Below are 60,948 nucleotides of genomic sequence, written 5' to 3'. Positions count from 1 at the left end.
AGAAGGATGGAGGGAGAGAAGAGAAGAATAGAAGGAAGGGAGAGAAGAGAAAAATGGAGGGAAAGAAGAGAAGAATGGAAGGAAGGGAGAGAAGAGAAGAATGGAGGAAGAGAAGAGAAGAATGGAAGGAAGGGGAAGGTGACGAATGGAGGGATGGGGAGAGAAGAGAAGAATGAAGGGGGAGAAGAGAAGACTGGAGGGGGAGGAAAAGAATGGAAGGAAGGGGAGAGGAGAAGAATGGAGGAAGAGGGAGAAGAATGGAAGGGAGAGGAGAAGAATGGAAGGAAGGGGGGAGGAGAAGAATGGAGAGGGAGAGTAGAGAAGAATGGAGGGAGAGAGGGATGGAGTGAGAGAAGAGAAGAATGGAGGGTGGGTGAGAGTAAAGAATGGAGGGAAAGGGATGGGAAGAATGGGGAAGGGGAGAGAAGAGAATGAAGGGGAAAAAGAAGAATTGAAGGAAGGGAAGAGGAAAAGAATGGAGGGAGAGAAGAGAAGAATGGAGGGTGAGGAAAGAAGAATGGAGGGAAGGGGAGAGGAGAAGAATGGAGGGAGAGGGAAAGAAGAGAAGAATAGAGGGCGAGGGAGAGAAGAATGGAGGAACAGAATGGAGGGAAGGGGAGAGGAAAGAATGGAGGGATAAGGAGAGAGGAGATTGGAGGGAGGGGAGAGAAGAAAATTGAAGAATGGAGGGAGGGAAGAGAAGAATATGGAAATGGGAGAAGAATTGAGGAACGGGCAGAGGAGGAAAATAAAAGGAGAGAAGGGAAGAATGGAGGGAAGGGGATAAAAGAAGAATGGAGGGAGAGAAGAGAAGAAACGTGGGTGGGAAGAGAAGAATGGAGGGAAAGGAGAGGATAAGAATGGAGGGAAAGGAGAGAAGAATGGGGGAAGGGGAGAGGGAGAGAAGAATTGAGGGAAGGGGAGAGAAGAGAAGAATGAAGGGAATAACTCAACAGAGCAGGCAGCTCTGAACTACATAGACGGTGGCATTGGTTTTCTCTTTTTGCACTATTCTTGTTTTCACATGTGTGTATATAAATGTATGTATATGTATAATATACACACACCAAACTTTTTTTCTTGTTTATTGTTCAGTGTCCTATGTTGTGATGTTGCAAGTAAGAATTTCATTGTTCTATCTGGGACATGACAATAAAACACTCTTGACTCTTGATTTCTGGAGAGAAGGAATGGGTGACATTTCAGGTCGAGACCCTTCTTCAGACTAATTCAGGGCAGAGGGAGATGAGAGATATATGGATAAGAATAAGGTGTGAAAACAGCAGATCAAAGCAAACGACGATCAAGGAAATGTAGAATGGTTCATTGTTAGCTGAGGGGAATGTGACAAGGAGGCATATAATCAGTAAAATGAATCAGGAGGACAGTGAAAGTTGGAGAACTAGGGACGGAGAGAGAGGGAAAACAAGGGTTACTTGAAGTTAGAGAAATCAAAATTTGCCGCTGGCGTGGAAACTGCCCAAGCGAATTATGAGGTGCTGATCCTCCAATTTGCGTTGCGCCTCACTGGCAGTGGAAGAGGCTCAGGACAGAAAGGTCAGTATGGGAATGGGAGGGAGAGTTAAAGAACTATGTCTCTTCCTCCGCGGCCGCCACACGCAAAAATTAATGTGACTAGACCCAGCTCTCGATATTTGCAAAATTCCACCAGAGTGCAGCGTCCACTGAAAATGAGAGAGAGATAAAATTTGATAACCGCAACCTCATTCTGCAAGATCAGTTGGAAGAGTGTGTCGTTTTAACATGGATTCCTATCGCCCTCACACTAGTGCCATTAATTTGGCTTCTCTTCATCTTTCTTTAAGATGGATTTGCGCTCCCCATCTCTTAAAGGGGAGAAGAAGATAGTTCGTGTTATTTTCTGAGAGGTTACCTGCACCCAGCACCTTTGGGAGATTTTTCAGATTGAATTTTGCAATTCAATTACAAATCACCTGCAAGGAGATTTAAAGCTAGGAACAAAGAACTGCAGATGTTGGTTTATACCCAAGATAGACACAAAGTGCTGGAGTAATTAAGCAGGTCTGGCAGCACCTCTGGAGAAAAAGGATGCGTGGCGTTCGAAATTTCCCAACCCGGAATGTCACCCATCCTTTGTCTCCAGAGATGCTGCCTGAATCGCTGAGTTACTCTAGCACTCTGTGTCTATCTTTAGAGATTTAAACCATCCAATTAAAGAACACACTAGTCTTCAGTTATGTCTTTGGGCTCCCGGATTGCAAAATGGAAACACATTCAGTGTGCAGCATTGATGGAAGTTGGAGAGCTTCATTGTCCCATTTATTCAAGTTGAATGGCTATCCACAATGCAATACCCACAATGAGGAATCTTTCAAGCAGAACAAATTGTGTGCTTGTTTATGCAATTCTGTGCCTGTTTTTGGCTGTCATTTTGCTTGTTATTTCAGAAATGAGGCGCAGTTCACCAATGGAAATGGTCAGTTTTAATTCACACCAGTTACCTCATAGCTTTGACGAAGAGCTAAACAAGGCCAGACCTTGCCATTTATTCCTTACATTGAACCCTAACTCTCTATAGTGTTTGAAATTGTTTGTATTGAAGACTTAAAAGGGTTGATTTTAACAATTATTCAGCCAGTATGGACAGTTAGCCGGATGTAATCCAGTTAGTTACATGATCATACCTTGTTGAATAACCGGACGAATCATCAAGTCACCTGTGTCATAGAAACATAGAAAATAGGTGCAGGAGTAGGCCATTCGGCCCTTCGAGCCTGCACCGCCATTCAATATGATCATGGCTGATCATCCAACTCAGTATCCCGTTCCTGCCTTCTCTCCATACCCCCTGATCCCTTTAGCCACAAGGGCCACATCTAACTCCCTCTTAAATATAGCCAATGAACTGGCCTCAACTACCTTCTGTGGCAGAGAATTCCACAGATTCACCACTGTCTGTGTGAAAAAAAACTTTCTCATCTCGGTCCTAAAAGACTTCCCCCTTATCCTTAAACTGTGACCCCTTGTTCTGGACTTCCCCAACATCGGGAACAATCTTCCTGCATCTAGCCTGTCCAACCCCTTAAGAATTTTGTAAGTTTCTATAAGATCCCCCCTCAATCTTCTAAATTCCAGCGAGTACAAGCCGAGTCTATCCAGTCTTTCTTCATATGAAAGTCATATGAAGTGTCACTGAATCACCTGTGATAAACAAGGTGAGAAAAGAAAACCCTCAGCATAGAAAGCTTTTGCTACCAAAAGATCCCGCTCATTTGTGTTGGGTCAGATAACATTTTGTCCAAAGGTGTGGAACTATCAAATAGATGACAAAACATTACAACTTGACATTTATCGCCCCTCATACTTTTACTACTTTTAGATCCTGGTTCAGGTCACAGTCTAGCCAAAACAATCATTTATTTATCAAGTCATTTATTGTTATATGCACAAGTACAGTGAGGTACAGGTACATGAAAACCTTGCAACAGCATCGGAGGCACATAGACTCAGGCAAACACACAAAAGTGTAACATATATAAATTGCACATACGTTTTTACAATACGGTGAAAAAAAGACTGCGGAAAAAAAACCAAGGTGCAAAACACAATTAGAAAACAAGTCCATAGTAGTGCAAGTAGTGGTCCATGGTGTCCTGTTGCCAAGGGGGGGATTAGGGTTGTGTAGGTCAGTTCAAGAACCTGCTGGGTGCTGTAAAGCTGTTCCTGAACATGGTGGTGTGGGATTTAAGGCTTCAACTGCTCCTGCCTGATGGTAACAGCAAGAAAAGAGCATGGGCTGGATGTTGGGGTTTCTAGATGTTAGATTCCGTCTATTGAGGCAGTGCCTCACGTAGATGCTTTTGATGGTGTGGAGGGCTGTGTCGTGATGGGTTCGGCTGAATATGCAATGTATTTTTATTCCAGTACCCAAGGTACTACACCTGAATGTGATCAAATGCATTTCTAACCACATCACAAAGATCAAAAGGGATTTTAAAAAAAATAAAGGGGGAAAGAGGCAGAATAGTTTATGAACTATAATATGGAATGCAGCAGAAAGCATGGCCAACAACAATAAATTAAATTTAGGGAGGATCAAGAAACTAGAATTGGAAATGCTCAATTATCCTTGGTTCATTGGAACAGAGAAGATTTGGGAAATAAGGAAAGCATTGGCCATAGAGGGATTTGAAAACAAAAATAAGAATTTTAAAATGTTATTTAACTGACATGCAGGTTGGTAGGTAAAGAGTTGGGAGATGAATGATCTTTTTATGAGTTAGAACATGAACAACAGAGTTTTTGATGACCTTGAGATTACCAATCAGAAGGCAAGGGAGGCCAGCCAAGATTATGTTGGAATAGTTAACGTCACAAGGGATGAATGAAGTTTTCAACAACAAATGAGATGAGCCGGGATAATCAAGCAACTTAATGGTGGTGGAAATGAGCAGCATTACTGACATCACGGATGTATCATCCAAAAATGATTACACCAAAGTTAAAAATAACCTGATACAGTTACATAGGAGAATTATAGAATTGATGCCAGGATTTGTAATGGATCCAAAAGACTTTGTGTTTTTCTTTCTTCTGAACATTTACTTTCAAGAAATCTCTGATGCTCTATTGATGGATATCAAGAAAGTAATCCCACAACATCAAAGCAGCAGGTAAGGTTCTTGTTAGCCCATAGATCTGGTAACTGGCTCTGTTTTTCTTGATACTGCAGAGGGAGGCAAAATAAAGGACTCAAATTGCTGGAGTGACTCAGCGGGTCAGGCAGCATCTCGGCTGAATGCGGATGGGCGACATTTTGGCTAGGTAACTTTCCAGACCTGAAACATTGCCTATCCATGTTCTCCAGAGATGCACTTGGTGAATTTTCCATTCTATTTCAGCATAGTGCTGAAACAAACAACATGCTTTGTTATTATATCTAAATAACAGATATACAGTCCACAAATTCCTATACACGTTATAAACTGGTTTAAGGATTGAAGTAATTGAATTATACATTGGTGTGGATGCTGTCATTGAATATATTCAAGCATGAAATAGATATTTAGACCTTCTGGAAATCAAGGTTTAAAGGGATCGGAATGAAAACTGGGGTTAAGGGTTAGAAGAGATCAGCCATTGAATGGTAGAGCAGGTGCAAGGTGTGGTATGGTCTGCCCCTGCTCCCTTTTCTTATGTACAGCCATCTGCATTTTACCCATAATTGAGTTGTGAGGAATTATAGTGCTACTAATTTAACTTGAGCCTAATTATTAGCAAATTTCTTACCAATGAATTCTATAGTCTCATTGAAGCTCCCCAAATCATGCCCCTCCTATTCAAGTTTTGAGAAATGTCTTATGAGAACAGTGTGTAGATAATAAATAGGAGGAACTTAACTTATAAGGTCATAAGTGATAGGAGCAGAATTAGGCCATTTGGCCCATCAAGTCTACTCCCCCATTCAATCATGGCTGAACTATCTCTCCGTCCTAACCCCATTTTCCCGCCTTCTCCCCATAACCTTTGACACCCGTATTAATCGATAATCTATCTATCTCTGCCCAGCAAATGTGCTCGGCAAGCACCAGAAGATATATGTGCAAGCGCTCAAAGATAAATCATTGCATGCGATTGATTATATGGTACCACTGGAGAGTTGAAAGGCAACCAGGCAAGTGTAAGCTGAACCAACAAGCTAACTGTGTAAATTGTTGCAGAACAGTGTGATGAATCGCATCAATAAAACAATTCCTTTTATGTGAAAATGGGAAGTTAGCATTGTTGGCTCTAAACGTTAGCAAACCTGTTAAGTAGAACAGACTTTGTAGTGCATTGGTGACATATGGGTTCTATTCTTACATTTTATGTCATAATGCAAGAGATTATGAAACAAAATTAAAGGATAGAGAATTATATGCTTTAGATTTTCTTGAGAAAAGGCAGAAAAATGGCATAAAAGGAATAGTTTTTTGTTTAGTAGGATATTCTCCAGGTGACTCTGTACTGAGGTCTCAACTTTTGTCCATTTATACAGATTTGTATATCCAATTTTGCAGGTCACAGTAAATTCAGAGGAGGTGCAGTTACTTTTGAAGATAGAAGCAAATTGCAAAGAAATGTAGGTCAGGAGGCCAAAGAAAATTACAGCACAGTAAGCTCAATGCGGGGAATTATAATGGCATCCATTCTAATCGAAAGTCAAACCTGAAAACTTTATTTTTCCATTAGTAAGAGTCTTGGAATTATGGAGGTGTAATGGGTTAAGTTGCAGAGGTCAATAAAAGTGAAAAAACGTAATAAAAAATGTTAATGTGGAGTTTCGTTTCAAGGGAGGGTGATCACAAAAAGTGATGAGGTGACATTTAAGTTACATGGGAACTAGAGCACTGAGTTCAGTTTTGGACATCAAACTCTAGAAGATATCTTTTGGCCTTATATATTGTACATTCAGAATCATAATGAGTTCCAGATAGACACAAAATGCTGGAGTAACTCAGCGGAACAGGCAGCATCTCTGGATAGAAGGAATGGGTGACGTTTCGTTATTCCAGCATTTTGTGTCTATCTGTTTAAACCAGCATCTGTAGTTCCTTCCGACTCATAATGAGTTCTGTTGGCTTATTACAAGAGTGAGATAAATAGAGCATGAGTTCAGCATTTAGCCCATCAAATCTGTTTCAGCATGGACATCATTAGTCATATTTGATTCTCTCCGTCTACCTACACTTGTCCAAGCTTCTTTAATGTTTTGGTGAACAAAAATACACTAATCTCAGATTTAAGATTATGAACTGGTTTGGTATCATATGTTTGCTTTGAATGCTATTTCAAACCTCTGCTACTATTTGTAACCCATCTCCTAACTTTGGGCAGTGAACATTGAGAAAACATAGAAAAGAAAAACTGAAAAAATAGGTGTAGGAGTAGGCCATTCAGCCTTTCGAGCCAGCTCATGGCTGATCACCTAAAATCAGTACCCCGCTTCTACTTTTTCCCCATGTCCCTTGATTCCTTTAGCCCTAAGTGCTAAATCTAACTCTCTCTTGAAAATTGTCCTCCACTGCCTTCTGTGGCAGAGAATTCCACAAATTCACAAAAAAGGTTTTTCCTCATCTCAGTCCTAAATGGCCTACCCTTATTCTTAAATTGTGACCCCTGGTTCTGGACTCCCCCAACATCAGGAACATTTTTTCCTGCATCTGGCCTGTCCAATCCTTTAATTTTTTTATATGTTTCTATAAGATCCCCTCTCATCCTTCTAAATTCCAGTGAATACAAGCCCAGTCAACCCATTCTTTCATCATATGTCAGTCCTGCCATCCCGGGAATTAACCTGGTGAACCTACGCTGCACTCCCTCAATACCAATAATGTCCTTCCTCAAATTAGGAGACCAAAATTGCACACAATACTCCAGGTGCGGTCTCACTAGGGCCCTGTACAACTGCAGTAGGACCTCCTCGCTCCTAAACTCAAATCCTCTCGCAACGAAGGCCAACATGCCATTAGCTTTCTTCACTGCCTGCTGTACCTGCATGCTTCAGTGACTGATGTACAAGCACACCCAGGTCTCGTTGCATCTCCCCTTTTCCTAATCTGACACCATTCAGATAATTTGCCCGCTCCCTCCACTGACATCAGTCTGAAGAAGGGTCTCGACATGAAACGTCACCCATTCGTTCTATCCCGAGATGCTGCCTGACTCGCTGAGTTACTCCAGCATTTTGTGTCTACCTTCGATTTTAACTAGCATCTGCAGTTTTTTTCCCTACCATTCACATAGTAATGTGCCTTCCTGTTCTTGCCACCGAAGTGGATAACCTCATATTTATCCACATTATACTGCATCTGCCATGCAACTGCCCAGTTGCCCAACCTATCCTAGACACCCTGCAGCCTCATAGCATCCTCCCCACAGTTCACACTGCCACCCAGCTTTGTGTCATCTGCAAACTTGGAGATGTTACATATAATTCCCTCGTCTAAATCGTTAATACATATTGTAAATAACTGGAGTTCCAGCGCCGAGCCTTGCGGCACCCCACTTGTCACTGCCTGCCACTCTGTAAAGGACCCGTTAATTCCTACTCTATGCTTCCTGTCTGCCAACCAGTTCTCTATCCATGTTAATATCCGACCCCCAATACCATGTGCTCTAATTTTGCACTCTAATCTCATGTGTGGGACCTTGTCAAAGGCTTTGTGATAATTAAGATACACCACATCCACTGGCTCTCCCTTATCCATTCCACTTGTTACATCCTCAAAAAAATCCAGAAGATTAGTCAAGCATTTTTCATAAATTAATAAAGGAATTCAAAATAGTTGGGTAAAAATGTCTTCTGTTGAAGAATCCAGGACAAGAGGCCATAATATTATCATGAGAGTAGCTATTTGGATCCAATTCATTCAGCACTTTTTTTCACACAAGGTGGGTGAAATCCTTAAGTTCACCCTTAAAAGTCTGTAGATGCTGGGTCAATTGACAATGTTTGGAAGATTTATGGCATCGAAGAACATCACATGCGAAGGATCGCTTCTAAGATATCCTGGCCAACCTGAGTGGTATGGTTTACCAATTTGTGAACTGCATAAACTTGTTTTAAACAAGTCACTTTTCTAAAATACCATCTTGTATTTTTTCTGTAGATACACCGTTGGTGGCCATCCTAGTAATAAAATATCTGTTCGCATTTAAAAATGGGATGAGACCAAGAACATGAATCATTTCTCTAACTTCAGGTGACCCCTGCACTCCCTCTCACTCCATCACTCCCCCACCCAAGTCGCACCAGGTTCCCGTTCTCACCTAGTAAACAGCTGACAATGGCCTATTTCCTTTATCATCCTTACTTTTTTTGCATATCTTTCATTCATTTGTTCCATATCTCTCTACATCACTGTCTATATCTCTCGTTGTCCTTTCCCCTGTCTAGTCTGAAGAAGGGTCTCGACCCGAAACGTCACCTATCCCGCCGAGTTACTCCAGCATTTTGTGTTTAAACCAGCATCTGCAGTTCCGTCCTACACATCATCAATTTCAAGTTGCTTCTGGAAAAAAAAGTAACTTAGAACAATCCTGAGTAGCATGCTGAATGTCGTCATGTGGGTAGAATATATCACTTCTTGGTGTCTTCTTATGTAAGATTACTGCAATAGCATTCGTGTCCATCTGTAAAACATGAATGCTTCCTGGATTATTGTCCATCCATGAGAATGCATTATTTATTCCAGCAACTAGGAAATAAAAACTAACGTAGAAATTTGGCAGCGTTTAAAGTGTCCATTAATACCCAGAAGATCATTGCAAATTCATTTGTAGAGGCTCAAATTGACACTAGCGGCTACCCACCCAGCCGTAGAAAGACGTACGATGATATGATTTACTTAATTTTAGCCTAGTGTGTGTATGTTCTACCCTGGGTGTGATCTTGGCAATGACAGTAAGGACAGGGAAGGGAAATACGTTAAGATGATTATCGTCTTTTTTTTCCATCAACTGTTAATCCACGCCCTAATGGACTTTGGTTATCATCAATATGGATAATTAGGATTAAATCGTTGTTTGATGCTTATCACGAAATGATGAATTCCAAAATCGCCAATTGGTGTCAATGGCAGAATCAGGAAAATCTGGATAATTTACGACAAAATTTGCGGTCGATCATAAGGGAAATCCAATTCCGCGCTCAAACTGAACAAGATTCTCGAAGAGCATACCCATGTTTTAATAGTGATAGAAGCTTCTGTTCCAACCACTCTTTGACCTAGACTATCATCCCCTGCGCGTTATTTCCCCTCCTCTTCCCACTAATTTGAATTATTAGGTCCTCCCTCCAGGATTTGACCGCGAGCTATAAATGTTCATAATGTTATTTATTTCACATAGTCTCTTCGTAGCTGTATGCAGCACAGTTCAGCACAATCTTTTTGTTTCAGTTTTTCGTTCCAAAGAATGCAGCACTGGCCTATCCAATAATCTGCAGATGCTGAAAATGTGAAATGAAATCAGAAAATGCTCGAACATTCAGAAAGGCAGATAGCATTCTTGGAAAGATAAATAGTTAACGTTTAAGCTCAAATAAACTATAATCAGATCTAAGACACTAACTATTTTACACCTGACTCTTAGTCTAAAGAAGGGTCTCAACCCGAAACGTCACCTATTCCTTTTCCCCAGAGATGCTGTAGATTACATCACATAGATTACATAGAAAATAGGTGCAGGAGAGGCCATTTGCCCCTTCGAGCCAACACCGCCATTCATTGTGATCATGACTGATCATCTACAAACAGTAACCTGTGCCTGCCTTCTCCCCATATCCCTTGATTCCACTAGCCCTCTATCTGACTCGCTGGGTTACTCCAGCATTTTGCATCTATCTTCGGTTTAAACCAGCATCTGCAGTTCCTTCCTACATAACTCTGTTTTCCCCTTCTACAAACGTTGACAGGCCTAAGTATTTCCGGTATTGTAGCCTATCCGATCTTTCCCCATCGCAGTAATTTCCTGGCTTCTCAAATATATCTTCCTAAATCTCTTCGGTATCTCCCCATTGAAATGGCTTCTTGTCCGGAAAGTGGTCCGAAATGGATACATGACACAAGCTGTGGCCGAACTAATGTTGCATACACCACCAACATATCCTCTCAGCTCTTATATTCTGTGTGTGAGAAGGAACTGCAGATGCTGGTTTAAACCGAAGATAGACACATAAAGCTGGAGTAACTTAGGACAGGCATCATCTCTGGAGAGGAATGGATGACGTTTGGAGCTGTACTCCAGCTTTTTGTGCCTTTCTTACATCTTTGTGTCCTGGCAAATAAAGGAAAACACACCATATATACATTTTTAATCATCTTATGAATCTGTCCTGCTACCTTTCAGCACCCGTGATCGTTCACTCCAAAGTCCCTTCACACCATTCAAAATTCTTCCATTTGTTGACTTGTACCTTCCCAAATGCATTGCAAACCTAATTGTATATTTAGTATTGCGTTTAATTCATCGCGCGGAAAATGGCCATTCGGTCAACTGGCCTATAATATTGAAGGCCGTTTATTAAGGAAATTTAACAAAATTATCTCTTGCATCCGACCTTATAAAACTATCAACATGAAAACATTTGTTTTTAAAAGCGACCTGCCTTAATAACAAAGAGGTCTGTTAAATTCACACATTTGAGTGATGGAACAGATGCGTTCACTAGAATATTGTTACAAATGCCCAATTTATAAGTTAAATGGGAAGATAAACAGCAGCAACATTTTGAATGCTCACCAACAGGTCTGTAGATCACTGCAGAATGCAAGGATTAAGATGTGACAACGCAATTGCTAACGTTCCCCCTTTACTAATTCTGATTACCTAGATTACATAAAATAAAGAACTAACAATGTCACCTCAATCTCTCAAACCATCACATATTTCTTTGGGGCGGGGCGGCGAAGCGCCAAGGCAGATAGAGCGAGAGAGAGGGGGGAGAGAGAGGGGGGAGAGAGAGAGAGAGAGAGAGACCAATTGAAACGTTGTGATAAATCCCAGTTTCATTCAGGGGCTGGAAAATGTAAAACACTGATACATTACGGGAAGGAATATCAATAGAATTTTTAAATGGACATGGTAATAGAAGAGGTGCTGTGGTTTGGAATGCAATCACACTCGGCTGGCCGCCCCTTGCCATGCCAGGATTCCTGACTGCTCTTCGCTAATTCCTGCCAAAAGTATCAGTGGATTTCTTGTTTTTAATCTCCCATGATGCCTTATTCGATTATTGTCAATGCTCGCCATCCCATACCGGCTGTTAAACTCTTTAGTTTTAAACGGAGGCATTCACTTGAGCCCAGACAGCAGCGGAGAAATAAAACAACAACAAAAAAAGGAGGCTGGAGAACCGTCTCCCTTCAAACGCCAAAGGGCTCAGCGTTGAGGAGGTACCAAAAGCGTCTTTTTTTTTTTGCAACCGTTTCCTTTCATTCCTCCTGAAATGACACAATGACGGCAAAAGTGAGGAGGCTTAAAATATGGGACACGCAAATGGTAACGGCTGACATGGGAAGTGTGTTTGCAATGTCTACCAGCCGTGTGGGTTTGCTGATCTTCGTCTTTTGCACGGCGCTGTGTTGGTGAGTCTATCTCGTTTACATTTCTCTGCTAAGTTAGATCCTCACGCGTTTTATTTGGATTTGGATTTGTTTTATATGTACGCACGTCATGTTCGAGTGGAATCTTTGCAAGTACAGGTAAACACACACACACACTCTCTCTCTCTCTCTCACACACACACACACACACACACACACACACACACACATTGATTGCTAAAGTCGTCCTGGACCCCAATATTAATTTTGCATTTACAGTATAGGAGAGGTGCTTGGTAAAAAGTCTGCCAATCGTGAGAATGAAGTTAGGATCCGTTCGGAAAACATCACACGTATTCTCGACAGACTTCTTGATGGATATGACAACAGGCTACGACCCGGGTTTGGAGGTAAAAGCCTTGCGTTTTCTCACATAACCATTCGTATCGTAAGAAAACTCAAACCTTTTTGCAGCCTCGCATGACGTACGTTTCAGTCTATATGATATAATGATAAATGGTAAATGGTAAATATTTCAATTCATTAGTCATGTCCTGGCATTAAAACATTTGTGATTTTTGTAGAAGGTAATTTTAGAACACGTTACCCTTAATTAACTTTGTTACCCTAACTTTGAGGGGGGCTTTTTTCGTTCTTCCCACGTGACACCCGAATGACTCATGTACCCCAATGAACACACAGCAATCTTTTTAAACATGGTTTGATCTTTTTTTTTGTAGGTCCTGTCACTGAAGTGAAAACCGACATATATGTGACAAGTTTCGGTCCCGTATCTGACGTCGAAATGGTATGACAACTCGCAATGGTAGATTGAATAGAGTTATCAATATATTTACTCTTCCAAAGAACGGCACAAACTAGAAACGCTCAGTGATATACACGCGTCAGTGTAGGCACGTTGGTATAGGCATCTCGGGAGAATATTATAAGAGAAGATTATTCTCCTTAATCTGTTTGACAATCCCCGCCGCCTAAAGCGTCAGTGATCTTTCATCTTTTATCAACGATTAACGTTCTACTAAATTACCCCGATCGGTTGGAAAACAAAACCTTTTATTTTAAGAAAGTTAAGTAGTACATCATTAAACAGGTCAAATGACTGGAAAGATGTATTTTGCCAATGCGGACATTGACACTGAGTAATCCATTGAGCTGTTGTAGCTTTGTGTCGGGTAGGTATTAGAGGTTTTGGATTATGTGTACCAAACACAGTGACCATTTCACGTCCCTGCAGTTAAAGTAATGCAGTGAACTATTTTAAAACCTGTTATTGCACTTTTATAGGAATATACGATGGATGTCTTCTTTCGACAAACTTGGGTTGATAAGAGGCTGGAATTTGAGGGGCCAATTGAAATCCTTAGGTTGAACAATTTAATGGTCAGCAAAATTTGGACTCCGGATACTTTTTTCAGAAATGGAAAAAAATCAATCGCTCACAACATGACGACTCCCAACAGGCTTTTCCGGATCATGCAAAACGGGACAGTACTTTACACTATGAGGTTAGGCATTATTGTCTATTGTCTATTGTCTATTGCCCCATTTCACGTGTAATAATAACTCACGTTAAATAGACATTTTTTCATCTAATTTCAGACTTACCATAAATGCTGCGTGTCCCATGAGACTCGTGAACTTCCCAATGGACGGGCACGCATGTCCCTTGAAATTCGGCAGCTGTAAGTTGACATTCTGTGCGGTATAGGGCGTTTTTTTTTAACCAGCTAGAGAACATCAACGTTTGGTCAAACGAGCCTGGATACATTTACAGGGTTAAGATTTGGGAATCTCGCCGTTGTACTTATTTTAGGAAGTGTAAAAGCCTACTCACGATGTACAGTGTCCTCCAGAATGTTTGGGTCAAAGACTCATCGTTTATTTATATGTCTCTGTACTCCACAATTTGAGATTTGGAATAGAAAAAAATCACATGTGGTTAAAGTGCACATGGTCAGATTTAATTAAAGGCCATTTTTATACATTTTGGTTTCACCATGTAGAAATTACAGCTGTGTTTGCACATAGTCCCCCCCATTTCAGGGCACCAAAATGTTTGGGACACATGGCTTCACAGGTGTTTGTAATTGCTCTGGTGTGTTTAATTGCCTCCTCAATGCAGGTATAAGAGAGCTCTCGGCACACAGTCTTTCCTCTTGTCTTTCCATCACGTTTGGAAACTTTTATTGCTGTTTATCAACATGAGGTCCAAAGTTGTGCCAATGAAAGTCAAAGAAGCCATTATGAGACCAAAGTTGTGCCAATGAAAGTCAAAGAAGCCATTATGAGACGAGAAACAAGAATAAAACGTTAGAGACACCAGCCAAACCTTAGGCTTACCAAATTCAACTGTTTGGAACATCATTAAGAAGAAAGAGGGCACTGGTGAGCTTACTAATCGCAAATGGACTGGCTGGCCAAGGAAGACCTCCACAGCTGATGAATGAAAAATTCTCTCTATAATAAAGAAAAATCCCCAAACGCCTGTCCGACAGATCAGAAACACTCTTCAGGAGTCAGGTATAGATTTTTCAAAGACCACTAAACGCAGAAGACTTGATGAACAGAAATACAGAGGCTACCCTGCAAGATGCAAACCACTGGTTAGCTGCAAAAATAGGATGGCCGGGTTACAGTTTGCCAAGAAGTACTTAAAAGAGCAACCACAGTTCTGGAAAAAAGGTCTTGTGGACAGATGAGATGAAGATTAACTTATATCAGAGTGATGGCAGGAGCAAAGTATGGAGGGGAGAAGGAACTGCCCAAGATCCAAAGCATTCCACCTCATCTGTGAAACACGGTGGTGGGGGTGTTATGGCCTGGGCATGTATGGCTGCTGAAAGTACCAGCTCACTTATCTTCATTGATGATGCAATTGCTGATGGTAGTAGCAGAATGAATTCTGAAGTGTATAGACACATCCTATCTGCTCAAGTTCAAACATGGTGGCGCAGCGGTAGAGTTGCTGCCTTACAGCGAATGCAGCACCGGAGACCTGGGTGCGATCCTGACTACGGTGCTGGCTGTCCAGAGTTTGTATGTTCTCCCCGTGATCTGCGTGGGTTTTCTCCGAGATCTTCAGTTTCCCCCCACACTCCAAAGACGTTTGTAGGTTAATTGGCTTGGTAAATGTAAAAAATTGTCCCTAGTGAGTGTAGGATAGTGTTAATGTGCGGGGATCCCTGGTCGGCGCGGACCCGGTGGGTCGAAGGGCCTGTTTCTGCGCTGTATCTCTAAACAAATGCCTCAAAACTCATTGCCCGGCGATTCATTCTCCAGCAAGACAATGATCCCAAACATACTGCTAAAGCAACAAAGGAGCTTTTCAAAGCGAAAGAAAAAGTCAATTCTTGAGTGGCCAAGTTAATCATCGGATCTGAACCCAATTGAGCATGCCTTTTATATGCCAAAGAGATAACTGAAGGGGACAAGCCCCTAAAACAAGCATAAGCTAAAGATGGCTGCAATACAGGCCTGGCAGAGCATCACCAGAGAAGACACTCAGCAACTGGTGATGTCCATGAATCGCAGACTTCAAGCAGTCTTTGCATGCATAAAATATGCAACAAAGTACTAAACATGACTACTTTCATTTACATGATATTGCTGTGTCCCAAACATTATGGTGCCCTGAAATGGGGGGATTATGTATAAACACTGCTGTAATTTCTACATGGCAAAACCAAAATGTATAAAAATGGCCTTTATTAAAATCTGACAATGTGCACTTTAACCACATGTGATTTTTTCTATTACAAATCTCAAATTGTGGAGTACAGAGGCAAATAAATAAATGATGGGTCTTTGTCGCAAACATTATGGAGGGCACTGACAAATTGCAGATTACAAATTCTGAATCAGTATGAAAAGAGGCTAGGGTTGGTCGAGAACGTTTCAGCCATTCATTTTATGAGTCAGGAGGTATGGGTTAAAATTTGAATTAAGAGATTTGAGTGTGAGATTATTAAACTCAGTTGATGCTTGGTGTTGTACTATGCGTAAATTTAGGTTGCCCTCTCAAATGAATGTATAATATCTGCTAGTACTATTCAGAATTGAGCATGATGTTGTCCCATAGCCCCGGTCAATATTTATTCATCAACGTTAACAGACGATTTGATAATGATCAATTACATTGGTGTTTATCGGAGTTTGCCATGTATACATTTCTGCCAAATTTTCTACATAACAGTAATAAGTACTTGATCATCTATGAAGTTTGTTGCCATTACTAGTGCAGCTCTGAATGTAAATTACTTTTTTTCATTAAAACACAAGGAACAGCAGGTGTGGAATCTTGTTTAGAACACAGAGTGCTGGAGTAACTAAGCGGGTCTGGCAGCATCTCTTTTATCTTCATTTGTTTGTTGCAACCTAATTTGCCCTTACTGAGTTATATATCTTTTCAATATATAACATATACACTTTCACAGCTTTTGATAAGCTCATCACTTTAAGTATGAAGTTTCAGCAGAAGATGATTTATCATACAACAGTAGGGCGCAATAGCAGGTCCTTTGGCTTACAATGTATGTGCCAAACATGATGCTAAGTCCAAATCTTATCTGCCTTCACATAACCCATACCCCTCCATTCTCTGCAGATCCATATGCTTATCCAGGAGTCTCTTAAATACCACTATCATTCTGCCTCAACCACCGCTCCCGACAGAACGTTTCCAGCCATTCACCACCCTCTGTGTAAAAAAACTTGCCCCGCAGATCGCCTTTACACTTTGCCCCTGTCACCTTAAGGCTATGCCCTGTAGGATTTGATTTTCCCATCCGAGGAAAAAGATATGATTTAGCTAAAGATAGACACAAAATGTGGGAGTAACTCAGTGGGACAGGCAGCATCTCTGGAGAGGAATGGGTGACCTTTCGGGTCAAGAGAAAGTCGGGCATGTTTAATTGTCACATGTACCAACAGCAGAATAATGAAATTCTCACCTGTAGCAGTTTAACAGGCCTATGATTGCAATGCACACAATAATTTTTTAAAAATCAATAAATTAAGAGCTATAATCCTCGTGCAAAAACCAAAGTCCTTCCTGCAACCAAAGACAGTCCATAGAAGTTCATTATTATTGAGGTTAGTGTTGTGTAGTGTTCAACAGTCCAATGATTGTTGAAGCTATTCTTGAACATTGTGGTCATGATTTTATTTAAAACAACGAGAGCTGTACAGAAGTATACAATTATCAATGTAAATCTGAAGTCAAGACCAGACTTGACCCAGGAATGATTGGGTTAACATATGATGCATGTTTAACGGCACTGGGCCTGTACTCGCTGGTGTTTAGAAGGATGAAGGGGGTCCTCTTTCAAACTTACCAAATAGTGAAAAGCCTGGATAGAGTGGATGTGGAGAGGATAAGAGTCTAAGAATAGCCTCAGAATAAGAGGATGTACCTTTAGAAAGGAGATGATGAGGAATTTCTTTAGTCAGAGGGCGGTGAATCTGTGGAATTCATTGCCACAGAAAGCTGTGGAGGCCAAGTCAATGGATATTTTTAAGTCAAGTCAAGTCAAGTCAATTTTATTTGTATAGCACATTTTAAAACAACCCACGTTGACCAAAGTGCTGTACATCAGTTCAGGTACTAAGAAACAATAATAATATAATAATAATATGCCTTTATAGTCATTGTACGAACAGTATAACAATATTAGAAGTGCTACATCTGAAACAGTGCAACAGTGCAAATCTTTCAAAAACAATCGCGCAAACATAGGAACCAACACAACAAGTACCAATATCAATAAAATCCCAATAAAAACGAATAAATAATAAGGCAAGCATTGACAGATTCTTGATTAGTACGGGTGTCAGGGCTTATGGGGAGAAGACATAATGATTTCATGCTGTTCCTATAACTTATGAACTTGAAAAAAGTGGCTAATATCTCACTCCTTTAATTTGCATCACACGTTACTGTAAATTGAATGTGGGACAAAATCTTTTCAACCTGCCATATTTTGTAAAGCCATTGAACTTTATTTTGATTGTTTGAACAGGAAAGATTCTCTCCTCGGTTCAAAGCAATCATTCTGCTCACGCTCACATTTAGAATCAACACAGCTTTCTTCTGAGACCAAAGTCGGCCAAATCAAACATTTTTTTTACACTCTGGTTGGAAATTAAACCACAACTGTCAGTCTCAGATTCAATGTCTGATACAAATGTGGTTGCATTATTTTTCCCAAACAAAATAGAATAGGTTGTAGAAAATGTATGCCAATGAGTGTCAAACAGCATGGGTGAATCTCACCTTGGGTGGTAGTGTAAAAATAGTGGCAACAACACTGCATCCTTTGCGCCCAGTTTGATTTATTTTCCCCGAAGTTTGATGGATAAGGAAATTAGTGAAAACTAGACCAAGTGGACCCATTGGGCCCAAACCTCTCCTGCATTGGTGCAGCACCCTCTCCTCCCCCCTTCCCCTGCCCCCTCTCCGCCCCCCTCCACCCCTCCCTCCCTCCCCCCTTCTCCTTCCCCCCACTCCATCCCCCTCAACCCCCCTTATCCTCCCTCCCCCTCCCTCCCTCCCTCCCGAGGAGATAGATTTAAACCTTAAAATGTACCGTTTTGGCTGTAGTTCAGGAACAAACAAACAAACGAGAGTTTTAGTATATAGATAGGGTGGAGGCTCATTTTTGCCAGGAATGACGAATTTCATGCCAATTTGCTATCTTACGGTGTTTTTTAAAATTTTTAATCGTCTTCCCTATCCTGAAAATTATAATTGATGCTGCGATGTGGATTACAGGAGATGATTCTCTTTGTGTACCTTGTTACACAGCCATTTATCTTCCTTGAGCATTGATAGGATCAGTCCTGAGGTGAATTCAAAGTAGGGCACCATTCTGCCTTCCCAAAAATTGATTTGTTCACCCAAGTTTCACCACAAACTGATTGAAATGTACTAAACTGCAAAAATTAGCAGGAACAACCAGCAATCAACATAAGTAATAAGTTCCTCCTTTATAGTACAGAAATTAAAGTTTCAAGCCTTCTTAATATTATCTATGTTTATTGAATGTAGAATATTTAAAAGCAAGTCAATCTAATGGAAGATTTTCTGTTTTCGATGCAAACATTGAACATAGAACAAAGGAGAGTACAACACAGAAACAGGCCCTTCAGCCTACAATATCCATGCTGAACATGACACCAAGTTAAACTAATCCTCTCTGCCTGCATGTTATCCTTATCCTCCCATTCACTGCACATCCATGTGCCTATCTAAAAACATTGTAAATGTCACAGTCATATCTGTATCCATAACTTATACTGAAGCCATAAAAATGCATTCGGAGAAAGGAAAGTACATTCTGTAATCTTTTATGCTCAGTATTTGTATTTATGTGCGATCTGAACATACTGTCATTTTAACCTTTGATATCTAAACGTCCACATTTTCTACCACTGGTTAGCAGATTGAGGAATTCTTTAGAATTTATATATGCCTCATTCCAAAGGTGCCAAGTCACAGTGTGAATACGTGCTGCACACATTTTAGCAGTGCTTCAGTGGTAAAGATCACACAGTCAGAGGACCATTACTCCTACACTAACTAAGATCAAACAACCCAGGAAAGGCTAGATGAGGTAAATAAATGCAATAATTATGAAGGAATCACTCATTATTTATTGCAGAATTTAACACAGCAATGTGGAAATCCTCAGTACTGTTTATTGCCAGTGGTTTATAGATGATAATAATAATAAATTTCATTTGTCATATGTAGGTTGGCACAGGGTCAACGGTACAATGAAATGTATTTGACAAGACAACGGGTCACCTCAGCAGTAATATTCTAAGGATAAATAAGATTATTATTTTATTTTTTTAATGACATTAGTAAGGTAAAAAGACAATATTAAAAATAGGTAAAAAGACAATATTAAAAATAGGTTAAAAGACAATATTAAAAATAATCAACATATATGATTTGAAATGTGTTTATGAGTTCAAAAGCCTGATGGCCTGATGGTAGAAACTGTTCTTAAGTCTGGTGGTATCTGAGTTCCATTGCAATATTTACACTTATTATCACCTTTCATTTCTCTGTCTTTTCTTATAACATTCAGACTTAAGCATATGCACCAGCTACATTTTGCATTTAACCCATTATTGCTGTGTTATTGAATTTCCATTCTCATTTAGAGTCATGGAGTCATAGAGTGATACAGTGTGGAAACAACCCCTTTGGCCCAACTCACCCACACTGGCAAACATGTCCCAGCTACATTAGTCCCACCTGCCCGCGTTTGGTCCATATCCCTCCAAACTTGTCCTATCCATGTACCTGTCTAACTGTTTCTTAAATATTGGGATAGCACCAGCCTCAACTCCCTCCTCTGGCAGCTCGTTCCATACACCCACCACCCTTTGTGTGAAAAAGTTACCCCACAGATTCCTATTAAATCTTTTCCCCTTCACCTTAAACCTATGTCCTCAAACCCATGTCCTCTGGTCCTTCTATATCTTGTTATTTTCCATTCCTCTCTAAATCTTCCTCCTTTTTTATATCAGATTGATGCCTCCCTTTGATTTTTTCTTTTTCTTGTGGCATTCACAGACTTTGGCTGGCTTCTTATCTTTCTGTTTTTGCAACTCAGCTTGATGTTCCCTTTCAAGCTGTTCTTCCAGATTTTCTCTCTAAGGGGAGTTTATGGTGCTAGGTTTTTTCTCGCTGGTAATATGATTGGTCGGTCAAGCAAATGCACAACAAGAATCCAATTTTCCCATTCTATTTTGAAATTTGAAAGAACGATTTTGCCCCAAACTCGTAGTAAATTCAGAAATAAAAAGTGGAAACAAAGCTATACTTGGAAAATTGCATTTATCGCCAATTTGTATTTTAAACAAAATGTATGTTGATTCGTAGTCAATAGTCTATTCATTATATGGCAGCAGTAAAATTATATAATTTATTTATTGTAATTCAATAATTTTAGTGCATTTTCAATTGATCTGTTGTGCTTTTGACATACATAATGGATAAATCAGTTAACATCAATTGATTGCATTAAAATGTAACAGATGTGGTGTAAGCTTATTTAGAAGTGTAACACGGAAAAGATTATCACAGTTAATTTGGGTCTCTTACATAGTGAGTGAACTGAAATTACATTGGGGAATAAGGAAGGAGACACAGCAAACCTTTTGGAAATAGTAGAGAACATCAGATTTGAAGAACGAGATAAATGAAATTAGGATAGGCATGTGAGTAAAATTGGAAAAAATAATGTGAGAGAAAGGCAAAATAATCTCCAGGGCTTGATGATGCACATGGAACAGGTTTGAAAGAGATGGCTGTGAAGATAGTGGATGCAGTCCGAAGAAGGGTCTTGACCCGAAACGTCACCCATTCCTTCTGTCCAGAGATGCTGCCAGGCCCGCAGAGTTACTCCAGCATTTTGTATCTCGCTTCGATATAAACCAGCATCTGCAGTTCCTTCTTACACTCGATGCATTGTCATCTTGGTGGTCATCTTCCAGAGTTCCATCATTCCTACAATAGTTTCCAAAGAAGGGGGGAGAGGCGGGATATCTTGACTGTCAACCAGCGTCTGCAGTTCCTTCTTACATGCCTCCAAAATAATTTTGCGCACAATTATTTTAAACAAAATGAGATCCACATTTGTCTACAGCTAGTCGTTTATGGTATGCATTGAGGACCCATTCACAAAGAACTGGAGTAAATAATTTTTTTCAGCTTGAGAGTTGGTGATTTGTAGGATGTCACAAGGCCCCAGCAGCTCACAACATGTAATCAACATGGATAAGAGTACTGAGTGTAAAATATACAGCAGGTCAGGCAGCATCTGTGGAGAGACAAACAGAGATACCATTTCCAGTCAATGATCTTTCTGTAGTTTGCTGTATTCCATGCAAATGTGCTGGTAATACAAAACTAAGTGGCAGGTTGTGTTGGAAAGAGGATTCACAAGTTAATAGGCTTGGTGAAATTTTATGTAAAAATCTGAGGTCAAAAAACAATTTAAGAAGTGGAATATTTTTTTAAACATCGAGAAATTGAAAGGTGTTGGCGTTCAGGGGGATGTGGGTGTTCCTGTGAACAAATCACTAAAAATCAATGAGCCTATACAGCTAGTAAATAAGAAGGAAAAGGTAGGTTGGATTTTATTGTAAGAGGATTTCAGTTCTAGCGTATAAACATCTGGAATATTATCTAGAAATCCAATCTCCCATCTCAAGATAGGATATACTCACAGTACAGGAAAGGGAATGCCTTATTGATTCCTGGAATGTCATCTTTTTCACATGAATAATGAAGCAAATCGACCCCAGTTTTAAAGAATGGGAGGTGATCTCATTGAAACATACAAAGTTCTTACAAAGCTCAACAGGGTAAATATACTGTAGAGGCATTGTTTATCAGAGGGATGTTAATCTTTTGAATCCTTTTACAGAAAAGAGGGCTTAAGAAGCTCGGTCACTGAGTATTTTCCAAATAGATAGTTTTCTGGATCAAAATGGAATCCAGGGAGAGAGGGTGATTGCAGGAACGTGGTGCTGAGATATAAATGCAACCATGTTAAATATTGGAGCTGGCAGGAAGGGCTGAGTGGTCAACTGCTTCTTCAACTGAAATTATGCACATTTTCTAATCTTTTTATTGTATAACTTTTTTGATGGATTCTAAAACATTACACAATATAAATAAGAACCATGAGTTTGAAGGTCATGTTTAGGCTTAGGTTTATTATTGTCACGTATACTGAGGTACAGCGAAAAGCATTATTTTGTATGTTACGCAATCAGATCAGATAATACCATACATAAGTACAATCAAGTCAAACTCATGTCCAATGGATAGAGCAAAGTGCAAGATTCAGAGTGCAGAGTATAATTCTCAGCATTGTAGCTCATCATTCCCATAGACAAAGTCCAATGTCTTCAATGGGAAACAGGTGAATTGGACAGTATCGTAGCTTATGGAAGAACAGTTCAGAAGCCTGATAACAGAAGCTGTTCCTGAGTCTGGTATTGCATGCTTTCAAGCTGCCGTACCTTCTGTTGAACGGGAGAAGAAGGAATGACCGGGGTGGGGCATGTGTTTGATTATGTTGGGTGCTTGTCCGAGGCAGAGTGAAGTGTAGATGGAGTCAATGGTGGGAAATCTGGTCTGTGTGATGGACTGGGTTATATCTACAACTCACTGCAATTTCTTGTGGTCTTGGTTAGAGCTGTTCCCAAACCAAGCTGTGATATAACCCAACAGAATGCTTTCTACGGCACACCTGTGGAAGTTTGTAAAAGTTGTATTTTGTGACTAAAGCATTTAAAAACATTAGAGGGCAACTTTTGTTAAGAGGTAGTTTGCTCCAATCATTGAGCCTCACCCAAATTACTTTCATTCCCTTAGCAATAAAGGTCATATATTTGGTTAATTTTAATGAAAACAGAGGAAAAAGTGCATAAACCTACTTTATTCTTACTCATACAAATACATATTTGCACCATAGAAGAACATGATGCTACAAGCAAACTGTGATTTATGAACACAGAAAAGTAGACATAAGTGGGGATGTTTGCAATAGTGTATTATAACACAATTAAGCATTTTATTTCACGGTAGCCAGATATTCATCTTTGAGCCTCATCATTATGATGCAATTAACTTGTCAGTACCTGTAAAGGAGTGTTCTCTGACACACTGTAACCTTTACTGGTAGTTTATTATAGCACATGGCACACACGTCCCAGCACTGACTGCATCCAGCCTTCAGACGTACCGGGACCTAAAAGGGTGGAACAAAGGGAGGAGACTACAGTTGTACTAATAGGATGGGGCGTGGTTAGTGGTGATAAGGTAGCTACAGTATAGGTTGCATGCATAACCATCTACATCCTTCCCCTTACAATTCAAACAAGTTACTACAGTAGCAGGATTATTATACAGTACCTGCAAAGCTAGACATATTCTCCGTAGCGAGCCGGAGGTTTTACAATCCGACCCGAGCGAGTGCGCACAGCACCTTCACCCTCCCCGCCCGAAAGAGTAGGAGGGGGGACAAGAACAGAAACAGGAGGAGAGAAGCTGGGTGGAGAACCCAGCTTGCAGGGGGAACGGAGAGACACAGGAGAGCCAGGCGAAAATGAAGGGGTAGAACGAGTTGAAGTTGGAGAGAGAGAAGATTTTGCAGGGGACAACAGAGCCTGGGGAGCAAGCCCGGGAGGAGCAGGGGGGGCTACCCGAGGCAAAAGGACCGACCGTGGCATGCAGGGAGCAGAGGGTACGTTAGTGGAGGAAGGCTCGACACGCGATGGAGGGGTATACGGAACCGCAGGAGGTGGTTTGGGCTCGTTAACCGCCAACAGGTGCTGGCGGCTGCGTCTGTAGACAGTCCCTTCGAAATCCACGAGGTAGGAACGTGGCGCGGTGTCAAACCCGACGACGGTGGCAAGTCGGGAATAGCCGGTGGACGTCTGCAAACGGACGACCTGTCCCGGCATCAGTGGAGAAAGAGGGCGGCAGGATTTATCATGCGACCGTCGCTGGATCTCGTGTTTTTGGGCAATACGTTTCTGGACATCAGCAGGCTGCAGGACTTTAGGCATCAGGGACTGCTGGGCAATAGGCATCGGAGGGCGGACAACTCGGGACATGAGTCGCTGGGCAGGGGATCCCATGGAAATGTCTCGAGAAATGTTGCGAAGGTTCAGGAGACACTGATAGAAATCCCCGTTCGAGAGGCGGGTTTGTTCAAGCAGGTGCTTAGCGCTCCGGACCGCCCGTTCCGCTAGACCATTGCTTTGAGGGTACTCCGGGCTGCTAGTGAAATGATTAAAGTTCCACTTTGTGGCAAACGCTCGAAACTCAGCGCTGGTGAACTGGCGACCGTTGTCTGTCTGCAGCCGGACAGGGGAACCAAACGTGGCAAAGTGGCGGCGAAGCTTGCTGATCACCATCTCGGAGGTGATGGCAGGGAGGAAGTCCACCTCGAACCAATTCGAGTAAGAGTCTACTAGCACAAGGTATTGCTTACCACGCCAGTCGAAAATGTCGGCAGCCAGAGAAGTCCAGGGCATTTCAGGTGCAGGCTGCTGCAAAAGTGGCTGTCTTTGCTGATGCGGGGCAAGCGAGTGACAGTCCGGACAGGAATCGACTCGGGCTTGGATGTATTTAGCCATGGCCGGCCAGTAGTACTGGTCCTGGGCATGTGAGATGGTGGCATCTGCACCGGGATGTCCCATGTGGGCGGCATCAAAATACAAGCCACGCAGTGATTCCGGGATGACAACCTTGTGCCCTTTGATAATAATACCATCCCGGAGGACTAACTCATCGCGGACCAAAAAATAGGGGTGGACGCTGGCAGGCAACGAATTCCGCTTGGTGGGCCACCCGCGCTTGATGACAGCAGCAAGCTGCTGCAGGTCGGGGTCGTTTGCGGTGTGTTCAACCAGGCATTTCAGCTGGTGAGAAGGGACGAAGTTGACGTTCAGTACCTGTAAGTCCGACTGCTCGAAGGGGTGCTGGTCGCAGGAGGTCCGGGGGGCCCGGGACAGTGCATCAGCAACATGCATCTCGGTGCCCCTCTTATATACGATCTTAAAGTCAAAGCGCTGTAGCTGCAGCATCATCCGCTGTAGTCTGGCAGGAGCGCAGTGTATCGGTTTATTAAGTATTGTCACCAGTGGCTGGTGATCCGTTTCAATGGTGAACCTGGTGCCGAATAAGAAGTCTCTAAACTTCGAACACGCGAAAACCACCGCCAGCAGCTCCTTCTCTATCTGAGCATAGCGTTGCTCTGTGGCCGTCATTGTCCTAGAGGCATAGGAGATAGGCTGCAGCGAGTCGTCAGCGTGGAGTTGCAGGCAGGCAGCACCCAGTCCAAATCGGGAGGCGTCGCAGGTGACCACGATTGGAAGCAGCAGATCAAAAAACCTTAGTGTTGGTGTGCTGACCAGCCTCGTCTTCAGCAGGTCGAACGCCTGCTGGTGGTGTGGAAACCATGCCCAGGCAATGTCCTTCTTTGTGAGTTGTCTCAGGGGTGCGCTCAACTCGCTGAGGTCGGGGATAAACTTCCCCAGGTAGTTCACCATGCCCAGGAAGCGCTGCAGACTGACAGCGTCAGTCGGGGCCGGCAGCTCAGAGATGGCGCTGGTCTTTTGCGGGTCTGGCTTTAACCCTTGGGCTGTGAAGATGTGTCCGACGTATGTGACCTCAGGCACCCGGAACTTGCACTTTGACCGATTGAGCTTCAAATTTATCTGCCGGGCACGGTCCAAAATCCGCCGGAGGTTGTGGTCATGTTCGGCCACGTCCCTCCCATAGACCAGAATGTCATCCACAATAATCGCGCAGGGCAGACCTGCAAATAGTTGTTCCATAGAACGCTGAAATACCTCGCTGGCAGAGTTGATGCCGAACGGCATCCGTAAAAACTTAAACCTGCCGAAGGGCGTGCTGAACGTGGTCAGATCCGTGGAGCGTTTGTCCAGGGGTATCTGCCAAAACGAGCTCCTTGCATCGAGGACGGAGAACACAGTAGCTTGTCCCACCTGGGCGGCAACATCTTCGACAGTCCTCATGGGGTAGTGGGGCCGTTTAATTGCCATATTTAAGTCCTTGGGGTTAATGCACACCCGTATCTCATTTTTTCCTTTCTTCAACGTGGCGACCATGGTGGAGACCCATACGGTTGGATCGCTGACAGCCTCCAGCACTCCCATGTTGACCATGTCCTTGAGCATATTCTCCACTTTGCCCTTCATGGCAAAAGACACCCTGTGGGGTGGACGGATCACGGGCTCCACAGATGGGTCTGTCGCGATCTTGTACACCACCGGCAGCTTCCCCAGCTTGTCGTCAAACAGGTCTGGGTACTCACATAGTGGATCCATCACAGGTTGCACCTTGTGGACCGTATGGTTAAACGACACCAGCCCAAGATCCTGGCATGCCCGGTTGCTAAGCAACGTCACACAGTCACTGTCCAGAATGAAGAAAGACAGGTCCTGGGAACCTTCCTGCAGCACGCAGTGGAAGGTCGCCCTCCCCACAGGTGTTAGTTCCTCTCCCCCATAGGCACGCAAAACAGAGCGGTCGGCAATCAGCAGCTCATTATTCCTTATCCGGTGGAACAGCTTTGTTGACATTACGTTCACCTTCGCCCCCGTGTCAAGTTTAGCAGAGAAACACTTATTGTTGACAGTTATGTTCACAGAAGGATCGGGGAGGCGAGATCGGCTGTGGAGGAGAGTGTAAATACTTACATCTCCCGTGGAAAAGCTGGGCTCAGAGTCCATCTCGCTATCAACCTGCAAAAGATTGTCTAGGAGTTGTCTGGGAGCTGAGGGAACTTTCCCACGGGATCGGCAGGCAGCTGCAAAATGGTTTCTTCTCCCGCAGAAATTGCATGTCTTCCCAAGGGCTGGGCACTGTGATTCTGAGGAGTGTACGTAGCTGCAGTTAGGACACTTGTTAGATCTTGGGTCCCGGGGTGTGCGAACGGGCCGCTGTGGAGGGCGAAAGTTCTCCCTCATCCGTCGTTGTCCAGCAACTCCAGTTAAATTTACGGCTCGGTTGTCAGACCCCCTCTGTCCGTGAGGATGGTGGACCACTTCGGCAATGCGGCACGCATGCATTGCTTGAGTCAGGGTTAGGTCAGGCCGTTGCAGCAGGTCGGCACGCAGCTTCTGATCGACCATACCGGTAACGAGAATGTCTCTGACGAGCTGGTCGCGCATGGTTTCGAATCGGCACCGCTGGGCAAGGTGTCGCAGGTCGGCAATGAAGCATTCAACAGGTTCATCCGGCTGTTGCTTGCGTGAGAAGAACCTGGCCCGCTCCAGTATACGGTTGGAGGGCAGGTCGCATAGCTCCGCGAATTTGCGCAAAAGACATACCGGGTCGTCGGCCGATTCAGCTGGCTCGACCGGCTGGTCGTTGTCATCCAGGACCGCTGGTGCATAGACAAAGGCTTGAGCTCTCTTCATTGCGTCGGGACCGGCCAGGTTGAGCAAAAGTGATGCTTTGACCGCGGCTGGGTCGTTCCGGTTCGCAATATTGACGTAGTGAGTGTAGTCCATCACAAAAGTCGACCATCGTTCCGCAATGTCGGCATCGAAGACAAGGGGAGATGGCTTTCGGCATGAGGACGCCATATCGAGGGAAACCCGAAACTGGGCACTAACGGGAACAAAATAAATGAAAACCGGTAAACGGGAAACGCTCGCATCCCACTTCTGACACCATGTAAAGGAGTGTTCTCTGACACACTGTAACCTTTACTGGTAGTTTATTATAGCACATGGCACACACGTCCCAGCACTGACTGCATCCAGCCTTCAGACGTACCGGGACCTAAAAGGGTGGAACAAAGGGAGGAGACTACAGTTGTACTAATAGGATGGGGCGTGGTTAGTGGTGATAAGGTAGCTACAGTATAGGTTGCATGCATAACCATCTACAGTACCCAACTAATTTCAGGTGGAAGGGTATAGGCAACTATGAGAGATATGTGTATAGGTAAACGAGACATTTGTTTTGGCATTGCAAGATATCACTGAGAGATTATTAAGACAATAGAAGCTGGCCTTTTTTCTTTACAAAATGAAATAGGCCTTAATAGACGATGAAAAACAATCTTTTAAAAATCAAGATCAAAGCCCAAAGGATGCTTAAAGTGACATTATTATTTGGAAACAGTTTAGTTTAGTTTATTTCTTGTCACGTGTACCGAGGTGCAGTGAAAAGCTTTTGTGCGTGCTAACCAGTCAGCGGAAAGACAATGCATGAGTACAATCGAGCCATTCGAGTGTACAGATATATTAGAAAGGGAATATCGAGTGTACAGATATATTAGAAAGGGAATATCGTGAATAACGTTTAGTGAACGATAAAGCCAGGGAAGTCCAATCAAAGATATTCCGGGGAGACCCCAATGAGGTAGAGGTACGTATCTCAAATCACTGTCTATGTAACACATCAGATTTTAAATGACTATATTTGTAATTAGAAAAATACAAAAAAAGTTTGTTTCAATCAAAAGGAATAAACAAAATTATTTAAGGAAGTTCCTGTCATTCAATGATAGAAAGAAAGCTATTAAAAGATTTGAATTAATTCTGGTACTTGTACACTTTTTGTTTTGTATTTGGTGCTCCAGTAAGCTTTTTGTCACAGTGTTAGTGAATCACTAATGATGAAAATGAACATGCAATGTTGTTAACCGACAAAAATGGTTTATGGGGAAATTAATAAAAACAATCATGTACAGTTGCAGAATCAGCTGAAAAATGTTATTCAATTTGCAGATGCCTACCCAAGAAGTGAAATAATTTACACATGGAAAAAGGGGCCCTTGTACTCAGTAGAAGTACCAGATGAATCTTCAAGTCTGCTTCAGTATGACCTTGTAGGTCAAACCGTGTCCAGTGAAACTATGAAGTCCAACACAGGCAAGTGCATTTGCTTTTCCTGTTATGTGTTTTCGATTTTTGAAGCTCATTTTCTTTTATCTTCAAAATAGCAGTGTTTTCATTTTTAACACAAAGTTCTTAATTATTAACCAACAGAAATAGGAACAGTATGTTGATAATACTGGATGATGGCATCTTAGTCCAAAGATATTAATGACTGAATTTGTGATTTTGATATTCTAACAGCTTTTTTTAAAGTTAGACATGATTATTATAGAACAATATATGTAGTAGTTCTAAAGAGAAAAATATTGAGAGATTAATTGACATAATGACCCAGATTTGGCTAATGGGGTCCTATTTTTGATGTTCTCTATAGCATTATACTTAGGGTATTCCATTAAAGAGTCTGAAGAAGGGTCTCGACCCGAAACGTCACCCATTCCTTCTCTCCCGAGATGCTGCCTGACCTGCTGAGTTACTCCAGCATTTTGTGAATAAATCCATTAAAGAGAGTTGTAGGTGCATTGAGCGATCAGCTTGGGGTGTTGGTGGAAGCTGGTGGAAGGCACAATAGTGGTATTTAAGAGGCTTTTAGATAGGCACATGAATATGAGGGCAATAGAGCGATATTGGTCAGGTGCAGTCAGAAGGGATCAGTTTTGTTCGGCACAGACATTGGGCATCAAAGGGCCAGTTCCTGTACTGTACTGTGTAGGGAGGAACTGTTGATGCTTGTTTAAACCGAAGACAGACACAAAAAGCTGGAGCGACTCAGGGGGTCAGGCAGCATCTCTGGAGAAAAAGAATAGTTGACGTTTCGGGTCGAGACCCTTCTTCAGACCTGTACCATACTGTTCTATTTTGTGAAGTTGAACATAATTGTCAAAAATTATAAAAGAAAAACATGTGGAAATGTAACAGGATTTGTTTTACTAAACTGTACAGCAGTGCAATTGTTTAGTGCATGTGATAACTTACTGGCCCTAGTACGCAATGGATATTAATCAACAGCAGATTCTCATCATTGTTTGCTGATATTATATGATCTAATTTAAACAGAAGTACTCTCATAGCTACTTGATTTGATCTGTTGTGATACGAGGTGATCCTGATAGGACAATATAAGTTGCTTGAAAAATGTCACGTAATGTTAAAGAAAATCTCAGATTTTTTGATAAAGTTGATTTGACATATCTTTTCAACATTCAACATGTCTTACAGATGATGTGAATGACATTTTCCATCACTACCGAGGAAATCTCCGGTAGTGAGTTGAAAAATATAATTAACTAATTCATCCGATTCAAAAGTAAATGACAAAGAAATATTGACACAAGAAGTTGTACTAACATTTCTATCTGCACAAGAATAAAATTATGATATGCTTTTTAAAAGAAGATTATATAGAAACATAGAAAATAGGTGCAGGAATAGGCCATTTGGCCCTTTGAGCCAGAACCGCCATTCAATATGATCATGGCTGATCATCCAAAATCAATATCCCATTCCTGCTTTTTCTCCATATAACCTTGATTCCCTCAGCCCTAAGAGTTCAATCTAACTCTCTTTTGAAAACATCCAGTGAATTGGCCTCCACTGACTTCTGTGGCAGAGAATTCCACAGATTCACAACTCTCTGTGTGAAAAAGTTTTTCCTCATCTCAGTCCTAAATGGCCTCCCCCTTATTCTTAAACTGTGATCCCTGTGAAGATTGCATGAGTTTTGCGTTATTCACAGTTGAAATTCTTGGTTTGCCTCAATGTTATCGTGAGATGGAAAGCTGCAACATCTAACTTCAGATAAACAATCTTATAGATGTGATTTATTTTTGCCATTAAAGATATAATTATGTTTGATGGCCACTTATCTCGGAGGAGATGCGGTCGATTCAAATAACCTATTGAAGGGCACTAAAATTGCCATCTTATTTCATTCTTCATTAATGGTAATTCTAAAAACATGAATGCAAATTTAAACTATGCTTATTCCATCAACTGAATATAATCAGGAAGCATAAAATATATATTTTATCACAAAGATGAGATGCAAAAATAATTTGGACCTTCATCATTTGCAAGTGATTAGAATATTCCTCATATCTGAGCTGTATCTCTGTATCTCATGCCTCTACTTTTGTGCTGCATCTTTTATACATCATAGAATCTGCTGTATGGAAACCCATGTGCCGAGAATGAAAATGTACATTATTATTGTTATGATGACAAAAATATTCGCATTTTTCTTTGAACAGGTGAATACATAGTGATGACAGTGTATTTTCACTTAAAAAGGAAGATGGGATACTTTATGATTCAGACATACATTCCATGCATTATGACAGTAATTCTCTCTCAAGTGTCATTCTGGATTAATAAGGAGTCTGTCCCAGCTAGAACAGTTTTTGGTACGCCTTGATTTACCACACCTTCTCTCCACGGTATTCATTGTCCAGTCTTTGTTTATTTACCATCATCGTTTTTCCATTTCATGCAGATAGTCTATTTTTTTGCTACGAGAAAACTAGGCTATTATCTCACTCAGACTTACATCCCATGCACCATGACTTTAGTTTTGTCTCAAATTGTGTTCTGGATAAACAAAGAATCTGTCCTTGCTCGTATGGCTGGTATGGCAACCTTTACTATGCTTGTTTGTATATCAGTGTATTTGGTGACTTAGAAGCAAACGTGTGAGGTCTGTGTTCTGGTGTATTTTGTTGTTCATATATGTTTTATGTCACTGAATAGTATGTAGTTTTAATTGTGTGAAAGAACCAAGTTATAGATTTTAATGTTTCCTGATTAGCGCATTTTTTCCATAAACTATCTATTTCCTTTGATTATTGTGAAATACTATACAATTAGCATGTGGGAAGGGATGAATCCTGAATTATGAATTCGGTCCATTTCTGGGACTGAATGTTGCTCTAATATTCTTCTTTTGTTGACTGTCCTGTATGAGATTATAGTGACAAGGGTCCAATACGGGGAGAAATAAACCCATTTGGCGGCTATTTAGGAATAACTTGTTTTTGTAGCTTCACAGTTAAAATCAAAGTTTATCCCTGATAACTATAATAAAATAAAATGAAAGTAAAAAAACATGATTGGTGGTGTGTGTTAATCTGTTGTTTATCTACTTCAAGTACTAATGATAATTTGTTTTTAAATTGCTGAAGGTATCACGACGGTTTTAACCATGACCACACTAAGTATCAGTGCACGCCATTCATTACCCAAAGTTTCCTACGCTACTGCTATGGATTGGTTCATTGCCGTATGCTTCGCTTTTGTCTTTTCTGCACTCATCGAGTTTGCAGCTGTGAACTACTTCACAAATCTTCAGGCTCTACGAGATCTCAGAAAAACAGCCAGATCGGCAGCACTGTCAGCAGCGATGGCTGTGTCTGACTCAGAGAAGAAAGTTTCGGTAAGATTCAAGAGAGTCAAGAATGTTTAATTGTCATATGTCCCGACGATGGAACAATGAAATTCCTACTTGCAGCAGCAAAATAAGCCTGTGAATACAATACACATAAATATATAATAAATAAAATAAACCAATACATTTAAAAATAAAACAATATCAGTGCATAAAGTCCTTCGTGCAACCAAGGCAGTTCAAAGTTAATAGTTTAGTTAGTATTTTGTAGTGTTCAAAAGTGATGGTTGTTGAGAAGAAGCTGTTCTTGAACTTAGGCCATGGTTTCAGACTCCTATACCTTCTTCCCGATGGCAGGAGTGCGTGGTCATGGTAGTGCGGGTTTTTGATGTTGCTGGGCAATCCTATTGCGGCAGCGCTTCTTCTAGATCCCATTGGCTGTGATGGACCGGGCAGTGCCCACCACTTTTTGTAATCTCCTTTCTTCCTGGGCATTTGAGTGACCTCACACCTATTGACACCAGAACATAAAACCATGATACAAATCATTTCTAACTCTTTTGTTTGGTCTTAATCTCAACTGGCATAATAAAATAAAATCATGTCAGGCAGCGTCTGTGGAGAGAGAAAGACGGAGGTAATATTACAGGTTGATGACTTTTCAATAATAATGACTTTATTACTTCGCAGAGCACACATTATCTGCAATTGTTGGATTCAACACTAAGACCTTGAGGCTATAACTTGTCTAGTCATGAGATCGTGTTCGCTGAGGTTACATTATGCTTTGCTGGCAGAATGTGAAAGGCACTAGATAGGGGTCATAGTTGGAGTGGGATGGAAAATTATACTGACAGGGAGCCTAAAGTTTGGGATCATTCTTGGGGACTGACTAGAACTGCGCAGAACACACCCAATCTTCATTTGTTTCCTTCATGGTCGAGGATGCCATGTTGTGAGAACCGAACGTAGTGTATTAAGTTGAAAGAAGTTCAAATCAATCAATGCTTTGATTGGAATGAGGGTTTGGGTGTCCGAATGGAGGAAGGAAGATGCTGTGAGAATCGGAACGGACGTTGGTAGAAACAGAAGATTGAATGATGAAACTGTCCCTTTCAAAATTCTGATTGAGAGGGAAGTGGAAGATGTGTTGGTGATAGCATTTTGTTTAAGATAGCGGAAATTACAGAGGATAATCTATTGAACGCCATGATCACATTGAATGGCGGTGCTCGCTCGAAGGACCGAATGGCTTCCTCCTGCACCTATTGTCTATTGAATGGAGAGACCTTCTGGGTGGAAGGTCAAGGGGAGCCCTATCCTCACCTTGGGCACAAAAGGAGGAGGTGAGAGCAGAAGTTTGAGGAATGGAACCAACATGCTTGAGAGTCTTATCAGCCAAAGTGGAAGGAAAGCAAAGCGTGCAGCCATGTTGTAAGGACAACTGTTGTTATTTTAAACCCAACCCCCTCTTTCACATTGTACATTTCTGACTGCCCTTTTCACCTTCTCTATCCCCATCCCAGGGGGGCTAATATCGACTGCAAGTCCACAGAGTCCCACAGCCACCTTGATTACTCCTTCCATCCACTTTAGATCAGCCAAATTTGAGAAGAGCGCTTCACAGCCCCTTTCAGGTGACACAGCGGATGGCAATAGACGATATTTACAATTGTTACTGCGGTACCCTGCATTTTTCTTATGTTTTCACACGAGAAAAATGACCTCCATTGTATATCTAGATGATGGAATTCATACTGCATTTGAAAAAATGCTCCAAAGCCTCTTGGAAGAAGCTCCTTTGCAGGTCCTTTGACCCGCAAACCATCTGTACAATCGTATTTACCACCTGCAAGAAACCTTCATTCTCCAAATGATGTATTTGAGGTCGCCTGTCCTGCCCTCTTCTTCCCAGGAAACGGAGATGATAGACAATAGACAATAGGTGCAGGAGGAGGCCATTCGGCCCTTCGAGCCAGCACCGCCATTCAATGTGATCATGGCTGATCATTCTCAATCAGTACCCCGTTCCTGCCCTCTCCCCATACCCCCTGACTCCGCTATCATTAAGAGCTCTATCTAGCTCTCTCTTGAATGCATCCAGAGAATTGGCCTCCACTGCCTTCTGAGGCAGAGAATTCCACAGATTTACAACTCTCTGACTGAAAAAGTTTTTCCTCATCTCCGTTCTAAATGGCCTACCCGTTATTCTTAAACTGTGGCCCGTTGTTCTGGACTCCCCCAACATTGGGAACATGTTTCCTGCCTCTAACGTGTCCAACCCCTTAATAATCTTATACGTTTCGATATGGTCCCCTCTCATCCTTCTAAATTCCAGTGTATACAAGCCTAGTTGCTCCAGTCTTTCAACATATGACAGTCCCGCTATTCCGGGAATTAACCTAGTAAACCTACGCTACATGCCCTCAATAGCAAGAATATCCTTCCTTGAATCTGGAGACCAAAACTGCACACAGTACTTGAGGTGTGGTCTCACTAGGGCTCTGTACAACTGCAGAAGGACCTCTTAGCTCCTTTACTCAACTCCTCTTGTTATGAAGGCCAACATTCCATTGGCTTTCTTCACTGCCTGCTGTACCTGCATGCTTCCTTTCTGGACACCAATGATGTGGCAAAAAAATAACTGTTCAGCTCATGTGGAGGGTCCAGGATTTATCTGGAAGAAGAGCTCACCACATCTACCATCATCACTTGTGCAATTTGAATGAACTTTTAAATTTTATTTTGTGGCCGTAAATATTGCTGATAAGTTCAGCGTTCATTTCCCATCATGAGTTCTCCCTTGAAATTAGTGGCTTGTTTGCCCTTTTCAATGAGCAATTTCGAGTTAACCGTATTTTTTCTAGTCTAGAAATGCAGATGGACCAGACCAGATGGTGAATGACAGATTTCTTTTTGAGGAGGACATTTGTGAACCTGATGAGTTTTTAGCCACAATCTGGTGGTAGTTTTGTGGTCACCGTTACTGTAGTGGCTTTGTATTCCAGAAACATTTATTTAATTTCATTTGTATTCCCAGTTGCCATGGCAGGATTTAGACTCATTTGTCCAGATTAATAGTCTTGGGCAGCAGTAATGATCTATTCATTTTTGCTGCAATCTGTTTAATCCTTCAAGTTCAAGGCACCATACCAGACCAGAATGTGCTGATTTGGAGATGTGCAGTATCCTAGCAGCCAGAGTAACACAGTGGCACATTCAGTCAAGCTGCTGTCTCTGAGTTCCAGTGACTTTGGTTCAATCCGAGTCACCATGTGGGTTCTTCTGGAAGTTTAGATTTCCTGCCACAGAGATGCGCAGGTTAGGAAAGAAAATAACTGCAGATGCTGGTACCATTTTTTAAAAAACTGCAGATGCTGGTACCTGCTGAGTTACTCCAGCATTTTGTGAATAAATGCGCAGGTTAGGAGGTTAATTAACCCCAGGACATTACCCCTAATGTGCTTGATGCAAATTTACGGAGAACAAATTGGGATTACTATAAATTGGTGAGGGCATGGTGGCCAAAAGGCCTGTTTCTGTGCAGCATGCCTCCAGTATCCTCCCACTCTGCGCTCTGATTACTAACCCAGTGAACTACCGTACTCTTCACTTGAGGGTTTCCTGGTGACTGATTTATAGGAGTGCTGGTTGTAGAGAAATACTGGTTCTTGACTGAAGATCTTGTCACAATTCTTGATACCTATGCAGACTTGAATGTGTGCAGACGTCTGGTACAAGTAAGAATTGTGTCAAATTCGACAGGCTTCAGTCAGATCCTTAGGTGGAAGCATTGGTGACTATTCTTCTTAATCCAGATTGTCAAGGAAAAAAGATATTAGCAGAGTAGCCTGCTAGAAGAGGGAATAAGATGAGGAGGCTTTCGTCACGAAAGACCTTCAGGAAACCAGTCCTTGTGGATTCCAGTGAAAAGCAATATATTCGGGAATATTCCAGCCTGAAAAAGGGTCCTGTACCAAAATGTCACGCATCGTTTTCACCAGAGATGGTGGCTGACCAGCTGCACTTTGTATCTACTTTAGGTTATAAGGTCATAAATGATAAGAGTAGAATTAGGCCATTCGGCCCATCAAATCTACTCCGCCATTCAATCATGGCTAACCTATCTCTCCCTTCTAATTCCATTCTCCTGCCTTCTCCCCATAACCTCTGATGCCTGTACTAATCAAGAATCTTAACGTTAAAAATATCCACTGACTTGGCCTCTACAGCCGTCTGTGGCAAAGAATTCCACAGATTAACCACCCTCTGACTAAATAAATTTCTCCTCATCTCCTTCCTAAAAGAATGTCCTTTAATTCTGAGGCTATGGCCTCTAGTCCTGGACTCTCCCACTAGTGGAAACATCCTCTCCACATCCACTCTATCCAAGCCTTTCACTAGTCTGCATGTTTCAATGAGGTCCCCCCTCATTCTTCCAAACATTAGGGAACATCATACTTCTTAGGAGATTTTGATAGATGCACTGAATGGAAACAGGCCCTTCAGCTGAATCGCCCATGCTGACCAAGATGCCTATCTACGCTCATCTCATTTCCCAGCATTTGGCCCATATTCCTTTATTCCTTTCCCATTCATGTATCTGGCCAAATACCTTTTTAAGTACCATGATCATATCTATCTCTACCACTTCCTCTGGCAACTTGTTCCATATGCCATCAGTGAAAAATATTGTGCCTGAGATCTCCTTTAAATATTTCTTCTCTTGCCTTAAACCTCTGTCCTCTAATTCTTTTTACCGCCCACCTCTTGGAAAAAGAATGTGATTACCTACACTATGCCCCTCTCAATTTTATAAACCCCTGTAAGGTCACCTTTCGGCTCACTGCAAAGAGAACAATCCTACCACGTCCACCTCTCCTTGTAACGAAAGTCCACCATTCCAGGCAATGTCAGGGTGAAACTCTTCTGCTTCTTTCCAACAGTGCCACATCTTTTCTGCATCGTGGAAAATCCATCCAATATTCTAAATGTGGCCCAACCAATGTCTTGTGCAGCTGCATACTGGATAAGCCAGGCAGAGAAAACAACCTCTCAGGATCCACACTGCCAATTCCTTCCAGAATATTTAAAGTTGGAAAGACATCAAGACTCATTAATCTATGTCCAAAATCTGTCTCTATTGGCCAATCTTAGTTAATCTCATCGCACAGAATCACAAGATGGTTATGGCATTTCTCCTGCCCTGTCTTTGCTTTGGATTTTTGTTGTTACTCCAGTGTTGAACGTTCTTTAATAAGCCAGCTTATTGATAAGCTATATTTTTCTACTTTACTCTCGGGCGGCACTGTGGTGCAGCAGCTAGAGCTGTAGCCTCACCTCCCCAGAGGCCTGGCTTTGATCCCGACCGTGGGTGCTCCCTGCGTGGAGTTTGCATGTTCCCCCTGTGAACATGTGGGTTTCCTCTGGGTGCTCCGGTTTCCTCCCACATCCCAAAGTCATGCAGGCTTATAGGTTAATTGGCTTCTGTAAGTTGCCCCTAGTGTGTAGGGAGATGTGTAAGTGGGATAACGTAGAACTAATGTGAACGAGCGATCGATGGTCGGCATGAAGTTGGTGGGCTGAAGTTGGTGGGCTTCCATGCTGTATTGTTCAATCAATTCAGTCTTTGAATATGTATCTGCTTAGTTTTGCAGTGTGCTCTCACGGATTAAATGTGTAGGAAAGAACTGCAGATGCTGGTTTATATCTAGGATAGACAAAAAATGCTGAAGTAACTCAGCGGGACAGGCAGCATCTCTGGAGAGAAGGAATGGGTGATGTTTCGGACCTTACACTTCCTTATCTCTGTATCTCCCTCTCCCCTGATGCTCAGTCTGAAGAAGGGTCTCGACCCGAAACATCACCCATTCCTTCTATCCAGAGATGCTGCCTGTCCCGCTGAGTTACTTCAGCATTTAGTGCCTGCCCTCACAGATTACATGAATTGAGCAAATCACAATCAGATTCCTAAATTCAGGTGTAAATCCATGTGTACTAAAATAACTGGAAACAGTATAACAATAAAGCCGGGTGATTTATTTCTGTCTGTATCTTTGTCCTTTACAATGAAGTGAATGTGCACTTTGCATTTGTTGTGGTATACAAGTATGTGCCTCCGACATCTATACTCATCTGTCTCGGTATGGGGTTGTCAGTCATGCACACATGTATATGTCTGGTTTGAGAGTGTGAGTGAAGCATTGTTGTGTTGCATTCTCAGCAGAAAGTAGAAACTTGACAATCATTTCACTTATGATCATCTTTGTGATGAAAGTAATGGATGCAGCTAAACGAACAGTTGCTGACAATCCACCTGAGCTGTAGAACAAGGCAGACTGCAGATAAGTGATTGCACTGACCATGATTTATAATATTATGCTATGTCATTGAGTGATACAGCGTACAAACAGGCCCTTCGGCCCAACTTGCCCACACCGGCCAACAAGTCCCAACTACACTCGTCCCACCTGCCTGCATTTGTTCCATATCCCTCCAAACTTGTCCTATCCATGTAATTGTCCAACTGTTTCTTAAACACTGGGATAGTCCCTGCCTCAACTACCTCCCTTGGCAGCTTGTTCCATACACCCACCACCCTTTGTGTGAAAAAGATACTCCTCAGATGCCTATTAAATCATTTCCCCTTCACCTTGAACCTATGTCCTCTAATCTTCGATTCTCGTACTCTGGGCAAGAGACTGTGCATCTCCCGATCTATTCCTCTCATGATTTTATTCACCTCCGTAAGATCGCCCCCTCATCCTCCCGCACTCCAAGGAATTGAGTCGCAGCCTACTCAACCTCTCCCTATAGCTCACACCCTCTAGTCCTGGCAACATCCTCGTAAATATTCTCTGTATCCTTTCCAGCTTAACATCTTTCCTATAACATGGTGCCCAGAACTGAACTCTAACTGCGGTCTCACCATCTTATAGAACTGCAACATGACCTCCCAACATCCATACTCACTGTACACAAGGACCTATACAACTTATTTTAGACTTGCCTCACTCATCTCATATGTAAATAGATAATTATACATTGGGAAGTAAGGGTGCTCAATTGACAATGTTTAAGATCATTCCCAAAATGATGCAAACCTCAATTTCAGTTTCAGTTCAGTTTCAGTTTGGTTTATTGTCACGTGTACTGAGGTACAGGGGAAATTTTCTGTCGCGTGCTAACCAGTCAGCGGAAAGACAATATATGATTACAATTGAGCCATTCACAGTGTACAGATAAATGATAAGGGAGTAACGTTTAGTGCAAGATAAAGCCAGTAAAGACCGATCAAAGATATCCCAAAGGTCTCAAGTGAAATAGATAGTAGTTCAGGACTGCATTCTAGTTGTGGTGGGATGGTTCAGTTGCCTGATAACAGGTGGGAAGAAAGCTGGTCATATTTTTAGATTTTGTTCTATTCGTGTAAAAGCATTTTCGTCCTTTCTGCAAATAGGTGAATTGTTCGGTAAACAACAATGGTGACTTCCAAAGCTTACAGAGGTCTTAATTTGCACCTGTTGGTTACTCAAGAATTCTACAAGATTCAACAAAATCAGTCCAAAATGGTAAAAGTTGGAGCCACTGAAATAGCTAACACAGTATTTTAGAAATATCCAAATAAACTTTTTTTAAAATCCATCGAGACTTCCAACTGCGGAAAAAACTCTCCAGAATCCAAATATTTTATTTGACTAGTGATTGTGGCAAGTATGAGTGGTATTAGCAGTGGCACAATTAGTGATCCATTTGATTTAAATTTTGAATGTGAGGAGCATTCTTACTTTTCTAACAAGTAAGAATATTTTTAAATCTTATCTCTGGGTGTATCCTTTCCTGGATCACTTGTATACTGGAGTGACTAGGCTTGTATACAATGGAATTTAGAAGGATGAGAGGAGATCTTATCGAAACGTATAAGATTATTAAGGGGTTGGACACGTTAGAGGCAGGAAACATGTTCCCAATGTTGGGGGAGCCCAGAACAAGGGGCCACATTTTAAGAATAAGGGGTAGGCCATTTAGAACTGAGCTGAAGAAAAGCTTTTTCAGTCAGAGAGTTGTGAATCTGTGGAATTCTCTGCCTCAGAAGGCAGTGGAGGCCAATTCTCTGAATGCGTTCAAGAGAGAGCTAGATAGAGCTCTTAAGGATAGCGGAGTCAGAGGGTATGGGGAGAAGGCAGGAACGGGGTACTGATTGAGAATGATCAGCCATGATCACATTGAACGGCGGTGCTGGCTCAAAGGGCCTCCTGCACCTATTGTCTATTGTCTATTGTCACCCAATACACCTTATGCAGACTTGGTCAAAATACATTGATACACATTGTAGTGGTGTATGTAGACTACACTCCTCTTCCAAAATTTAGTTCCATGAATTTTTAAGAGTAAGCTGTAGCTTGCATACACTATAATGCATGTGTTTTGAGGGCGATTTTATTATTGCCCTGAATGTCATTAGTCCAAAAGCAAACCATGACTGCAGAGAGAGCATTGAAGAAGGATTTTTCCCCATTGTTTGCCTGTTTTAAATGTAGGTTCTGGATAGTAATATATTTGGCTCTACTAGTACAGTGAGATGCCTTCAGTTGGTTTCCATGAGTAATGCTTTCTGCCTGCCATTGGAGTGATTAAGAAGGCACTTTGGTATTCAATAAACAGTTGTTGCACAAGAAAATGTGTCAACTTTAAACTCTGTTTGCATCTCATAGTCTCACCACTGGAGAGTATTACTATCTCATAGTCTCACCACTGGAGAGTATTATCAAGACCAGTATGTCTTGAAATCACACTCCCCAAATATTGGCAAATGCTCGCTGAAATATTTATGTGAAAAAGTATTTACATTTCTTTATTAAAAGACGTGATAGTTTCTTCTGCAATGTTGTTTTGCCTTCATTCACTCGATAGAGGTATTTCTGACTAGATTGGTATTTGTCACCAAACTCATATTGACCTGAGTGTTGAACCAACTTGGACTAGTCATAACAGTTTGATGTAAATCATTGGCTTCCTTGGGCATTTCAGAACATTATTAAAAATCAACCTCTGACATGGGTCTGGAATTATATTAAGACCTGCCTGGGTTAATGTTGGCTATCTTCCCTGACAGGTGAAGCAGGTGACTTTTTATACCTAGCGAGTCGCTTAAAGCTCACTATTACTGACACCAGCTTTTTATTCTCTGAATATTAATTCCCATAGTGGGATTTAAACTTGGCTTCAGATCATTATCATTATCTAACTCGTGCCTTCAGATCATTATCCAATCTAATATATAACTATTATGTTACTTCACTATCTGAATGGGAGATTATTTGCATAAAATATTTTTAAAATATATATTTTTGTGTTTATCTATCAAATAACTTTTCTACAATTGTATTTGTACAATGTAAATCAAATTATAGCCTTTACAAAAAAAGTAAATTTCATGTTGAGTATCACTTAATCAGCAATATAATGTCCTTATTTATATTATCGGTCCTGAATTAAATTGAATTGACTATTGCTTTGTGGTTCCAGTAACCTCCTCGTTTCCTCGGCTTGATTGTCAACAAATTAAATATGGCAGTATATTTTTTAGCAGAAAATAAAGCAATTTTGCTACCTTTTCCCAATTTTTTTTCTTTTTTTTTTCTCTTTTGTAGCATTCTGACTCTAATTGCAGCTTAAAGAAAAGAACTGCCACTTTGGCATCTCAGAAGGAGTCAGCGGCCAATGCAGAAGCAGATGCAAACAGCTGTTCCGACAATGTCTCACCTATTCTGTGCACCCATTCTGGTCTCCCTTCATCGCCTCAACCACAACCCGACACAGGAACCAGCAAAATAGACCAATATGCCAGAATCCTTTTTCCATTGTCATTTGGTGCGTTCAATCTGGTGTACTGGATAGTGTACCTTTCAAAGGATACTATGGAAATGGGAAGTAATATATAACTTTCTATGTTATGTAATATATATGTACGCCTGTTATATTAGTATATACTCAAAAATAATGGATATTAAAGAGTATATTAGTTCAGAAGCACTAAGAGGTGTTCGGACGACAATATAAGCAACTGGGGACAAAATATGTTACTAACTTGATAAACTATTACAAAAGTTCTTTTTTTCTTATGGTACACAAAAACTTATATCAAGCATAAAGACAAGGACCAAAATGGCAACAACAACAACTGAAGTTAATTGCATTTTTTTTAAATGTAAAGAAACCTTTGTACGTTTTTATGTATTCTATAGTTATGGAATATGACGTAAACAGTCTGTAAACATAGCAAATTTCCACTTGACTCTTATATACAGGGAAATTTTGTGAATTATATGTATTGGAACCTTGTAAAATACTTGTATTTTTAGGTTCAGTACTGACAGATTTTAGAAAATACTTCATTTGTCTGTTCACTGTGATTTGAGTAAACTACTACAATTTATTATAGCATCCTATTTTTGTTTATATTCAAGGCTTTATTTGTTCATACTTCTGATTTGGTGAAAAATGTTCTATGAAAACATATATGTTTTTTAAAAACAACAATCCAAAATTTGAATTGCAGTAAACACGCTCCAGCCATTTAACTCAGCAGGAATCACATTTCAAAGACAAACTGCTCTATCAGAATTTGCTTCGAAAAATCGATCAGTTGCAGCAGAAACACAATAAATTTTAGATTGTTTTTGTTGATTTTTTTAAGAAGCAAAGTTATTTTAATAATGTTAGAATTGGCATGATCTGGAGGATTTGATTAATTTAGCCACTGTGCAGTTTTCCTTGCCAGCATCCAATTCCATTTATTATTTTTATTTCAGTTAGTTCTACCAAGCTCATCGTAAATTCACTGAAATGTCTCAGCTCTCATTGCCTCCAATTACAGTTTCTTGACTCTTGACTATCTACAAATAGGCACCTTGAAGCATTGGAAAGATACCTCCAATGCCAACACCACAAAATCCTCCAAATTTACTGGAAGGATGAGCAAACCCATGAGCAAATGGATGATCAGCATCCTCTCCCTGGCCAATGGTCCCAACTTTGATATTTAGGTTCATTATTACTTGTGCTGTAAAAAGCTTTGCATCTTTTGCATGTTATCCAAATAGTTCAGCTCTATCATACATATAAATACATTAGTTGAAGATCAAGTACAATCGAGCAAATGGAGAAGATACAGAGTGCAGAATATAGTTCTCGGCATCAAAGCGCATTGTGGCATCTGATTCTTAGATGAAGTCCAAATGTCCTCAATGGGATAGAGGTGAATTGAGCATTTCCTCAGCTTATGGAAGAATCATTGAGAAGCCTGATATTATATTGGAAGAAGCTGTTCCTAAGTCTGGTGGTGCACGGTTTCAAACTTCAGTACCTTCTGCTGGATGGGAGCCGGGAGAAGGAATAACTAGGCTGGCGGCTTAATTATGTTGGCGGCTTATCCAAGGCAGCGTGAAGTGTAGATGAAGTCAGTGGTGGGAAGTCTGGTTTGTGTGATGGATTGGGTCACGTCCAGAACTCTCTGCACTTTCTCGCGGTCTTGAGCAGAGCTGTCTCCAGACCATGCTGTGATGCAACCCAATAGTATGCTTTCCATGGTGCATCTGTGGAAGATTGCATGAACCTCTGGAGACATGCCAAATTTCAGGAAGTAGAGGTGTTGATGTGCCTTCTCGGCTGCTACATTGATGTGGTTGGTGAACATTGATGAACTTGTTACGCTCCATCAAGCCATTCCATTTGCAAACCCAACTCCAAACTCCCAAAACCTACATTATTTTCCAAGCTGGGTCCTGGGAGGAGATACCATGCATGAAGAGAAGATTCAAGAATTCAGAGATAGATAGATTCTCGATCAGTACGGGTTTATACCAAGCCAATTAACCTACGAACCTGTATGTCTTTGGAGTGTGGAAGGAAACCAAATATTCCGGAGTTCTCAGGCTCACACAGATTGAACAGAGGCATCCTGAGAAGCAGTCACCCAGTCTACATTTTGTCTCTCCAATGTGGAAGAGACCATGACATGAGCACTGATTGCATATTATATTAGAAGTGCAAGTGAACTGCTGCTACACACTGTTGGGATTCCTGAAAGAGGTAAAAGGATGGGTGATGTATCTCCCTCCCTTGTTCATGAAAGTGCCATGTGAAGGGAGTTGTTGGTGGTGCTGGAGCAGTAGATACTCCCCTCATATTGCTGCAACCGGAGGGGCCATGGAGCGCTTTCGGAAGAGGTGGTAAAATTACGGAGGATGATCTGGAGGTGAATATAGAGATAGATGGAATGGAAGATAAGGATGTGGAGAATCCAGACAGTGTCTTGGGTAAGAGGGGAGAGCAAGCGAGAGAAGAAATGTGGAATACAGAGGAAACTCAGTTGAACTCCTTGCAACCATAATGGAGGAAAGGCCACAGATAAGGACAGAGGAAGACACCTTAAGAACACTGGTCTGGAAATCCTCATCACCATTCGTCGGCTAATTCGTCAGCACTACTTAATTATTCATTTGAAACCCTGTGCGTTTTGATTCCTGACTTCTAATTACGCACTGTTTACCAAAGGTAGATGCAACGAAGCATTTGGATGGCTAATGAAGGTGAATATATGTATTCCACTGAAATGTTAAATCACAGGGTGTGGGCAGCAGAAAATTGGGAAGTTAAAGAAGTCTAATTTTCAATGAAATATCTGTTTTAAATGAGGGCAATTGACTTTACCAAGAAATCAGAAAAAAAACTCTACTTAACATGCACATGTATGTGTTGGAAGGGACTGTGGATGCTGGCTTACATCAAAGATAGACACAAAATGCCAGTGTAACTCAGCGGGCCAGGTAGCATCTCTGGAGAAAAGGAGTAGGTGACATTTTGTGTCGGAACCCTTCTTCAGACTGAAAGTAGAGGTGAGGGGGGAGGTGGAGGTGGGGAATAAATTGGAGTTGAGAAAGGGCCAGGAAAACTAGGGCCGGCAACAGATGATCTCAGGGGTTTAGGTTCAGGACATCGCACATAATGTTAATTGTGCTCATTCAAATTGTTCAAGACAGTTAATATTTCAAAGATAATACTAGACCTTAATGAAGGTAATAGCATTTAAAATAAACCATAACATATATCAATGAGTATTTGAAGTATTCTCAACCAGGATATTATTTTTTGGTTCTTTCCACAGAATTCCAGTCCTATTATTTTCAGCAACCAAGTGGTCGGTGGAGAAGCTTCCTAATATCTCTATAAAACACATTTGTGCAAATTATCACCATTTCCCATCATTGCGAGCTTCAGGGATTTCGGGTGCAATTACATTGTATGAAAAACACTCATCGCTAATTCTCTGCCGCTATGTGTTTTTTGTTAAAGGAAGGTACCAACAAAAGAATTTCTTTATGAAAAATAAATAAATAATCGCGTATCAAAAATAATTGTTCTTCATTTATATGCTTGCAGAATTAAATGAAATTGTTGAAAGTGGTGAAATGATCGTTCCCATACCCAGGCAGTCCCAAGTTATTTGAAGTGCTCATTGTAGGAAGGATCTGCAGATGCTAGTTTACACCAAAGATAGACACAAAATGCTGGGATAACTCAGCGGGACAGGCAGCATCTCCGGAGAGAAGGAAATGGGTGACGTTTCGGGTCGAGACCCTTCGTCAGACTCACCCATTCCTTCCCTCCAGAGATGCTGCCTGCCCCCATTTTGGGTCTAACTTATTTAAGTGTTCCTTTCCTGAGAATGATCCATAAGCCGATTTTTCTGTAAGTTAGACAATTTAGATTTGCTACAGTAATCCATATTGTTTATTTCTCTTACCCACTTGCTGCAATTCTTTCATTTCATTGAACAATCACGCTAACCACTAGCCATAATTGAACTAATGAAATATCTACTGTTTCCAGTCGTTAACGAATACCATGAAACATATTATTACAAGGTTGAAAAATGTTTTAAAAATACGCCGGAGAATTTGCACAAAGTCAGGTTTAAGTAACCCAGGCAACTCCTGTATACGTAGAAACAAGGAACTGCAGATGCTTGTTTACCAAGGAAAGGCATAAAATGCTGGAGTAGCCCAGCGGGTCGGGCAGCATCCCTGGAGAACGCAGATAGGTGATGTTTTGGGTCGGGACCCTTCTTCAGATCTATTGCAGGGGTTGGAGGAAGGATATATCAAGGCAGAGCACAGGAAGAGCAGAGAGGCAGGGCAAAGCATGGCAGGTCAAGGGTGAAGGCTGGTGAGGAGAGGGTTAGGGTGGAGGGGTTGATAAGCAGATGGTTGGACAAAAGCCAAAGATGTATCTGGATGAAGATTAACCCCTTGTATACGTGTGTCAGGGGTTATGGGGAGAAGGCAGGAGAATGGGGTTAGGAGGGAGAGATAGATCAGCCTTGATTGAATGGCGGAGTAGACTTGATGGGCCAAATGGCCTCATCCTGCTCCTATCACTTATGAACTTATGATTTAGATTCGTAGTCATACAGTGTGGAAACAAGCCCTTCGGCCCAACCTGCCCACATCGACCAACATGCCCCATCTACACCACTGTGCATTTGGCCCATAGCCCTCTAAACCTATCCCATCCATGTACCTGCCCAAATATTTCTTACATGTTGTGGTACTACCTGCCTCAACTACTTCCTCTGGCAGCTTGTTTTATACACCCTCGCTCCACTGTGTAAAAACGTTACCCCCTCGGGTTTCTATTAAATCTTTAAGCCTATATCCTCTGGTTCTCGATTCCCCTACTCTGGGCAAGAGACTCTGTGTCTTTCCAATCTATTCCTCTCGTGATTTTGTACACCTCTATAAGATCACCCCTCATCCTCCTGCGCTCCAAGGAAAAGAGTCCTAGCCTGCTCAACCTCTTTCTATTGCTCAGTCCCTCGAGTCCTGGCAACATCTTCGTAAATCTTCTCTGCGCCCTTCCCAGCTTACAATTCATTTTCATGCAAAAATGATTGAACTGGAAAATCTTGCAATTTTAATTCAGTTTCCCTACAAAAGAATAAGCTTTAAAAGAATTGCAGGGAAACGCAGCAATATTTTAAGTTGTTGAGCACCTTTGTATGTATGGTATGTTCGTCTGATTTAAAACAAAGTCCTATATCCGCAATGGGGTAGAGGTGAATCGGACAGTACCCTAGCTTATGGAAGGACCATTCAGTGGCTTGTTAACAGAGAAGAAGCTGTTCCTGCGACTGGCAGTGGACTCCATACTAGGTTGAGATCAAGACTTCCCTGATAATAAGTTGTTGATGAATGATCGGTTAATGAGAATAGGCATAGAATGAACGAACTACTAAGCGCGCCAAGAATTTTCTGTTTTTATTTTAGATTTTCGGCACCTGCATGATTTGCTGTAATTTTCTACAATGCACCTCTTCTTGTCGTGATCTTTACCCTTGCATTGCGATCTCTTAATTTGTCCAGCAGGAAGAGAGTGAGGGTTTTTGTATGACCGTTAAGGTAAATGGACATGTATAAGGGCTTGCATGCATAACATGCGCATCGAATGCAGGAGATAAAGTTGAGGAATGTAAGAACAAGTATGTGAAAATTACAGAGGCTAAAGAGCTCTGAGGGAAGCTGGTGGATATTCAAGTCATGGGACATGGAAAGACAGCACTATTACGCAATGTATGAGGCGAGGAGAGGAAGGAATGTCTGAAGAGGGGTTCTGACCCGAAGCGTCACCTGATCCTTTTCTCCCGAGAGGCTGCCTGTCCAGTTGAGTTACTCCAGCACTTTGTGTCTAATTTCAACCAGGGCTCCTGCAATTTGTCTAGCTTCATACACGATAGTACCTTCAGTACTTCTTCACCGTGACTGCTCTCAAGACACTTCCATTGACTGCCCCAAGTCTCCCCGTCCTACTGTCTTTCCCCTTGGTAAGTACAGAGGAGAAATTGAGGATCTTGCCCATCTCCTGTGGCTCCTGTGGCTTTGACTCCCGCTCTCTCTCTCTCTCTCGAGTTACCCTTTTCTCCCTTACGTACTTATAAAAAAAATTGAGATTGTCCTTAACGCTACCCACAAGAGCTATCTCCTGGCCCCTTTTTGACCTTCTCATCTCCTTTTTCAGTTTACTCCTTAGTTCCCGAAACTCCTCCAGGGATGCACTTGATCCCAGCTGCCTGTACCTGACCCATGCATCCTTCTTGTTTTTGACCAATGCCTCAGTTTCCCTCGTCAGTTCCTTCTCCTACACAGAGGAAGAAATGTGCTCCTTTTGAGTGGAAGATTATAACCTGTGTTTCTGATTGTTTGATAAAAGTGTTCGAGAAAATAACATTGAGAGTGAGAGTGGGTGGAAAGTGTGTTGCAAATTGTTTTTAATGGGAATGGAAAAATGGAAAGATTAATTATTTTTTGCTGCTTTCATGAAATCATTAAAACCTTTTCTTATAAGAATATTTGGGTAATCATGTGTCGGAAGGAACTGCAGATGCTGGTTTATACTGAAGATAGACACAAAATGCTGGAGTACCTCAGTGGCCCAGGCAGCATCTCTGGAGAAAAGGAATTTTCAGATAAGTGTTCCGACCCAAAATGTCACCTATTCCTTTTCTCCAGAGAAGCAGCCTGACCCACTCCACTGAGCTACTCCAGCATTTTGTGCCGAGTTTCACAAAATTCTTTGCAGGAGCATAAAATTAAAACTTGAGGATATTCGGACCTGTGCTCCTTTGTCACAGAGGACACATTAAAGGAAAACAAAAACGCAGTTGGGACACAGTGAGTTTTTGTTTGAAAGATATGCAAAGTAGTAACGATGATAAAGGAAACAGGCCATTGTTAGCTGTGTGCGAGGTGAAAATGAGTTGCAGACAATGAGACTCGACAAGACGACTTTGTAGCTAGTACAAATTGGGTGAGGGAGGTATAGAGGCAGAGGGTTACTTGAAGTTAGAGATATCAGTATCATACCACTGGGTTGTAAGCTGCCCAAGTGAAATATGAGGTGCTGTTCCTCCAATTTGCGTTTGGTCTCACTCTGACAATGGAGGAGGCCCAGTACAGAAAGGCCAGTGTGGGAAGGTCAGATTGTCAGTGATGCCGAGGAACTTAAACCTGTTGACCATCCCTACAACAGCTCCATTTATGACAATAGGGTTGTGTTCACCACCCCCTCCCTCAACCCCCTGCTTATTTACTTCAACAAGCAACTCTTTGTAATATTTGTACAAATAAGTGAAAATATACTGAATTGTGGGAATGGTAAAATCTGCAAAAATATTTATAGCGACAGGGCAGATTTTTTTTTTCTTCCCTTAAGGTATGATTATTGTTTATTTATGTGGATACAGTGTGTGTGGGAAGGAAGTGCAGATGCTGGTTTACACCGAATCTAGACACAAAATGCTGGAGTAACTCAGCGGCTCAGGCAGTATCTCTGGAGAAAAGGTCGAGACCTTCAGAAAAGGTCGAGAAGAGGTGGCGTTTCGGGTCGAGACCCATCTTGATATTGTACTTAAACCCGTCTGAAGAAGGGTCTCAACCCGGAACATCACGTATTCCTTTTCTCCAGAGATGCTGCCTGACCCGTTGGGTTACTCCAGTATTTTGTGTCCATTTGGATACATTTTTTCTTTTTTCAACAGCCTGTACAGTACATCATTCATAGCCGAGATAAGGTTTAAGATTAGTGCTGTTTTGAAGAAAGGCACAATGGGAAATTGGGAATTTTAAATTAATTTTTCATCCCTCTCTTTCACACACGCCTGGCATCAAACATCCTATTACCATGATCACTCAGAAGGTACAAATCAAAGGTATCACAAAATGCTGGAGTAACTCAGCAAGTCAGGCATCATCTCTGGAGAGAAGGAATGGGTGACGTTTCGGGTCGAGACCCTTCTTCAGACGGAAGAATTGTCTCGACCCGAAACGTCACCCATTCCTTCTCTCCAGAGATGCTGCCTGACCTGCTGAGTTACTCCAGCATTTTGTGATACCTTCGATTTGAACCAGCATCTGCAGTTATTTTCTACTCAGATGGAGCAGGTCCATTCCAACACACAGAAGTGAACCCACTTGAATTTCGACTCATCAATAACTGTTGTTTGAATTGTAATTAAAAATAAACGAATCGAAGAGGGACCATTTTTCTCACTGATAATAAGTGGTTCTAAAGAATGGTGAACAAGTTATGACACCTTACAAAGATTCAGTTGCAAACCACATAAAGGAGCTATAAGAGTCATCAGAGTAAAACAGATTGCTTAATAGACAATAAAAGGTTAATTTCTTAAGCTAGGCAGAGCAGAATAGTTACATAACTGCCCTTGGTCAACAATGAGAGGAATTTTGCAGTTCTTGATAGCACCAAATTAATATTATTTTACTGCAACTTTGAATGGGGGCTACATCTTAGGAGGTACACTTTGACTTCTTATGTAAATCAGAGCGAAGGTGTTGAGATTCTAGCGCTACCTATTCGACATCTTTGCCGTTTCTATGGATACACCGAGGCTGTGCATCAGCTGTGGTGCATGAGAATGAAAGATGTGAACTGACTACTGATAACAAGAAAATTCAAAGCCCTACATTTAACATCCAGCCAATTTCACTGACATTATTATCAAATAAGTGTGTCTTTCACCTAAGTTAAGTGTAAATTGAAAAGTCAAAATGATTTTCCATTTACAGCCATTGGATCTATATATCTGTTAGTCAAATACACTGCGCTTCACATTTCCATTAACTATATTTTGCTTGGAATATCGCATCTTGGCTTGTGTGCTTGCTCTCTCTTCTCCACTTCAATAGAAAAGATAACATTATATTTCTGTACTTGCTATTTTTGAATCTTTGTTCATGTTTTCTTCCCATGTTCCCAGCGTACGACTCATTCGCGACTATAACTCATTGTTGAAATATTTTTTGATCAAACATATTGTCCATTTACCCAAAGATGTGTACCGGGTCATATGTGTGTAGGAAGGAACTGCAGATGCTGGTTTAAGCCGAAGATAGACACAAAACGCTGGAGTAACTCAGCGGGTCGGACAGCATCTATGGAGAAAAGGAATAGGTGCCATTTCGGGTCTGAATTTTAGATTTAGAGATACAGCGCGGAAACAGGCCCTTCGACCCACCGGGTCCGCGCCGCCCAGCGATCCCCGCACATTAACACTATCCTACACACTAGGGACAATTTTTACATTTGCCCAGCCAATTAACCTACATACCTGTACGTCTTTGGAGTGTGGGAGGAAACCGAAGATCTCGGAGAAAACCCACGCAGGTCACGGGGAGAACGTACAAACTCCGTACAGAAGGGTCTTGAAGAAGGGTCTTGACCCGAAACATCACCTATTCCTTTTCTCCAGAGATGCTGTCTGACCCACTGAGTTCTGTAGTTGAAAAGTTACTAGAGGGAATTCTGAGGGACAGCATATGCAGGGATTTAGACGGACAAGGGCTGATTAGGGACAGTCAGCATGGTTTTGTATGTAGGAAGTCTCACAAATCTGATTGAGTTTTTTGAAGACATGACCAAAAAGGTCAATGAGGGCAGAGCCGTAGATGTCATGTATATGGACTTCAGTAAATCGTTCGACAAGGTACCCCATGGTAGGCTGCTCTGGAATGTTAGATCACATGGGATCCAAGGAGCGATACTGCAGCTGAATGGATAGAAAATTGACTTCATGGAAGGAAGCAGAGGGTGATGGGCCTACGCAGTGAATGGTAGGGCTCTGGGGAGTGTTGTAGGAGAGAGGGATCAAGAAGTGCAGGTGCAAAGCTCCATGAAGATGGAGTCGCAAGTAGATCAGGTGGACAAAAAGGCTTTTGGCACATTGGCCTTCATCAGCCAGAGTATTGAGTATAGAAGCTGGGAGGTCATGTTGCAGTTGTATAAGATGTTGGTGAGGCCGCATTTTGAGTATTGTGTTCAGTTCAGGGCACCATGTTATAGGAAATATGTAGTCAAGTTTGATGGGTACAGAGAAGATTTACGAGGATGTTGCCAGGACTAGCGGGTCTGAGCTATAGGCAGAGGACTCTATTCCTTGGAGTGCAGGAGGAGGAGGGATGATCTTATAGAGGTGTACAAGATCATGAGAAGAATGCATCGGGTAGATGCACAGAGTCCCTTGCCCAGAGTTGGTGAATCGTAGACCAGAGGACATAGGTTTAAGGTGAAGGGGAAAAGATTTAAAAGGTTTGGAGGGATATGGACCAAATGCTGGCAGGTGGGATTAGTGTAGTTATTGGCCGGTGTGGGCAAGTTGGGCCAAAGGGCCTGTTTCCACACTGTATCACTCTTTCACTCTCTGAATCTATGAGTTACTCCAGCTTTTTGTGTCTTTCTATCAGGTCATAGATCATTGTTTGATCCGCAGAAGCACCCTTCGTGATATTTTACTTACATTTTGTACATTCTTTTTTGTTTTGGTATTGTCTATTCATGCTGCTGAAGGAAACAAAATTATAAAATCGGACTGGAAATATCATCTCGTTGATGCAACTCAGGATGACAATCACAAGTGGAAAAGGAATGAAGCAGAAAAAGCTGTTACTATCTGATCTTCCGGTACTACCTGGTACGGGAACTGTTCTGCCCACAGCCACAAATCACTACAGAGAGTGGTGAAGACGACACAGCACATCACTGGCAACTGTCTCCCGGCCATTCAGGACATTTTCTACCGGCGGTGCCTGCGGAAGGCACGCAGCAGCATCAAGGACCACAGCCACCCAGCATGCAGGCTGTTCTCCTTGTTACCGTCAGGCAGACGATACAGGAGTATGGCTGTGCGTACCACCAGACTTAAGAACAGTTTCTGCCATCAGGCCATCAGGCTTCTGAACTCATAAACACATTTCAAATCATATATGTTGATTATTTTTAATATTGTCTTTTTACCTATTTTTAATATTGTCTTTTTACCTTACTAATGTCATTTTTTAAATCTTATTTATCCTTGGAATATTACTGCTGAGGTGACCCGTTGTCTTGTCAAATACATTTCATTGTACCGTTGACCCTGTGCCAACCTACATATGACAAATAAAACGTATTATTTATTATTTATTATGATTATCTTCGTAAAGTCTTTCCAATTAATGATTGCTAAATGAGTTGTTGATGGGGCCAGCGGTCGACGACAGGCCACGTGGGGGCCACAAAACAGATGTGCCGCTGAGGACAAAGGAGGACCTTGTGTGGGTGGACCGTCAGGAGGGGGGAGGACAAAGGAGGACCTGGCGTGGTGGGACCATCGTGAGGGGGAGGGTGGAGAATGAAGGAGGACCCGGCGTGGGGGGGACCGTCGTGAGGGGGAGGGGGGAGGACAAAGGAGGACCCGGCATGGGGGGACCACCGTGAGGGGGAGGGGGAGAACGAAGGAGGACCCGGTGCGGGGTACTTTGTAACGTTGTCGGCGCCCTTCATGTGGCGACTCTTTGCATACCCTGGATGTGCAAAACAAAGAATTTCACTGTGATTTGTCACCTGTGACAATAAAGTATCATTCATTCATTCATTGTGAAATGAATTATGTAAGGAAGTCAGTGTTGTTTAACACACATTACCGAGGGCTGTTTATGCATAATTCAACATAAAATTACTGTACTGAGTGATGCACACAGCAGAAAGGGACTGCGCCTTCACCATTAGTATTACAATAACTGTATCTCTCAATGGCAGCTATCACAGTACAATATTATATATGTCAGTTTACATAGAGATGATTTAATGCATACGTTGGAAATGGCAGCATCAGAGTCCTTTAGAATGAGTTAATTTTTCAAACAGCTAGGCTACATCAATTTGTGTGAATATAGGTCCAATATAATATCAGTCTAAGTGTCACTTTACACTAAGAGCACTGTAACATACAGAATATGGATCAGGATGTTACATTTTCCTGGGATATTTTTTTCGCAACAAATCTCTGCATCATCGAGTCGTCATTAGAGATGTGTTTATCGTTGTTTCGAACATCGTAGCTTTAAAAACTGACATGCATCAAACAGGAAAAAATGTATATTTTAACATAAACCCTGCCAAGTTCTGAGCCTTCAGACACAGAAGTGTGAGGGAATGGTTGTATCACCATTATAATTGAATCCTGGAGCAATAGAACTTTGATATTCTCTGAACGTGCAGAGTCCTGGGAAGAAAATGGCAAACCATCTCTGAACTAATTGGCTGTGCGAGAGAATATATTATTGAAAAGAAAAGGCGTCCTCTAGTTCTGTACTGATGTACCATGTGTTTTTGGTGTAAGGAATTGAAAAAGTCCAAATTATGCAGCTGGCACTGGAGATGATTGGAAAGTAGGAATTGCAATAGAAATGTTCAGTTTTTCAGTGCCATGGGAAAGGCTGTTTAATTTTCCCTTTTCCCTTATACAAGATTAAATTTGAAAAGATCCATATTCTAATTCATGCTTCTGGAGGGCTTGATTGAGACGAGGTAAAAATTGTTTCATTCTGGCACCCAAAGCACAAGAAACTTTCCCAGATTTCTGCATCCGGTTAACTAAGGGCAGAGGTAGAGTTACCTCCTTGCAGCTCCAGAGTCCTGGGTTCGATTCTGACAACAGGTGCTTGTCTGTACGGAATTTGTACGTTCTCCCTGTGACCTGTGTGCGTTTTGTCCGGGGGGGTCTCCGGTTTCGTCCCACACTCCAAAGACGTACAGGTTTGTAGGTTAATTGGCTTGGTATAATTGTAAATTGACCCTAGTGTGTGGGATAGTGCTAGTTTGCGGGGATCGCTGGTCGGCGTGGACTTGATGGGCCGATGGGCCTGTTGCTGGGCTGTATCTCTAAACTAAACTAATCTAAACAAATGATCGTTTTTTTCGGTGTCATGTGAGAGGTTGTTTAATGGAGGTTGTTATTTAAGGAATAGCAAACGGTTGGACATGTTAGAGGCAGGAAACATGTTCCCAATGTTGAGGGAGTCCAGAACAAGGGGCCACACAGTTTAAGAATAACGGGTAGGCCATTTAGAACTGAGATGAGGAAAAAAAAATTCAGTCAGAGAGTTGTGAATGTAGGTATGTAGGTTAATTGGCTGGGTAAATGTAAAAATTGTCCCTAGTGGGTGTAGGATAGTGTTAATGTACGGGGATCACTGGGCGGCACGGACTTGGAGGGCCGAAAAGGCCTGTTTCCGGCTGTAGATATATGATATGATATGATATGATAATCTGTGGAATTCTCTGCCTCTGAAGGCAGTGGAGGCCAATTCTCTGAATGCATTCAAGAGAGAGCTAGATAGAGCTCTTAAGGATAGTGGAGTCAGGGGGTATGGGGAGTAGGCAGGAACGGGGTACTGATTGAGAATGATCAGCCATGATCACATTGAATGGTGGTGCTGGCTCAAAGGGCCAAATGGCCTCCTCCTGCACCTATTGTCTATTGTCTATTGTCTAAATGGAATTGAATTCTGACGAGTGTTCTTTGGTATGTCAGACTAGGGCAGGACTTACATGGTACATAGTAGAGCCCTGGAGATTGTTGAAGAACATAGAGATCTTTGTGTACAGGTGCATGGTTCCCAAAAAGTGGTGGGTCAGACAGACAACATGTTGAAGAATGCATTTGGCATGCTAGTCTTCATTGGGAAGGGTATTGAGTACAAAGGTTGGGATATCACGATGCACCTCAACAAACTGTTGGTGAGACCACTTGGTTCAGGTTGGCCGAGGAGCTTGATTCCCTGTTGTACAGCTCGATGATGCTATTGCCTTTGTCAACCTTTGAGACTATCCTTCGGGACAACTCAAAGTACTGAGAACCTTAAGGCCATGTGCAGGAGTAGAGAGCAGCCTCACATATGTGGTGTAAGGAGCGGAGCACAGCACAGGGGGGGCACAGAGTTGCAGCCAGTGGAGCCACGACAACACAGCACCAGGGACCCTGTTCAATCCTGACCTCAGCTACTGTCCATGTGCAGTTTTCATGTTCTTCTTGGGTCTCATCTGGGTGCTCTGGTTTCCTCCCACAAGACAAATACCTGCATATCGGCAAGTTATAAATCGACCTGAGTGTTTAGGTGAATGATAAAGTCTGAAGCAAGTTGATAACAATAATACAATGGTAGGATTAGTGAATATGGATTGACATGGACTCGATGGGCTGGAGATCCTGTTTCCATGCTGTATCTCCTATGATTTTATAACCATTCATTCACCCCATCAGGTACTTTTTGCCACTTCAGTGGCGAGTTTCAATCCGACAATGACCTTGTGAGCTAGTGTGCAAAATCAGAGCACATAGTATTGGGGGTAGGGTATTGACATGGATAGAGAACTGATTGGCAGACAGGAAGCAAAGAGTAGGAATTAATGGGTCCTGTTCAGAATGACAGGCAATGACTAGTGGGGTGCCACAAGGCTCAGTGCTGGGACCCCAGTGTTTTACAAATTATATTAACGATTTAGACGAAGAAACTAAATGTAGTATCTCCAACTTTACGGATGACACAAAGCTGGGTGGCAGTGTGAGCTGCCAGGAGGATGCTATGAAGCTGCAGGGTGACTTGGATAGACTGGGTGAGTGGGCAGATGCATGGCAGATGTAGTATAATTTGGATAAATGTGAGGTTATCCACTTTGGTGGCAAGAACAAGAAGGCAGATTATTTTCTGAATGGTGTCAGGTTTGGAAAAAGGGAGGTGTAACAAGATAGGTACATCAGTCACTGAAAGTAAGCATGCAGGTACAGCAGGCAGTGAAGAAAGCAAATGGGCATGTTGACATTCATTGCGAGAGGATTGGAGTATAGGAGCAAGGAGGTCCTACTGCAGTTGTACAGGGCCCTGGTGTGTAATGGACCGCAGGTAGACCCAAATGCAGCACACGGAACCAAGGAAGTAGTTTTAGAATGAGCTTTCTTTCTACCTGCTCGTGGTCGGACACAGAAGACTGAGGCGTTCACCAGGGCTACGACGAGGCATGAAGGTCGGGAGCAGGCAGGGTCGGCAATGGGAAATCAGCCCAAGAGAGAATGCTGGAGAGTCTTGCATGAGGGCTAAGAACAATCTGGCAAAGAGTGTGTGTGTGTGTGTGTGTGCAGGAAGGGTTTATATGCTGGCTTGATTGGTGATCTGGAGCAGGTGAGTGAACAGGTGAGGGGAGTTGGCTTAACGTGGTGGGCGTGGCTGGCAGGTGAGTGAACAGGGCAGACTGTGACATGGTGAGACCGCACCTGGAGTATTGTGTGCAGCTTTGATCTCCTAATTTGAGGAAGGACATTATTGCTAATGAGGGAGCGCAGCATATGGACTTATGAATTGTCTGGAGCTCTGGAGGTAATAAAGAATACTTTCCATTTCATTTTTGAAGCAGAACTTCTGGGTTCTGATGTATGCCCTCGAGTTTAGTTTAGTTTAGTTCGGAGCTACTGCACGGAAACAGGCCCTTCGGACTACTGGGTCCGCACCGATCAGTAATCCCCGTACCCTCGTTCTATCCTACACGCACTAGGGACAATTTACAATTATACCAAGCCAATTAACCTACAAACCTGTAAAAATCTTTGGAGTGTGGAAGGAAACCTGGAGATCCCGAAGAAACCCCACGCAGGTCACGAAAAGAATGTACAAACTACGTACCGACAGCGCCCGTAGTCAGGATCGAATCCGGGTTTCAGGCACCATGAGGCAGTCGCTCTAGCACTGCGCCACCGTGCCAACACTTCCCTACACGTGTGCAGCTGTTAGCGCTCTAGCGCTGCGCCACCGTGCCAACACTTCCCTACACGTGTGCAGCCGTTAGCACACCAAACAATGCCGCATCCTTGATCACAGAGCATTGCCTCCCCCATTAACAAACTGAACTTTCACTGCAGCTCAATATTGACAAAACTCCTGCAGTTTGCACCATTAATCAGAGGGGTTGGCAGCAAAGCATCAAAGCTTATTCACCCACACACGTGGAAACTTGACCCGCACCATTTATAATGACAAGGGCAGCTTCTACATGCATTTCCAACATCTGCAAGATGAATGTCAAGTCTGTGAACGTATTGTTCATCTTGAGTGTCCGATTATTTACCGTGTCGGAGGTGCCTCCCAAGATATCATTGTTGACGTTTCCTCATTTTATGCCCTGCAGGCAATCATTCATCAGAGACACCAGGAAATGCAGATGCTGGTTTACAAAAAATGGCACAAGGTACAGGAGTAACTTAGTGGGCCAGGCAGCATCTCTGGAGAACATGGATAAATGATGTTTCGGGTCGGGACCCTTCTTTAGACATTCACCAGAGTTAGACGCGAAATGCTGGAGTAACTCAGCGGGACAGGCAGCATCTCTGGATAGAAGGAATGGGTGATGTTTTGGGTCGAGACCCTTCTTCAGACTGAGAGTAAGGGGAGAGGGAAACACAGAGATACAGAAGGGCTAAGCTAGGCTTGAATACACTGGAATTTAGAATGAGAGGAGATCTTATCGAAACGTATAAGATTATTAAGGGGTTGGACACGCTAGAGGCAGGAAACATGTTCCCAATGTTGGGGGAGTCCAGAACAAGGGGCCACAGTTTAAAAATAAGGGGTAGGCCACTTAGAACTGAGATGAGGAAAAACTTTTTCAGTCAGAGAGTTGTGAATCTGTGGAATTCTCTGCCTCAGAAGGCAGTGGAGGCCAATTCTCTGAATGCATTCAAGAGAGAGCTAGATAGAGCTCTTAAGGATAGCGGAGTCAGGGGGTATTGGGAGAAGGCAGGAACGGGGTACTGATTGAGAATGATCAGCCATGATCACATTGAATGGTGGTGCTGGCTCAAAGGGCCGAATGGTCTCCTCCTGCACCTATTGTCTATTGTCTATTGTCTATTGGCAAGGTTTTGAAACAAGACATCAAAGTGGATGTGGCTCAAGGAAAGGGAGGAATGAGGAGAGAGTGAAAGCAAAGGTTATTTGACGTTAGAGAAGTCAATATTTATACCGTCGGGTGGACAGCTGCCTAAGCACAATATGAGCTGCTTCTCCTCCAATTTGTGTTGGAGCATCTATATTGTTATTTGCGATCAGCAATGTTTGCCGAGCTCCCAGGAATGCCACCAAACACTGTTAGCAAATTAAACGCAAGGTGAACCTTCATTGCCACACAATTCCAGACCTGTCTCGTGTCTCAGACTAACAACATGGACACCTGTTTGTAGCAAGGCTTGCTTGCTGTAAGAGGCTCTAAAGATAGGCCAGACAGAATCACTGGCAGTAATGGGTCGCTCCCACATGAGTTCAATGGATTAGAAACATAGAAAGTAGGTGCAGGAGTAGGCCATTCAGCCCTTCGAGCCAGCACCGCCATTCAATATGATCATGGCTGATCATACAAAAGCAGTACCCCGTTCCTGCTTTTCCCTCATGTCCCTTGATTCCGGTAGCCCCAAGAGCTAAATATGACTCTCTCTTGAAAGCATCCAGTGAATTGGCCTCCACTGCCTTCTGTGGCAGAGAATTCCACAAATTCACAACTCTCTGGGTGAAAAAGGTTGTTCCTGATCTTAGTCCTAAATGGCCTACCCCTTATTCTTAAACTGTGACCCCTTGTTCTGGACTCCCCCAACATGGGGAACTTTTTTCCTACATCTAGCCGGTCCAATGAGCACCGTTCTGTGCTCGTTTTGAGCAGAGGATCAGTGGGGTGCCATCACTCACCTGGACAGCCTCAGGTGTACCTGGGCTCTCAGTCGCTGAAGCGGATGTCAGTACGGCATTCCTGAGAGCGAACTCATGGGAATGCAATTGGCCTGGATGGAGACCCCAACCGTGCCCTCAGGACCTGCGTGGGCCAGCTTGTAGAAGTATTCTCAGACATCTTTAGCATCCACCCACTGGAGGGCGCCGATGGTCGAGTCTGGCAGCAGTCGTTACGGGTGCCTGCGGTCGAGGATGGGCCACGTGGGAGCCGGGGGCCGTGAGAGGACCGCCGTGAGTGGTTGGGGGGGGGAACAACAAAAGGAGGACCCGGGGTTCGGGGACCCACCGTGAGGGGACTGCCGGGGGAGAGGTGGGGGGTGGAGAACAAAGAAGGACCTGCCACAGGATACTTTGTAAACTTGTTGGTGCCCTTTATGTGGTGACTCTTTGCATACCTTGAGTAAAA

The 60,948-nt window shown here is 42.3% G+C and overlaps 1 protein-coding gene across 2 annotated transcripts; it reads left to right on the top strand.

Annotated features, from left to right (window-relative positions):
* The first annotated feature begins 11,601 nt into the window (after positions 1–11,601).
* On the top strand, positions 11,602–43,315 carry gabra6b (gamma-aminobutyric acid type A receptor subunit alpha6b). Of its 2 annotated transcripts, XM_078411338.1 has the most exons (9): positions 11,624–12,110; positions 12,348–12,478; positions 12,809–12,876; positions 13,374–13,594; positions 13,689–13,771; positions 29,388–29,531; positions 31,748–31,900; positions 32,675–32,925; positions 42,531–43,315. In XM_078411338.1, the coding sequence occupies exons 1-9, from the start codon at positions 11,980–11,982 to the stop codon at positions 42,819–42,821; spliced, it is 1,473 nt and encodes a 490-aa protein (XP_078267464.1). In that variant the 5' UTR covers positions 11,624–11,979; the 3' UTR covers positions 42,822–43,315. The 2 variants fall into 2 exon arrangements, with proteins under 2 accessions (XP_078267465.1, XP_078267464.1); XM_078411339.1 differs by lacking the exon at positions 31,748–31,900 and having other exon boundaries at positions 11,602–12,110.
* The last annotated feature ends 17,633 nt before the right edge of the window (positions 43,316–60,948 follow it).

Source organism: Rhinoraja longicauda, chromosome 14 (genome assembly GCF_053455715.1).
Source record: "Rhinoraja longicauda isolate Sanriku21f chromosome 14, sRhiLon1.1, whole genome shotgun sequence".
Taxonomy (NCBI): Eukaryota; Metazoa; Chordata; class Chondrichthyes; order Rajiformes; family Arhynchobatidae; genus Rhinoraja; species Rhinoraja longicauda.
Note: the sequence above shows the minus strand (reverse complement) of the source record. Positions and strands in the feature narration are given on the sequence as shown.

Coding starts and splice junctions, on each gene's coding strand:
- gabra6b (XM_078411338.1), top strand. CDS start 11,980: ATGACGGCAAAAGTGAGGAGGCTTAAAATATGGGACACGCAAATGGTA. Junction 29,532..31,747: donor AACTATGAAGTCCAACACAG/GCAAGTGCATTT, acceptor TTCTTTGAACAG/GTGAATACATAGTGATGACA. Junction 31,901..32,674: donor CCCAGCTAGAACAGTTTTTG/GTACGCCTTGAT, acceptor AAATTGCTGAAG/GTATCACGACGGTTTTAACC.